This window comes from Pleurodeles waltl, chromosome 5, assembly GCF_031143425.1.
Source record: "Pleurodeles waltl isolate 20211129_DDA chromosome 5, aPleWal1.hap1.20221129, whole genome shotgun sequence".
Taxonomy (NCBI): Eukaryota; Metazoa; Chordata; class Amphibia; order Caudata; family Salamandridae; genus Pleurodeles; species Pleurodeles waltl.
In genome coordinates this window covers 1498058147-1498130235 of record NC_090444.1, presented here as the reverse complement: position 1 = coordinate 1498130235, position 72089 = coordinate 1498058147, and positions in this window count along the sequence as shown.

The window sequence follows — 72089 nt, the reverse complement described above, 5'->3', positions numbered from 1 at the left end:
CAGTTGTCCCGCCCCCAAAAATGACGTCACTTCTGTGACTGGGACTTCCAGTGCCCCTGAGAACTGACGTAGGTGTAGAGGTGTCACATGGTTTGTGACCTCATGGTGTCACGTGTTAGCCATGTGCCAGGTTCCTAGCCCATTGTGCATTAGTGTATGGGCTGTGTAAAATGAAGGCTTTGGTGTTGTGCAACCAGGTTTAGAGCCTAGGAGGACAGGTCTGGACATGTCAGACATTCAAGACTAAGTGGCTGCTTGGGGGTCCTCTCACAGGGCAGAGAAATGGGCGTGCAGTCCAAACCTCCTCTCTGTTGGCTAATCCAAAAAGACCGGTGGGCAAATATTGATTGTGTTAGAGCCAGCCTATCAATTTAGAAAGGCATATCTGAAACAGATGTAGCCCCAAGTGTTCCCAGGCCATGGTTCAGAGGTTCCCTGCACATGGTACAGTCTTCACTGACCAGGCATTAAAATGGTTTTGAAATAAGCAGGAGACAGACACTGTAAGTCTAAAACAGATGTCTATTTCTAATCCCTGCCAACACAACAAAAACCTATGCATAATCAACACAGTGTTGACCATATAAAAACACCCCCACATTCACAGGGCTCTTTTTTCTGAACTACATACTGGTTGTATACAGAGAGCTTGGGATTCCAGAGCACCTCAAGGAGAGAGATATGAAGGGCACTGCACAGACTGGTGATGCTAAACCTCTTCTACTTAAGGTCTGTAACAATGTGATGCTTGTATATGTTCTATTGTAGTTTAACATTGACATTAGGCCCAACTTTTTTTAACTATACATAGCAGAGTAACATGCACATGTTTTTAAAATGATATTAATATATGTTGGAGGTGGCCGGTGGCAAGCTGTGAGGGTACAATGTTTAATTTGTGCACGTTGGTTCTGGTGTTGAGCATTTACACACATTTTTTGATGGTCTGCACTTATTTTGAGGGGTGGAGGCAATTCTTAATTTGTACTTGCTGGTTCTGGTATTGAGCATTTACACTTATTTTTGAGGGTCTCCATTTATTTTGGCCGCTAGAGGTAATGCTTAATTTGAACTTGCTGGTTCTGGTGCTGTATATTTGTATGTATTTTTGAGGGTCTGCACTTATTTTGTGGGATGAAGGCCATGCTTAATTTGTACTTGCTGGTTCTGGTGCTGTGTATTTGTATGTATTTTTGAGGGTCTGCATTTATTTTGGGGGTGGAGGTCATGCTTAACTTGTACTTGCTGGTTCCGGTGTTGAACAGTTGCACTTATTTTTGAGGGTCTGCACTTATTCTGTGGGGTAGAGGCAGTGATTCATTTGTACATGTTGGTACTGGTGTTGAGCATTTGCAGTTATTTTTGAGGGTCTGCATTTATTTTGGAGGGTTGAGGTAATGCTTAATTGGTACTTGCTGGTTATGGTGTTGGGCAATTGCATTTGTTTTTGAGGGTCTGCATTTATTTTGGGGGGTGGAGGCCATGCTTAATTTGTACTTGTTTGGTCTTGGGCTGTGTGTTTGTATGTTTTTTGAGGGTCTTCACTTATTTTGGGGGTTAGAGGCCATGCTTAATTTGTACTTGAAGGTTCAGGTGGGGAGCATTTGTACCTATTTTTGAGGGGTGGCACTTATTTTGAGGGGTGGAGACATGCTTAATTTGTACTTGCTGGTTCTGGTGCTGAACATTTGCACCTATTTTTTTTTTTTTTTAAGTGTGTCTGCACTCAAACATTTACTGCAATCAAAAGACACATATCGGAAAGACGGGGGCAGAGAAAAATGAAAAAGTGTTACAATGGGAGAAAGTTGCTATAGGTGGAGGGAGTGGCTTTGAGTGGAATGAAGAGGTCCGAGATGGCGTTAGGGTTACTCGGCCTCAGCATTCCGTGTTTGCACATATAATTGCAGCAGCCGTGTGTTTTAGAGGAGAGCTTTGGGGCACCAACGCGTTTTTATTTACACATTAACAACTGGGGTCCCCGATGCACACAGCATTGGGGGACCCCACTTATTAACTTAACAAACATGCTTTCTGAGACCACGAGGGCTCTGAGAGCATATGCGTAAAGTTAATAACTGGGGTCCCCAGAGCACTGGGTGCCTCGGGACCCTCGTTATTAACTCATCAGCCTTCCTCTCAGAGACCCCGCGGTCTCTGAGAGCAGAGCTCTTAAGTTAATAATGAGGGTCACCAGGCGCTGGGCAACTCGGAGACTCCGTTATCAGCAAAACAGATCTGTTCTCAGAGGCCGCGGCCCCTGAGAACAGGTCTGTTAAGTTAATAATGGAGGTCTCAGAGGCACCCAGCGCTCGGAGACCTCAAGCTCTTAACTTAAGAGCTCTGCTCTCAGAGGCCATGGGGGACACCCTGTAGCTTCTGAGAGCAAGTCGGAAGGTTTAATAAGAGAGAATGCCGAGCGTGTTGCAGCTCGGCATTCTCTATTATTAAACCTTCTGACTTGCTCTCAAAAGCTGCAAGGTGTCCCTTGATGCCTCTGAGAGCAGGCCTCTTACCGCCATATGGTGGCTGGAGGCCTCGCACCGCGTTAGACACCCCTCCAGCCCCCCTTGAGATTAGAGGGGGCTTAGCGCGGTGCGAGGCCTCCTGCCACCATATGGTGGCTGAAAAAGACACGTTTGGTGCGATGTGTGGGCCTGAGGGCCCGAGCCTTGTGCTTGGGCCCTCACGCCCTTACAGTTTAAAAAATAGGGATGAGTTATATATTTTTATAATTAGTGAAATTATATATGACGTTATAAAGACCTTAAGATGCATTGTAATATGAGTAAAATAAGGTTGTGGATCCCTTAGAACTATATAAATAATGCCTTATAGAGAGAATCTTAGAGCTTATGTTGTGCAAGAGCGCTGCCCTGTGGACTTTGTTAGTAAACAGTGTATAGTTTTTGAGAAAAGGTCTACAAGTGGCTCTGTGTATTATACTTTAGGAACATAGGGGCTTAACAAATGGCATCTTGAGAGACTTTTTTTTCAACACTTTGCATGGTTTTATGAAGGGGTTCTGCATATAACATTAAATGAGTTGTGCTTCAAGTCAATTCTGTCTCTTTTGTACCTCCAAGAGCCTGCATTGTTCCCAGAGAAAATAGAGGCAATGCAACAAGGTGAGTTACAGGTCACAGGCCGTTCTAAACAAAGCTGTTGTGCTTGTTATTTTTTATTTTACCAGTAATGGTTTCCCTTGTGCGTGTGTGCTTGTACAGGTCATGATGCAGAACTACAGCTTGTAGTTGATGCTCTGCAACAAATCCTCCAGGCTCAAGATGGTCCGAGCCCCATCTCTCAGGATGTAGCTTTTGCAGGTAAATAAAAGGAGTCCTGGTGTAAACGCTGTGAAAGCATAAAAAAAAAACATAAACACGGCATCGAATGAACCCTAAGAGAACTTGTATAGACGGCCCCCCTGTGGTACAAGCGACTCCCATGGTAACGACCCTGAATGTGGTAGGGGCTATTAAAAAGACGACCCGCAAAAGGAAATCCCCAGTGTCTAAGGAAGGTCCGCATATAAAGAAGGGTCCCTCACAATGGAACACCTCAGGTGGGTTTCACAAAATCAGAGTTTAGGAAGACCATCTAGCGAGAATCAGGCCTCCCAAACCCCAGGGTATTCACATTGGAACCCTGTTTTTTTTACCAGCTCCAGTCCATCCACTCAGAAAGGGGGTAATAATGTTAACTGGGGTCCTGTAGCAGGGGCAGCTCAGGAAGATGTCAATCATCCATCTAATGTCTTAAGTAATGACCCAGAACCCAGCCATCGGACCGTACTAGAGTCCTGGACACATATATAAAAGAAATACACCTATCTGTTAGACAGCAAAAATTCTGACTCCGTCTAAAGACTTTAAAACTGGGTAAGAACGGCTGCAATACTGCGGCCTCCAGAGCTACTGTGAGGGCTTTAATACAGCAGTTGGGCCAGTGTAGAAGCGCAGTGGTCCAATCTTGCGATTCAGCATTAGCAGACATAAGTAACATACCTGCTTGACTATGCATGCAGGCCGACCTTGGGAATGTACGAGTCACATTTACTAATACTGCTGTCCTTAGGTCTAAATATAAAAAGAAGACTCAGAGTGTACTCATAGGATTGCATTGGAAATGCCCTGCCTTATGTGTAAGGGGTATTGTCTGATTTATGAGGGGTAGCGTAGGCATGTTTGGTATGGTTGTGATAGTGGTGAGAAATGCTGCTTACTGGTGTAGGTGTATTTTTTATTACTATCACAGAAATACCACTTCTAGAAAGTGCACATTTATCTGTGCTTATGACTTTGGTGTTTTGCAGCTTGCCACCAATCCACATCTGGGAGGACTGACAGTTGGGGCTTTGTGCATACTTCTCAGACAGCCTGAACACAGGAAGGGTGGAGGTGTCACAGAGGTGCATCTACATATTGTAAAGCCTTCCTGAGAGAGGGGAGAGGCGGGGCACACCTGCATTTGTAAAGGCTGTGCCCTGGCCTCCCACAATAGGGTCGTTTACCCCCCACTAATGTTTGGAGCCTGTGCTGGAGGAGAAAAGGGCACTCCCAGAACCAGTTGTAACTGGTTGGAACCCCCTCTCCTGGCCTTTGCAAGACACCCTGTAAACCTAGTATAAGTACAGGGGAATTTTCCCCACAATTTAGACATCTTTTGGACATTCTTGGGACTCCAGGAACCTTACCTGGAGCTGGACGCAGGACGCTGTTGAAATAACTCACCAGGACCACCTTGGACTGCTGCTGCTGTGCTTACGCCTCCTGGTTGTGCTGACCAGCTGCTGGGTTCTCCAGCCCTGCACCCCCCTTCTTCATCTGTTGTCTCCAGAGGCAGGGTGTTGTGGCCCCTGACCTCTGTAAACTCTCTGCAGAATGAGGAGTATGGCTCTGACTGACTAAAGTGCTGAGGAAGTGCTCCTGTGAGACCTGTTGGCGCTTTTGAAAGCACTCCCTGGCTGCCAGAATCACTGCCGCAGCCCGGGGTCACCGTGGAGCTCCTTCGCGCTCTTCAAGAAGCGCCCTCTGTGCCCCCATCACCGCCGGGGCCGAAGCACAAGGCATTTACGCTTTTTAAAGCGCCCTTTTGAGGTCTCCAAAGTCACCGCCGCAGCCCGGGTGTCTGCTCTGCCCAAAGCACGAGGATCGCACTCTTTCCGGTGCCCCCGGGGCACGGTCCGCTCTTGGGAGTGCCCCCGGGGCACCAGCTGCCTCCCATTCTTCAGAAATCACCGCGGCGGCCCCGGAACCTTCTTCAGACACTCACGCACCGCCTCAGGTGCAGGAGAGTGGCTACGCTGGCCCCAGGAGGGTCCGACCTACCACGCCTCACGAGCAGGAATCAGGGGAAGGTGCAGGGAGTGCCCCCTTCCCCCGGTCTCTGCATTAGGAGCAGGATGCTCATTTTCCTGGCAGTTTCTACCAAACGGGGACGGGAGACCTCGACGGAGGCCCCCCTCCTTCTCCCCCCCACAATTGCTTGTGGGCAGCACCCAGCTCCCACCCCGAGGACAGGGTGTGAGGTGGCTGAGGCCGGCCCCCATCCAAATCACAGGCCCCCAGAGGGGCCTGTTTTCTACGAGGAGAGGGTGGCGACCGCCCCTCTCCCCGGGAGCACCGCATGGCCCCCGGGAGCAAACACCCCATGCTCTCTCATTAGGTACGAGGAGTGCTTCTTCTTCAGGAAATCAGGTACTTTTTAGAGAATATTGGCTCAGTGAGCCTAGTATGAACCTTTGGGGAGTTTATATGTTCCTACCTGCTTTCATGACATTACATATATGTGCTGATGTTCCTTTTTTGGGCATGAGATGCTGATATGTACTATTTATGACTTGTGATATATTTTCTAATGTTCCTTTTATGGGTATTTAGGAGTTATTCATGACAAGTGCATAGAATTCTTACTGTAATTCCTGACTACTGCTTATGTTGCAGAATCCTGAGTACTTACGTTTTCTAATGGGACAACTGCTTATTCTCGCAGAGTATTAGTAACTTGTGTAACGTTCTGACGACTGCTAGGGTAGCAGGGTATTTCTTACGTGTAATGTTGGTCTAATTATGTTTTCTGCAATACAGATTATTTTTACATAGATCAGTGTTGTGTTTACTTTGTGGTGTATATTTTGCATCATGTGTGTTGTGTGTGTTGTGCAAACGCTTTACACATTGCCTCTGGGATAGGCCTGCCTGCTCGTGCCAAGCTACAAAGGGGGTGAGCAGGTGTTATCTTGGACTTGTAACTCCCTTGCCCTGACTAGAGTGGGTAGGTTCTGCCTGGCTGAGGTGCATACCCTAGCCAGCCAGAAACCCCATTTCTAACAGAGACGTTGTGGTGGAGATGACAAAATGGGTTAGGATTATTAAAACCAAATCCCACAAGAGAAAAAAAATCACGGAATACCTAAACCCATTTAGGAACATTAATCTGGCTTCATTGTGCATGTCTTTTTATCAGCACATGTTTTTAAAACCTGAAACCACAGCTCTTGTACCACTCGACCTCTATAAAGGTAAACAGAAATGTTACTCCACACCGTCTATTCAGTGGCTCATGTCTGTCTTGGAGAAAGTCAACATCTTCATTCAACCTGCTTTGCAGGGCGGCAAATACTGCCTGGGCGTCTACTACCTAGACGGGTATGCGTTAATTAACGGGGTCCCAACTGCCTTTTAGTTCAACGGCTGTTTTTATCATGGTTGTCCACGTTGTTACAAACCCCAGGAGTTTAATAGACTGCAGGGCACCACCTTTAAACATCTGCATCGTCGTACTCTGGCAAAGGCACAGTATATTGAAAGCAGTGGTTTTGCTTTGAGAATTGTCTGGGAGCACGAGTGGCTAGACGAGCTAGCAAAAGGTGTTGAACTGGGCATTTTTATTAAGAGTCGACAGTTACCAGCACCTTTGGAACCCCTTGACGCCTTATTCGGAGGTCGTACAAACGACATACAACTGTACCTTGTTGCAAGTGAGAAAATACACTATTACGACTTCACCAGTCTGTATCCATTTGAGAACAGAGTGAACTTGTACCCAGTTGGGCATCCAGAGATCATATATAGGAGCTTTAAGCACCTCAACTAGTACTTTGGGCTCGTTAAGTGTCACATTTACTCTCCACTGAAGCTTTACTTCCCAGTACTTCCGTACAGAGTCAATGTCGAACATGCGCTGAAAGTAAACAGACTAGTGTGTGTAGACATAGTGATGAGCAAAGGCTGCTGGTGGTGTCGTAGTTTGGACTCTTGCTCTAGGCAAGACTGCTGGTTTAAGATTGACAGTACTTATGTTTGTAGGTGACTATGCCTATCCTACAACAAGTCGCAGCTGTCGTCTGAACCCTTCCGGCTAACTTGCAGCACCTCACCCAAAACCCAAATAGTAAAAGGTGATTTGTGGCAGCCTTTACGCATGGACTCGAGAGTATGACATCTCAGGGAGTGTGATGATTAAACGGAGTTTAGCCCTTTCTCACAGATACATCATGTTTAAACCAAACACAGGCAATAATGAAGATGCAGTAAAGTTTCAATTGTTTTTATTTAACACAACACGGTGTACCATTGAGGTAAAATACTGGAGATTTGGCACTTTCCACACACCACAACTCAACTCTTTTCTGAGTACATCAACTTGTTTCTCAGAGACAAACAGGAGGCATTGGGGTATCCCGACTGGTGCGTCGATGAACCCTCGAAGCAAAAGTATATCGCTGAATACCATGCTCACAAGGGTTACGTTGAGACCTGAGTTCATCAAGGTTAACCCCGCCAGACGTCACTTGTCCAAGCTCTGTCTTAATTTCTTTTGGGGAATATTTACACAGTGTACCAATTTGTCAAACACATCCATCATCACACAACCAGACAAGCTTTTTAAGTATCTATTTGCCCCGTGTTACGACGTGTCCAGTTGTGAATTTATAGACGATGAGATGGCCGTTCTGTGCTGGAAATATGCCAAAGAGTACCCCACATCATGTAACAATATAAACATCTTCATAGTGTGCTTCACAACCGCTCACGCTCGTTTAGAGCTTTACAGGCTGTTGGATAAGCTTCAGGATCCTTGTTTGTACCATGACACAGACTCCTTTATTTTTGTTAATAAAGAGGGTGATTATCTAGGGGATTTGACCAGAGAACTCAAAAAGGATGAGTACATTCTCAAATACACTTCCTCAGGACCCAAGACCTACATTTACAAAACCTCTAACAACAGGGTTTGCATGAAAGTCAATGGTATCACTTTAAACGTTCACAATATGGTTAAAATGCATTTTGACAGTCTGAAGGGTTTGGTGCATGAGTACTACGCATCAAACAATCACGAAAATAGCAATGCAATAGTCGTAAACCACCCTAGCATAGTCAGGTCCAAAAAGAGGTGGGAAATTACAACACAACCTCTGTATAAAACACTGCGAGTAGTGTTCGATAAACGGGTCCTCACCGAGGACTACAAAACACTACCGTACAGTTATTAAAAGTCATTAGAGTGGTGCACCCCGATCGCTATGGACACCAGGCTGCAACACCCATTCTCCTGTGTTTTAGCAGGCCCCTCAAACAGTGGTAAAAGTTATTTTATAAAGAAACTGCTAGAAAATGCTCCCGGTGTTTTATCTCAGACTCCTAACAACATTGGATGCCTTTATTCTTGCTGGCAAGATCTTTACACAGAACTCTCCCTAAAGTTCCCACGCAGAAGATTTATAGAAGGCATATTATTGTGGACATCCAACAGTGCAAATAGAGGCTTTACAGGGCCTTGCACTTATGAAAACCACTGTATTCTGTTTAACAACGCTCGACATGGGCCTAGTGTTTTCATTCACATATTTCATAACAATACCGTTGTTGTTTACTAGATCGGCAGAATACAGATTAAAAACATTTCTAAACGTCATACCCTCAGACATTTTGCTAATGAAATATATACAATGTTCCCCACATGTGATGGCTAGAGAATCCTGTATATGCCACTTGTTATACTCAACCACGGGCGATGCTTTTTTTACATATTTGAATATTGTTTTTGTATAAATGTTATGCTCAGGGAACTCCGCTAAACTGTCAAACACTACAACCTTGTCTGCATCCAGAAACATGGCAGCCCAATGTGTACCACCCTTGTAATGAGGGTCTGTTTTAAAGACTAGGGTGCAGGGTCTTTCTGTGTCTATCTTTTCAGGTAGCCCATCGCTAGGAAATACACCTAAAAATAATTTCTTACAGTATTTATACCTGCTTAAGAAGTCAGGTATCTCTGCAGTGTCCATTTTACAATCTTTTAATGATAGTCAAACATAAGCTGTTGGGCGTGATTGACCTGGATAAAGCTGCTGAATACCAAGAATACAATCATATTCACGTTCATTGCCAGCACCTGTGTGAAGTGTATTTCAGATTTTAGATTTCCATTTTTGATCAAGTTGTAGTGGTCACCATCTTCCATGTCTGGTGTCAGGTCGAACGCGCGCCAGCCCCATACCCCTCTCTTGAAACAATGACTCCTGAGTACCGCAGATATTTGCCTATTATTGAGACCAGCCTGAGCTATTCCCTGACAAAATTGGATGTTCCAAAACTAGGGGTGAACGTTTTTTGCGGAGATAACAGCACCGTCGTGGACCAAAGCTGCGTAGTTGATGTCATAGTGTTTGAAGTTGAAAGGGTCAGAGGTATGGAGTCCGCTAAAAGCTGTATTGTCCACAAACCCTATAATGATGAGTTTCAATAGGTGCCCCAGAAATAGATTCTGTTGCTGCGTTAATCTAGTGCCAGCAGGGATGCTGAATATCTTCAGAGCCGCTCTTTCAATGGTGGACTTTGCGTTCAACAGTTGTAAAGCTTCAGCATGGGCCAGTCTGACCAGTTTATACTGCTCTGCATCGCCGCTGATGAGACAGAATGCGTCCTTGTTGCGGTTGTTTATGATCTTAAGATCTATACCGTTGACTAGAAGCTTATCTTGGAAGAAAAGGTCTGAATGTATGCGCCCCAGGAGATCAAATTGCCTACTGCCGGCGGCAAAGCTGGCTCTTTTTTTAAAACCAGCGTTGCCGCCATCCAACGCCGTGCACTCAAAAATGCACTTCAGTATCTTTGTAGAAGAGTCTTGATGAAAGCTGTTTGTCCAGGGCTCCGCAACTGTAATTTAGAATACTCTCTATGTAGGCACTGTAAGTGTACATGTTATCACTCTGCGTGACTAGTCGATCGTCCAGGTTAATGTCCACTTGATTAAACATGGTTGCAATGGGGTAGTCGATCAGCGCCACTTTAGCATCATCCTCGATGTTGGTGCCGTCCGCTTTGGTTCTTTTGCAGACGAGGTGTAACAGAGTGTTGTTGAGATCCAAATACATATCTGTGGACCCTGACACATAAAACTCTATCGGCGCCAGAGGTGTCAGAGCGGCTAGAGGTGATACTTCCATGAAAAAACTGTTCTCTATGCTAGTCTGCGTGGGTTTAAGAGAAAACAAATCTAGCTCTGATTTGGCGCATTCACCTGAGACGCAGTGTATGAATGCCATGATAGCTGACTTAAAAAATATTTGCACTAGAGAGTAGTGTCTTCTTGGAAGATCTCCTCCGTCTTAAGACTCTTCTTTTGTGTGGGCCTTTTGAAGAAGTCCTCCATTTTTTATAGGGCATTGGCGGGCACCTACGGCTTGAAGCCCCTTGCTTCCTTTCAACACCAGCGCTCGCCTTGTACAACAACCCAGCTCCTTTCTGGGGCTGTTTGTTCATGAGCTCAGCTGCAGCGGACGTTACAGAGCCCACAACGTCATGGGCTATGTTCGTAGCAGCCGCTTTAACGTGAGGTTTTGCAATTTCATATCCCCGTCTCAAGAATGGCATGGCTCTTCTAGCCAAACTCCGAAAGAAGCACCCCAATCTGGCCCCATACATAACAGGGGCCCCTTGAAAGTAGGTTGGCGGTTCTCCATAACCGGCCTGAACTCTATAATAGTCCCTGTACATAGAAGGATTCCGGTACGTTTTCATAATGACCATTGCGATTGCCTAATAGTCACCGTTGCAGCCTTACATGAAGCTTAACAATAACTTTCCAGTTTATAAAGGCCACAGGCTCTGATTGATCGTCGTAGATCATGATGGTTATAGTGTCAAAATGTTTTTGGGAAATTGCTACATAGTCGGGTTTGTGATGTTGTATATTAACCATTGTGTTATTTTTGCCTTTCACCGGGACCCATCACAACAACGGCGAATAACTATCCCCGATCCTCTGAGGTTCTACGATGTCGCTATACACGTAGAGTGTACAAAATCCACTGTAAATATCGGGACACATAGGGTCTGGATCCACCTGTCTTTTCACATGATGTACGGTCCCCAAAACCCTTTGTAATTTACCTGAACAGTTAAACATTGTACTGATCTCCGGGGCTTTAAGAAACACTTTTCTTCTAGCTTTATACGACACCAGATGTATATTTGCATACGTTTCAATGCTGCTTATAGATTTGTTGATGCCGTCGACCACCGAGGAAACGGTTGGGTAATAGCAATGAGGAAATTCCACATGGATGCTCAAAGGGTCCTGCTCACGCTTTACATTAAATTTAGCCTCATGCTTTGTAAATGTATTCCACATTCTAGGGTACTGTATCTCCTCTAGGGCCACCTCCCAGGACCCTTTCAGGTCCACCGGTTTTGCCAGTTTCACCGTATAATTAGAAATCTGATTGCCGGGGAACATGTCTTTCAAAGCATTGGACGGTAGCGTGATATAAAAAGGTGAGTTCTCCATCTCTGCGGTTACAGCTTGACCTCACACCTCGTGCAGCGAGCTGTCCAAAACCCGACTGTTACATTTTTTGGGCCACCCCTGCCATTTGACCAGCGCCTGTCTCTTAGCTCCGCTGCCTTAACTTTTCAGAACCTTTTCATCCCTGTACACCCTGTTCGGATGGTAGGGCACCTTTTGTAACTCTTCGGTGTAAAAGACACCCGCTACCTCTTCCCCTGCGTAGTCCTTCAACTTGTAAATACATAACCCTTCTTTAAATTTCGCACTTTCAACTATAAACATCTCATCGCTAAATGTCAGTTGTTAGCCTTTGGTGAAGACACACTTCAACTGAAACCCTGACATGATCCCCTTCTTTTACAACAGGCTTCTTGACCCTCACCACAAGACCACTACTGTACACAGTTCTCCACACCATTAACGAATTATCTGTGGTTACCTCCACGAGAGCCATTTTGATTGTCCTATGGTAACAAGCGTTATAAACATCTATAAAAGCCTGTATAACATCCACGTATCTGTAGGTATTGTTGGCTGTGAAATATTGCCACATCTTTGATTTTAAAGTTCTGTTAAAACACTCTACAACCGCCGCTTTTACCTCGGTCTGTGTTACAAAATGCTGAACAGCTTGCTGCTTTCATAATTTCTGAAAAGGCTTGTTTAAAAATTATTTTCCAGCGTCTGTTTGTAGTTTTTGTGGTACTCGACGTCTCGCGAATATGTCTTCAAAGGCGGCGGTGATGATAGTGCCACTTTTATTGTTTAACCCCTCTGCATAGGCCTACTTGGACAATACCTCTATGACTGTTCATATATACATCACGCCGTTGTTATGTTTAGCTAGATCTTGAAAACTGATTATGTTCGCCTACCACTGATAATCTAGCTGCGTGCCAATGACTGTGGCCCTCCTCTTAAAACGTCTCTTGGCTGGTTTGTGGATTGAACACGCCTCTTCTTCCGCTAACCATGTCTTCACCCTTGATCGGTTTAAAGATTAATTTTCAACTCAAGCCCTTCTAAATAGAGCTTCGGAGCCTCCAAAGCTTCCAACCCCTTGTGTATTGTAATAAAGCTTCCATAGAGCATCCCCCGTCATGCTGTCCCACCCCTCAACCAAGAAATGAAAGACATTTGTTTTGTGTAAGGACATTTTATTAAACATTAAAAAAAAAAGAAATTGGGTCAGCACTACATAAACACCGTGTACTTGACATTTTGCGGTACACAGGTTATAGCTGTCGCCACTGCTGGACACCATGGGACCTTTTGGCTAATTATACATACTACGATACATGTTATACATATTGCTCTCAACAGTTCCTTTTACTAGGTCTCAGTGTCACAACCTTTGACAGTTTTATAGCAATACACTCAATAGCTCTAGACATGACTTCCCGCTCCCCCTGCCCATAACTCTGCACGCTCAGGATACTGACAGCATTCAACAGTTCATACAGCTCTAGATCAGACAACACAGGATCTTTATTTGTGAAATAATCTTCAGTCAGGAGTTCCAAAGCATGGTGTAGCCCAGTCAGTGGTGCAAGTCTTAACTTACGCGCCCGGTCTTGGGCCGCGCCCCAGTATTTATCTGCTGTGGGTAGACACTCGATGATACACCAGTTGGCGATACACACGGGGCTGTCACACTGCAGCATAGCCGGCAGTTCGGTAATGTCCAGAGAACGCAGATCACAGGGTGTATTTTGGCTATTCTCTCTTTAACCAGCACATATATTCATCTCCCGATACAGATGCAGCCTGGGTGTAACTCATAGACATCTTGCCAACGATACTCTGATTCTCGTCCTAAAAATTGTAAAAGTATGTAGTGTTAAGTAGCACCGTTATGGTCGGTTATCTACGAACTCTGTTTTGTTTTTTTTTAAACAACTTTCTGGGGCTAAAGATGTAATTCTTATATTTTTATAATAAATATCACACATACATCTTTCTATGACCCTTTCTATCAAGCTTTTGTCAAAATAGGTACACAGCCGCTGCATACGTTCGATACATATTGACCAGGGTTCAGCAGCGTATCGGATCTCATTGACCGCTGCTGCCAAGACCTTTATCATATCGACGTGGACACCTTTCTTCACAGCTGACAGCCCGTACACCACCCTTAAAAATGTATATACCTTGTGTGTGTCTAAACGTCTACATTTGTTCTGAATTGTACTTGCAGTTTACGACTCTTATAGACAGTATTGAGCCTCCTGCTGTGGCTCATTAATTTTATGCCTGTAACAAAGGTTATAATAGTCACGTTTAACACGTGTGTTCACAACTGTTGCCTCAAAACCTTTAACAGGCCATATGGCATCGTAGAGTTCGCCAGGTGTTTCCTTTTCAAAATCGGTGCTAATGTAAGTGCTAACACATTTCGTACGCTGCTCTTTGTTCTGGCTTGTAATACTTTCAGACTGTCTGGAACATAAGCAGTACAAATATTACGTTGTTAACCTTTGGTGTAGACCCCTCTGGAGCATCTCTTTCTGCAGTTGTCCCCTACAGGTCAAACAGAAGGCAAAAGACATACTATTAGTTAAAAGTATGATAATGGCGTATACACGATAATTGTCTATAGAGTTTTTACTGACCTCAGCATTTTTGCTACACTCAGAGGTAGCTCTGAAATCTTGCGAGTCGCATAGGTCCATTGGAGTATAAGTGACTTCGGATTTTACACTTGTTGGTTGCATCACGACTACCTCTGGATTAGGGTCCTCCTGAAAGCCCAGGTCTTCATAGATCGGCAAATTTGGTGGTGCTTCACCTTCTTCAGCATCTTTAGTGTCGTTGAAGTTGATTGCATCACTTAATTTGTCTCTTGATGCTTCGCTGTCGCTGCTATTAACCTTGATTGGGGATACCAGTTGAGGCAAATCCTTGAGGCTGAGCTTTTCAAGCCATTGGCAAAGTTCCTCTTGCAACCCAGTAACGTTGGAACCCCAATCTTTAGGGGCAGGCTACTGTGCATTTTCATCCAACACAAGCAGTGCGAGGGTCCGGTAGTTTCTATTAATAGAGTTCTGGGCTCCTGAGGCTGTGGCTTTTCTGGTGAGCGGATTGTATCTCGTCATATTGCCTAGACACCCTATTTCAGCAGTAATTCATGGTTTGGCATGCTGCTCTAACTGCTCCTTATATGTATTCGACGGTTCAAAAAGGGCGGGCTCCTATGCAACACATAGTGTTCACAGAGCCACCTTGACGGCTCTAATACGATGCTGGGTTGCAAGTGATGCTGACCACATGTCACTGCTTTTGCACCATTTGCCCACCCCTCTTATTGGATTAGCCAACAGTGAGGAGGTTTGGCCTGCACGCCCATTTCTCTGCCCTGTGAGGGGACCCCCAGGCAGCCACTTGGTCCTGAATGTCTGGCATGTCCAGACCTGTCCTCTTAGGCTCTGAAAGTGGTTGCACAGCACCAAGGCCTTCATTTTACACAGCCCATAGACCAACGCGCAAGGGGCTAGGACCCTGGCACATGACTAACACGTGACACCATGAGGTCATAAACCATGTGACACCTCTCCACCTACGTCAGTTCAGGGGGCGGGCTCTCAGGGGCACCGGAAGTCCCAGTAACAGAAGTGACATCATTTCCAGGGGCAGGACAACTGTCACTTTCTAGTATGATGGGGAAAGTTATCCCCACGTACTACTCACATGAATCACCCCCAAGGTAAGCCCTAGGTAGCCCATAGGACAGGGTGCTATGTAAGTAAAATGCAGGACATGTACCTATAAGTTTTCACATGTCCTAGTAGAGAAAAACTCTCAAAGTCATTTTTCACTACTGTGAAGCCTGGTCCTCTCATAGGCCAGCATTTGAGATTCACTTATATGCTTTTAGCTGGTAATTTCTGATCTGAGAGGAATAGACTTATCATATTTCATGTGGTTGGAATAGTAGTGAGAAATCTTACTTACTGGGAAAGTTGGATTCTAATTACTATTTCATCAACACCACTTTTAGAAAGTAGGCATTTCTCTGCGCTTACTGCCATCTGCACCTTACAGCCTGTCTCTATTCCATATCTGGTATGTGCTGATTGACAGCTCCCCTTATCCATTCTAACCAGACAGCCATAAACATAGGACACTCAGCTGCATCTGAATTCATCTGAAATGCTTTGCCGGAAGGACTGCTGGCACCCTTGTTGCGGTGCTGCCTGCTGACCCTTGACTCTTCTGGAAGGTCTCTGCCTTCCTTCTCAAGTACTCTCCAAGATCATGGTTTGAGCTTCTCTCCTGTTCTGAGGTCTCACGGCTATCAAAGACTTCACGAAAGAAGAGCAAATCTAGCGCGTTGGAAAATCGACACAACATCTGCAGAATTCCAAGCAGTGGCAGCCTGATCAATGCAGCTCCTGCACCTGCCAGATTGAGACAGTAACTGTTGCCTCTGCTTACTGCATTCGGAGTTTTCCATCCTTCTTTCTGGGGCATCAAAATATTCCCACATCGCAGTGAGGAACCAAGGCTGAGCTCTTGGAAACCGACACGGTGCCTTGCAACATGGAAAGAAACAATGCATTGTCTTTGCTACTCCAGAAAAATGTATACATCGCTCTACTTTTCAACGCATCTCCTCCTATGTAGCCCCTCTGTGCTGTTATTTTTCACACATCCCAGCCAGGTACTGTGTGTGTGTTAGCGTGTTAGACCTTAATAAGTAAACTTACAAGGGGACCCGAATAGGTCGATGAACCTTTTGACTCGTATTAAGAAGTTCTTACCATAGCTCCTGTACATTAATCAATAATCAATACACAATCATCAATAATCATTAGCCATCAATAAAATCAATAATCAATGGAGTCAGTAAATGGCACGCACCATGAGCTTTCAGCAATGAATAACCACACCTTTAGTAAAATTTTGTATGTTTATTTCCCTTGTATTAACAATGCTAAAGTCATGTAGATTAATCTCAAAATCAAATGAAACACATTTAAAAACAATACTGGTTGTCCAAAGCGGCGGAAGAAACAAAATCTACTCAAAGCTTGAACCACAACACATTGTAGGGTTACAGTGCAAATCAATAGCAGAGTCAGTTGCGATAAAGATATAACATACATGGATTTCAGCATAGTAATTTATCAATCATTAGCCCCTGTAGTTGTCAGTCATTTGTCAGAGCCCTTAACTAATGTCAGATTCGCATCAGCATGTTGGACTTCATGCAAAACACTTTAGGAACACAAATTTAGAAATACATCTAACTAAGGATCTGTCAAAACAGCGCAGTTGGTGCCTAGAAAGAAAAGGCATAAATTGCGTAACAGTCACATTTCATCATATCTACCTATCCTCGGTCTGGGTCAGCAAAGCAGAATCAGTCTTCATCCTCAGGTCATCAGTCAATCAGCAAAGCATCAGGCTCTCGGTCAGATATGAGCCCAATGTCAGTATGAATTTCGACTCTCTCCTAAAGTCTCTTCTTCTCCCAAAGTCATTCTAGATCTGCTCTCAAGTCTAAGTAATTCTCCTTTGTCGCGTTATTATATCAAAGTCACCTAAACTATCCCCTAATTCCCTATTGGTCAGTCAATCGTACGTTTATACTTTACCCAATAAAATTTCGATACCAAATCTATGAATTCTAATATTTCTCTATTCACATGCAGTTTTATGGTGCACTTTACGATGTTCTCATCATCCGGCTCGTCAGGTAACAGTATTGTTGCATCTTCAGCTCCAGTCAGTATCTTCCTTGTACTCGTCCTGGGAAAGTACATCTCACACACATTACACATAAATTGTTACACTAGAGAGAACATTGTCTCCTTGCATTCGGTTCTCACAAAAAGCTTCTGTTAAGCACTTTTACAAGACACTGGACATTTCACAGTTTAATTCACTTGGTCAGCTTTTTTATTAACCACTAAGAACTACAGCTTCTGCATGATGCCTGGCAAGACTAGGCCAAAAAACTTGCTAAGTTAAGGCCTACAATTAATAAAGCTAGAGCATACTTCATAACCCTTAATATAACATATTACTACATTAATCTAATACATTTTCAATATTTCATAAGTATTAATCATTAATTAGTACATTTCGTGAACACTGGTGGTCATTCTTCGAGGTCACATTTTCAAATGTGTGCATTATTTTCCTACGTTATTCATTTTCAACGTAACTCATTATTCAAAATACATAAACACTCATTAATACATTTCTAATTAAAACACTTCCGCTACCATGTGTTAAGAGGATATAACTACTGATTTTTGAGGACTGAGTATCATTTTAACCATTTAAAAGTGATATATTGGCTTGCACACATTGGATTTTTGTCGTTTTGGTCTTATTTTATTCAGATAAATATTGTGTATTTTCCTAAACTGGTGTGGAGTACTTTTGTGGTGTTTGACTGTGTTATGTTACTGTATGAGCTATTGCACAAATACTTTACACATTGCCTTCTAAGTTAAGCCTGCCTGCTCTGTGACAAGCTACCGGAGGGTGATCACAAGATGATTTAGGTTGTGTTGTGACTAAGCATGACTAGTATTGTGTTCCATACTTGGACAGGGTGCACACCTCTGCCAACTAGACACCCAATATCTAACACTTAGGGGCAGATTTAAGAAACGTGGCAATGCACCCAGTGCAACACCACTTTTTTTTCGCTCCTAAGCGCCCCCTACTGACACCATGTGTGCGCCGAATTTAAAATACGGTGCACCATGGCTCAGGGTAGGGAGCAATAGCATCAACACTTTTGACGTTATTGATGTACTGCCCAGGTTTAGTGACAAAATGTTGGTGCTAACCCTGAACAGTACATAGGGGCCCATTGTAATCAATGGTATGCCCCTTTTTAATCCCTGCTCTGAGCAGGCATTAAAAGAAGCCGCAAAAAATGACACAGTGGAATCTCTTAGATTCCACTGTGCCATTTTTGAGGTCTCCCCAATGGGGCAATGCCCCTTTTGCACACATTATGCATGGTGCATGCATAATGTGGTGTAATGAGTTACAACGCGGCGCAATGCATGCATTGCACCACTTTGTGAATATGGAGCGGTGATTTTTTAATCCTACTGCCACATTAATATAAAAAAATGACGTTAATGTGGTGCTAGTGCTTCTTAAACCTAAATCTGGGCCATAGTACTCAGTGAGTGTTCTGGATACAAATCCTAGACTGGCTCAAGTGACACTAATAGTTGAGGAATTTTATTTTATTGGAGTCCCTCAACTGGTGATGAGCTGCTTCCGACATCCATCATTTATTATGCAGTCGCACCCAACATGCATCCATTTGCCAACACCCAACCATTCATCCACCCATTCAAACTTGCATCCATCCACCTGTGCTACCACCCCTACCCACACATCCAGCACTGCATGCATGCATACCCATCCAATCACATGACTTAATCAATGTGTACTCCCCTTCAGCTACAAACTTATCCCTGCATCCATAAACGTATCCATTAGTCCATCAGATAACTATTTATACGTGCACCATCTCCATCGTTTGTCAGCATATGACAAATGTGTTCGTGGTGTGTACAATTGCCTTTCACTAAAATAAGCCAGTCCTAATGGCTTTGCTACTGCTTGATTTAAATAAAGAATTTACCTTAAAGGAAAGCATAGATTTAGTTTGGAATGAGATACCAATCATTTCGGAAATACTCTTTCCCTTACGAATTTAATAAAATCTTTATGGACAAAAGGAAGGAAAGTAAAGCCATATGTTGCCTGCATCGCTTAAAGATGACTCATTCGTTTAAAGCATTTTGAGAGTGGACCATATTCCAAGGAACAGAAAAAATTCTAAACTCAAGGCCCGAATACAAAACAAATCAGCCCAGGCAGATGTTTTCTGATACTAATCCGCATCCAGCGCACAGGGAGAGAGATCAGCATGCAAGCCGCTCTTGCTCCAAGAAGACCGAGGGACTTCACAGTCCTTGGAAGACGTTTAGAACAATTGGGTAGAAAGGTATAATTCGACAAGTGTAATGATTAATACGTCTAAAATGTAAATTTCAGTAGCAATTACATTTTGCCCTTCTGTTTGTCCTTTATTTGCCGGTGGATAAACACACTCCGTGTGAGTGTTCAATGGTTTAATTTGTTCACTGCTTATCAAGACACCTCAGGCTTATTTTAAGTTGTTCGCTTCTTCTGTTGGTATGTCTGATCTTGTTCAACGTGCCAGTTGTTTTATTTGTTCTATGGCTAAGTACTTGCATCTGTTTGCTTCTCATTTTGCTACGGGCCACTGAAAGCTGTGCCCGTCCTGGGTAACAGTAATCACCTTGAGTTAATGTTATTCAGTTCAGCTGGATTGATAGTTTAGCAGATGCAGGACAGCGACCTTTCGCTCACGTTGAGACAGCCAGCGGCATCGAGGATTCATTAATAACCCAAAGAGACAGTGAGGTTTGACGCGCGAGAGGCCATAGTCGTCAAGTATCTGGGGACGAGAAAATTGGTAATATTGTATAGTTCTGTTTTGATCTCATCAACATGTAAAAACTGTAAAATCCGTATATTTACATTTTAGACGTGCCATCGTGGGCGTGGAGTAGACATGCAATCTCTCTACAGAAGCTTTTTAGAGCAACGGTACAATTAATTGTGTGCTGAATGGTATATGTAGCTACAAGAGTTCACAGACTGTGGTAGAGAATTTAGGGCAAGATGTACGAAAAAATGGGTTTGGGACTCTGCGAGTGGCAAACCTGGTTGCTGGATGGTGCCCCTGACACCATTGACGAATCAGAAGGAGGTCGGTCGCTATTTGCGACCCCCTTCCGATTCGCAGCACTCACAGGGATGGTGGCCTGCTGGAGACAGCAGACCACCATGTCTGTGACTGCTTGTTAATAAAGCAGTTTTTTTGTTTTTTGTATTGCAGCCTGTTTTCCTTAAAGGAAAATGAGTTGCATTACACACGAAAAAATGAAACGTTTTTGTTTCATTTTTTCAGAGCAGGCAGTGGTCCATAGGATCACTGCCTGCTCTGAGAAAATGTTTTCAGAGCAATTCACAAAGCGGAAGGGGTCTCATGGGGACCCCTTCCCTTTTGCGAATGGGTTATCACCCATTTGAAATGGGTGCTAACTGCAAATTGCTTTGCGACCGCGTTCACAAAGCAATTCTACATCGCAATGCGAATTGCAAATAGGAAGGGGAGCACCCCTTCCTAGTTGCGAGTTGCATTCCCATTTTGCGAGTCGGTAACCAAGTTACCGACTCGCAAAATGGGAATGAGCATCGTGATGTGCGTTTTGCATGATGCAAACAGCGAAATTCGCTGTTTGCACCATGCAAAACGCTTTCTACATCTGGCCCTTAGTTGCATTTAGTATGTTATATGCAATATAATGTTTAATCAAAACTCCCAGCAATTTCAACATTTTCAAGTGAGGTATATGGCTCTAAAATTGAATCTTCACAGTGACCTACTACTATGTTTTGCTTGGAGTTCAGTCTGTTTAATTAGGGCTTTACCTATTTCAGTGTTGCAGATATAAATAAATCACAAACAGTTGTGGTGAAAGAAAAATATTATGACCTCTTCATGGTCCTTCCTCGTCCCCTTCCCAATGCATGGAGTGAAGTGCCCTCTTCATTCTTCACATCACTTTTTAGAAGAAAGACATGTGCAGATAGCCCCTCCTCTCCCCCCGGAGCTACCTTTTCTTTTTTTTTGTGTACCTCTTCATTTCTCACAACACGAGTGCCGTTTGGGCTGCAGTGGTGCCCTTGGAGCTCTTCTGAACTCGCATTACGGTGAGTGCGGCTGCAGGGGAGCTGCTTCTTCTTTTGTGCGTACCGGTTTCCTTGCCTGTCAATTTCATGTATATTTGGCGCTCCCAGTGAGGTTTGCCTGGGCACCTTTTTTATTTCCTATGCTGCATTTGGCACCTCCTGGGTTGCGAGGGCGCCCAATTCCCTGTGGGGGAGGGGCATAGCGTCCTATGTTACTTATTACGTTGCCCTCCCCGATGCTGACATTTTCCCTATGCCTTAACTTGCCTAGGTCCCTTGGCTTGGTGTTGTGCCCTACAACGTGGTGCTTTTGTGCTGGCCTTCTTGGGTGGCCAGACCTGTTTGATGCGCCTGGGTATCTGTTAGGCCTGCCTTCTGTGGATGTTAGTTTCCTGTGTTGTGGTCTGGTTACAGCTTTCACCTACCCTTCCCCTTTTTCTCCTCCTCTCGGGTGCCTTTTTTGCATCCGGGAGTCCTTTTGTTTGTCTTTCTGGCTTCTGGTGGTCCTCCATTGACTTCACAGTCCTTGGAAGATGTTTAGAACAATTGGGTAGAAAGGTATAATTCGACAGGTGTACTGATTAAAACGTCTAAAATGTAAATTTCAGTAACATTTACATTTTGCCCTTCTGTTTGTCCTTTATTTTCCGGTGGATAAACACATTCCGTGTGAGTGTTCAATGGTTTAATTTGTTCACTGCTTATCAAGACACCTCTGGCTTATTTTAAGTTGTTCGCTTCTTCTGTTGGTATGTCTGATCTTGTTCAACGTGCCAGTTGTTTTATTTGTTCTATGGCTAAGTACTTGCATCTGTTTGCATCTCATTTTGCTACGGGCCACTAAAAGCTGTGCCAGTCCTGGGTAACAGTAATCACCTTGAGTTAATGTTATTCAGTTCAGCTGCATTGATAGTTTAGCAGATGCAGGACAGCAACCCTTCGCTCACGTTGAGACAGCGAGAGGCATCGAGGATTCATTAATAACCCAGAGAGACAGTGAGGTTTGACGCACGAGAGGCCATAGTCGTCATGTGGTCTGGGGACGAGAAAATTGGTAATATTGTATCGTTCGGGTTTGACCTCATCAAGATGTAAAAACTGTAAAATCCATATATTTACATTTTGACGTGCCATTGTGGGCATGGAGTAGACATGCAAACTCTACATAAACTTTTTTAGAGCAACGGTACAATTAATTGTGTGCTAAATGGTATATGTAGCTACAAGTGTTCACAGACTGTGGTAGCAAATTTAGGGCTAGATGTATGAAAAAATGGGTTTGGGACTCGAAAAAATGAAACGTTTTTGTTTCATTTTTTCAGAGCCATTCACAAAGGGGAAGGGGTCCCCTGGGGACCCCTTCCCTTTTGCAAATGAGTTAGCACCCATTTGAAATGGGTGCTAACTGCGAATTGCTTTGCGACCGCGTTCGCAGTCACAAAGCAATTCTACATCGCGATGCGAATCGCAAATAGGAAGGGGAACACCCCTTCCTATTTGCGAGTCGCATTCCCATTTTGCGAGTCGGTAACCAGGTTACCGACTCGCAAAATGGGAATGAGCATCGCGATGTTAGCTTTGCATGGCGCAAACAGCGAAATTAGATGTTTGCACCATGCAAAACTCTTTCTACATCTGGCCCTTAGTTGCATTTAGTATGTTCTATGCAATATAATGTTTAATCGCAACTCGCAGCCATTTCGACATTTTCAAGTGAGGTAAATGGCTCTAATATTGTATCTTCGCAGTGACCTACTACTATGTTTTGTTTGGAGTTCAGTCTGTTTAAATAGGGCTTTACCTATTTCAGTGTTGCAGATATAAATAAATCCCAAACAGTTGTGGTGAAAGAAAAATATTATGACCTCCTCATGGTCCTTCTTCGTCCCCTTCCGAACGTATGGAGTGAAGTGCCCTCTTCATTCTTCACATCACTTTTTAGAAGAAGGACATTTGCATATAGCCCCTCCTCTCCCACCGGAGCTACCTGTTCTTTTTTTTGTGTACCTCTTCGTTTCTCACAACACGTGTGCCGTTTGGGCTGCAGAGGCGCCATTGGAGTTCTTCTGAACTCGCATTACGGTGAGTGCGGCTGCAGGGGCGCTGCTTCTTCTTTTGTGCATATCGGTTTCCTTGCCTGACAATTTCATGTATATTTGGCGCTCCCAGTGAGATTTGCCCGGGCACCTTTTTTATTTCCTAAGCTGCATTTGGCACCTCCTGGGTTGCGAGGGTGCCCATTTCCCTGTGGGGGAGGGGCAGAGCGTCCTATGTTACTTATTACGTTGCCCTCCCCGATGCTGACATTTTCCCTATGCCTTAACTTGCCTAGGTCCCTGGGCTTGGTGTTGTGCCCTACAACCTGGTGCTTTTGTGCTGGCCTTCTTGGGCGGCCAGCCTTGTTTGCTATGCAACAGTATCTGGGTATCTGTTAGGCCTGCCTTCTGTGGATGTTAGTTTCCTGTGTTGTGGTCTGGTTACAGCTTTCACCTACCCTTCCCCTTTTTCTCCTCCTCTCAGGTGCCTTTTTTGCACCCGGTAGTTCTTCTGTTTGTCTTTCTGGCTTCTGGTGGTCCTCCATTGGGTCCTAGGTAGCTTTTTCTTCTGGTCGCTCTGTGGGTTTTTGTTTATTCTGCACACCACCACCATGGGGAAGCACGCTGTGTAAGGTCACCATCTTTCTCTTGTGCCTCCAACTGGGTTGCATGATGGTGGGGTTCAACATCATTGTCCCTCTCTCTGTTGGGGGATTTCGGTTTCCTGGAACATCCCTCTAAGTCTCACCTGACTTCCTATCAGTGTCTGGAGTAGATTGATGCCTTTTTCAATACGGAGAGTGGGATGGTGTCCCTTCCTGCCTCCAGGTGTGCCCGACTCCATCTGTTTCTTCGGTGCCTCCTACAGGTTCAGTCCGCTTTTGCAAGAGACTGGCTGCGTCTTCAAGGTCTGATGGTAACTTGGGCTTGTTTCCTGAGTTTCTCCCCCTTCCTTTCCATTGTCTTGCTTGTCCACGCTGTTGGATGTTTTGATGCTACCTCATTTTTCTTCTTTTCTTTTCAGGCAGAGACTTTGGATGTCATCCCCTGGGCTTGCCTTCATTTGGGCCTGGTGGTTCACCATATACTGTTTTATTGGTATCCGGCCAGTGGCAACTTGGAGGCTCTCATTCCTGTTTCCGCTCCTGTTCATCAGGATCTCCTCTTGTGGTTACATCCTCCTTCCCTAGACCGTGGTGTTCCTCTTTGGTCTCTGACACCTCTGGTCCTCATGACTGATGCCAGCAGCCTGGGGAGTGGTATTGGGGGTCCTCATTGCCCAGGGTCTCTGGTCTGTGGTGGAGGCTTTAATGTCCTCCGAATGGAGGGAGCTTCGAGGGGTCTGGTATGCCCTGCAGTTCTTTGCTGCTCCTCTTCGGGGTCACCTGGTGGTGGTCAGGGTGGACAACCGAATGGCATTGCCATACATCAATTGCCAGTTCGGCACCAGGTCCCCCTCCCTGAATCTCCGGGGGTTCACATTCGGGGTGTGTTGAATCCTCAGGCGGATCTCCTGAGTTGGGTGTTCCTGTCCTATCTGGAGTTCATTCTGGCTCGTTCAGTGTTTTACCAGATTTGCAGTCTGTGGGGTGTCCCTGCAGTGGATCTCTTTGCTACCCCCATGCTTCTCCTCTACTTCACCAGGCTCCTCTTTCTGGGTGTGCTGGGGATCGATGCCCGGTCAAGTCCGTGGCCTCCGAGTGTTCTCTACGCCTTTCCCCGAGTTTACCTGATCCACCGGTTCCTATTTTGCCGGCTCCGGGAGGTGGCAGAAGTGGTTGTGGTTCTCCCCCTTTGGCCACAAAGACCTTGGTTCCCCCTTCTCCATCTCCTGGTGGTGGGGCCGGATTGGTGTCTTCCTCTGACCATCTTCCCCTCTGTCTGTCCCTCTCCTCCCTCTGCAGACTCTGGCTTGTTTGCATCTCAGTCTGGAGGTTGAGAGGGAGGGCCTTCTGAAATATGGGCCTTCTTTTCAGGTTTCCCGTTCACGCCAGTCTTCTCGACAGGGTTTCTCTAAAAAGGCTTACGTGCATCATTGAGGTTCTTTTGATGTTTGGTGCAGGACTCACTCATTATCTCCTGTTTCTGCACCTCCCTCTATGATTTTTCAGTTTCTTCAGGAGTGTTTTGATAAGGATCTCTTGGTGGCTACTCTGAAACTCCAGTGTTGCTTTATCAAATTTTTTCAACCTCCATGGGATGGTTTGTCCTCTTTTTCTAGCATAGCCTCTAGATTGTTCTGGGGTTTCAGCCTTCTTTGTCCTCCCCTTTGGAATCCTTTTCCCTCCTGGAAGCGTCCTGTGGTGCTTTCACAACTGAAATCCCCTGTGTATGAGCCACTGGAACCCGTTTCCCTTAAGTTCTTGACTTTGACGTGTTTTTTTCTGGTGGTCATTACTACTGCCAGGCGTTTGAGGGAGCTTAATAACTTGGTTTGTCGCCCTCCATGCCTTTGCATTTTTGGGGACTGGGGCATCCTTTCCTTGGATCCTAAAGTCCTCCCTAAGGTGAACTTTTCTTTTCATTGGGCCAAGATATTCTTCTCCCTGTCCTCCCTCAGGTGGCTTCAGACTCTAACTCTTCCTTGTCCCGTTTGGACATTGTCCATGCATTGAAGATCTATCTCTATAGGTCTTCCGAGTTTCGTCTCTCTGACCACCTTTATTTCAGCTTTGGGCCTGTACAGAAGGATGGCCACCCTTCTTCTTCCACCCTGTCCCATTGGATTAAGTATGCTATCTTTTCTGCTTACCAGGCCCTGGGCCTCAGGGTTCTGAAATGTCTTTTGGCTTGAAGGTTTTGGTCGCAACTGCTTCCTCTTCCAGAGTTGGCTCCTTCAATCAATCAATCAATCACTGCATTTGTAAAGCGCGCTACATACCCGCGAGGGTCTCAAGGCGCTGGGGAGGGGGGGTGCTACTGGTCGAAGAGCCAGGTCTTGAGGAGTCTTCTGAAGGCCAGCAGGTCCTGGGTCTGTTGTAGGATGGTGGGGAGAGTGTTCCAGGTCTTGGTGGCGAGGTAGGAGAAGGATCTGCTGCCGGCTGTGGTTTTTCGGATACAGGGGACTGTGGCGAGGGCGAGGTTGGCTGAGCGGAGGCTTCGGGTGGGGGTGTGGAAGCTGAGGCGGTTGTTGAGGTAGGTGGGTCCGGTGTTGTGCAGTGCTTTGTGTGCGTGGATCAGGAGCTTGAAGGTTATCCTTTTGTTGACGGGGAGCGAGTGCAGGCCTCTCAGGTGGAGTTTGATGTGGCTGCGGCGGGGGACATCGAGGATGAGTCGGGCCGAGGCGTTCTGGATGCGTTGGAGTCGTCTCAGGAGCTTGTTTGTAAATCCTGAGTAGAGGGCATTCCTGTAGTCGAGTCTGTTGCTGATGAGGGCCTGGGTAACAGTTTTTCTCGTGTTGAGGGAGATCCATTTGAAGATCCTGCGGAGCATACGGAGGGTGTTGAAGCAGGACGCGGAGACGGCGTTGACTTGCCTGGTCATGGAGAGAGTGGAGTCGAGGATGACCCCCAGGTTGCGTGCGTAGTCCGTGGGTTCCGGGGCTGTGCCTAGTGACGTCGGCCACCAAGAGTCGTCCCAGGCTGATGGGGTGGGTCCGAGAATGAGGACCTCCATCTTGTCTGAGTTCAGCTTCAGTCTGCTGTCCTTCATCTAGTCCGCTACGGCCTTCATTCCCCGGCGGAGGTTAGCTTTGGCTGTGTGGGGATCTTCGGTGAGGGATATGATCAGCTGGGTGTCGTCGGCGTAGGAGATGATGTTGAGGTTGTGTTGTCGTGCGACGTGGGCGAGGGGGGCCATGTAGATATTGAACAGTGTCGGGTTGAGGGAGGATCCCTGTGGGACGCAGCAGATGATCTCGGTGGTTTTAGAGCGGAAGGGTGGGAGGCGGACGCTCTGGGTTCTGCCGGAGAGGAAGGATGTGGTCCAGGCCAGGGCCTTCTCCTGGATGCCGGCATCATGGAGGCGTGCTGATAGGGTGCAGTAGCAGACCGTGTCAAAGGCTGCTGATAGGTCCAGGAGGATGAGGGCAGCTGTTTCTCCTTTGTCCATCAGGGTCCGGATGTCGTCAGTGGCGGCGATGAGGGCAGTCTCGGTGCTGTGGTTACTGCGAAAACCGGATTGGGAAGGGTCCAGGATGTTGTTGACTTCGAGGTAGCGGGTCAGCTGTTTGTTGACAATCTTCTCTGTCACTTTTGCCGGGAAAGGGAGCAGGGAGATGGGCCGGAAGTTCTTGAGGTCCTTGGGGTCCGCCTTAGGCTTCTTCAGAAGGGCGTTGATCTCGGCGTGCTTCCAGCTTTCTGGGAAGGTTGCTGTCTCGAAGGAACAGTTGATTGTTTTCCGGAGGTGGGGCGAGATGGCTGCGCTGGCTTTGTTGAAGACGTGGTGAGGGCAGGGGTCCGATGGGGATCCGGAGTGGATGGAGTTCATGGTTTTGATGGTGTCTTCGTCGCTGGCGCTGGACCAGAAGGTCAGGCGACTGGTGCGAGTGGTAGTCGCAGGGGTGGTGGACTCAGTGGTGGGTGCGAGGGGGTCGGGTTGAAGCTTTCATGGATGTCGGTGATCTTGCGGTGGAAGAAGGTGGCCAGGGAGTCGCACAGGTCTTGAGATGGCGGGATGTCGTTGGTGATGGAGCTGGGGTTGGAGAGTTCTTTCATGATGCTGAAGATCTCTTTGGTGTTGTGTGCTTTGTTGTCTAGGCGGTCCTTGAAGGCGGGCTTCTTGGCGGTCCTGATGAGTTGGTGATATCTGCAGATGGCGCTCTTGAGGGCTGTGTGGTTGTCTGGTGTTCGGTCGTGGAGCCATTTCTTCTCCAGCTTCTGACAGGTGTGCTTGGAGATCCGGAGGTCCTCGGTAAACCAGGCGGCTTTCTTGTTGGTGTGGTTGGTTGTAAAGGTCTTGAGAGGGGCGAGGGTGTTGGCGCAGTCGTTGATCCACTGTGTGAGGTTGGTCGCGGCGGTGTCTGGGTCGGTGGGGTCGGTGGGTGGTCTCAGTGCGAGGGCGGTAGTCAGTTGGTCCTCGGTGACCTTGCCCCAGCAGCGGCGTGGTAGCTGTTGGGTGCGGTGGTGTGTGGTGAGTTTTCTGAAGGTGAAGTGGACGCATCTGTGGTCGGTCCAGTGTGGTTCGGTGGTGTGGTTGAAGGAGACGTGGGGGCTTGCGGAGAAGATGGGGTCCAGCGTGTGTCCAGCGGCTTGAGTGGGTGTCGTTATGAGCTGTTTGAGTCCGAGGTTGGCAAGGTTGTCGATCAGGGCGGTGGAGTTGGCATCGTTGTTGTTCTCGAGGTGGAAGTTCAGGTCCCCGAGGAGGATGTAGTCGGTGGAAGCGAGGGCGTGGGTGCTGATGAGGTCGGCGATGGTGTCACTGAACTGTGGGCAGGGTCCGGGAGGTCTGTAGATGAGAGTTCCTCTCAGGGTGGTGTTGGGGTCGGTGTGGATCTGGAAGTGCATGTCGGCGGTGGTGAGGGTGTCATCGGTGTTCGTTGAGATTTTGATGGAGTCTTTGTGGATGATGGCGATTCCTCCTCCCACTCCGTTGGTGCGGTCTCTGCGGGAGATCTTGTAGCCCTGTGGGATGGCTATGGCGATGTCTGGTGCTGAGTTGGTGTTCAGCCAGGTCTCTGTCAGGAAGGCGACGTCGGGGTTTGTGTTTGGACTCTTCAGGTATCCTGCCATGTAGCCCGTGGTGTTCCTATGTTTTTTGTATGCCTCAATAATTTTTCCACTGCACTGATTGTGTTTCTTACTACTTTCGTGTGGCTGATGAAAGTGGTCTTGCTTGGGCATTCCTTTATGTGTTCGGAAGGGGACGAGGAAAGACAATGAGGAGGTAATGCTGGGATTACTTACCAGTAACCTTCAGTTTTCTACAGTTGACATGCTACCTCGTGTTTAATCAGATCACCATGTGTAGTTACTACAAAAATATATGTGACAAAGCCAAAAATGTATAAGTGACTTTTAGAGTGCTTCTGATTAATGAAGGTAGTGAATGTGCAGTTTGTAATTTAGCACTGAATACCAAGGTTTACCTACTTCTAAACACTATTTTCAGAGCATTCAAGTTCTGTTCTGTCACTTGTGAAAGGGGAAAAAGGAGCACACTGCCTGGCATACCAACACAAATGTTCTCCAAGATGCATTATGGTAAACGCAGAGAATGTTAGAGTCATTTTAGTTAACACATTAGTATTGAAGTGTTCGCTATTGCTGATCCTGCTAGTGCTGTGTATCTCTGGACATGTTTCTAGATCATTGTCCTTCATTAAAAGTGAGTAATGCATATGATTATGAGTGCTTGGAAAAGCAGCTTTTCTGGTAATGTGCAATACTGGCTCAGCTAGTTCTGTGTATTTTGGGTAGTTGTATGGTGGTAGTCCCTATCCATTTCTCTAAGCTCACTTCCTCTGGGAAAAATCTGTGTCAAGTTCCCACACTGTCCACTGTCTGCTAATGTACCCATGGCATTTGCACTGTTCCCTACCTTGGCACCACTTCTCCTCTGCTAAGCAGCATTTATTGCTTTGGAAAAAAAAACTAAACTGGTGACAGTTTGCATCTGGTTGCCCCAACAAAATAGAAAAAGCACAGCAGTGGAAAGCTATGGTGCCTTTAATATATATTTTAATAATGTCTTGGTTCCGTGTCACTCTTCACAATCAGATGGCTTCACCTTGAAGGAGAAGTTGAAAGGTACATTCCAAGTCACATGCCCTGTTCACGATGGTACCTATGCTGCTGCTCAACTTACTTCAAAAGAATCCCATCCATGGCGCATGCATGACTTTCTACATCCAATAAATCTGGAATCTGTGATATGAAAGTAAAGGAGAAGTACACACATTCCACACTGTGTGGCTGACACATCATGATGGTGAATGGGACATATGTTGTATTTAGGTAGCAGCCATAGCTGGCCTCATTCTTTCTGCAGGCACTCAGATTTGATGGCCCTGCTGAGGAACCAAATTCTATTAGGATTGACCACAAACATTGAAGTAATTTCAGAGAAGATTACTAGGCCTTTCTCTGAAGCTCTCTCTTTCCTCGCCACAGAGCTAAGAGGATGTGCATTCTACAGCCCCACTGGCGGGAGCACTTGTATTCCTCATGGCGGTGGGAATCAAGAAGGCAGGACTTAAGACTCCCAATTAACTTCACCACTAGCAACACTCCAAAAGAGCCCTTGGAAAAAGCTGGACTGGAAATTTGTCTACCCCATGGATCTGTTTACCATCTCACCCCAGCTACCCACAGCACCAAGAAGTACATCCCACAGCTCCAATGTTTCAAGCATTGGCATGGGCAGGTGGAACTTTCAAGACATTGAGATCCAGGAAGCCAAGAATAAAGCCTCCCGACTAATTTAGCCTCTAGCCACGCCCACAGCTCCAAATGTTTCTAGCATTGACATGGACAGGTGGAACCTTCAAGACATTGAGATCCAGGAAGCCAAGACTCAAGCCTCCCAACTAATTTAGCCTCTAGCCATGTCCCAGGAAGAACTCTTGGAAACTGCAAACCTGGAACAGAAATGTGACCCCTACATGGGCCAGCAGAGATTCCAACCTCAGACTTTCTCACTGCTGGTCACTGACAAATCAAGCTACTCCCTACTGGAGCACCAGGGGAGAGTCCAAGAGATGCTATTCTATCTCGGCACCCCAGATTGGGAGGAAATGCTGGCATCATATTCGTTAGACTCACCCCAGGAAAACATATCAGCAGTGGGTCTGCAAGGCACCCTGACCTCGACCTCAGGGATGGGGCTGATCTAGGCCAGAAAAAAGCATCATGAATGGACAGTGTATGGGTCTCCCTTTTGAACACAGTGCAGTTGTCAGTAGACACTCCAATACCAATCAAACAAAATGGATATCTCAACTGTCACTGCTCAACATTCTGGCTGTCTTTTTACCCAGTATCAATGAGAAGCTAAGGAACCTAAACTCACTTATCAAACGGGCCAAGGCAGAAACCAAGGCAGAAAACACTCCATGCTTAGCATCCTTAGAATTTGAACATGTGTCTAAGATTCATTGGAGCTCACTCCTCTTGGAAGGAAACAATAATTGTGAGCCACAAGGCATGCTAGTCACTTTGGAAAGCTGACTACTACAAACTCCCACCAGTCCAGGTGTGGATTTGCCTTCTCCATCAGATTGACAGAGAACAACCACTGAGGATGGCGCCAAATCATATAACACCCTGGAGCCTAAATTAAATGCAATACAAAAATATATATATTCCAAAGAGGAAAGGCCAGAATAATAGGAATGTGGCACAAAAACAATTGGGAATTTACTCCCTCTTTGGATGAGTGACTAGACAGGCAGAGGAAGGAACTCAAGAACCGGCAAATCAACTATCTGAAATATTAGTGCTTGACAATCAACCCACTCTTGAGCTTGGACCCAGTACCGCCAACACATTGGTGGAGGAAGCGGGGCCTGGAACTTTGGTACCATCAGTAACTGAAGGCGTGAGGTCGTTTCACAATACCCTGAAGAAGACAAAACATGAACAGTGGTGCTAATAGCGCAACACTTAAGGAGCACCTCTGACCTCTGCACAGTGGCAGACACTTGGCTGGAGAACTGCTCAGCAAATAGCAACATGCAAAAATCTGTGATCAGACTTAAGGGACTGTAGATTAGAAGATGCTCTTAATATAGTGGTGGCGAACACCAGGACAGAAACTAACAGCGCCATCTCTACAAGTAACTGCATACAACAAACAGGCTCCGATGACAATGGTCACCTGGTCAGAATGGCGGGCCCAGCACAGAGTCAACTCAGGCCTGGACAGCACCCTTTAGCCATGCTGTTCTAAACGTCTGTATCACTGAACTAGAAGAGTGGGGACAAACCCTGATGGATGGCCACGGACCAGCAATGCAACATACCATTGAATTCAAACAGTCGACCCTGCCACGGCCAGAACAGCTGTTGGACACAAACACACTCATTTTTATAGCAGAGTATAAATTTAAAGGAGACTGTGGTCACATCCTATTGCTGCAATCATCCATTTCTAACTTAGCTGATCTAAGATCAAACAACATACTGTCAGTTGAGTGTATACGCTCTGAAGATCCATCAATGAGTGAAGCCGTTTAAGGTCACTTGGAAAACACCTGCATTTGCCCAAAAATTGCTTACAGAATAGTTTACCTTCAAGAAATGGGGAATAAACATCACCCCTTATTGAGAACCAGGATACCTCTCACCCCTCACCCCTCACCCCTACTTTAGCATGGAAGAAATGAAACAGCTGTTAGACCAAACAAACCTATTTACTCTGTGCACAAGAGGACACCACTCAATGACCAACAAGACCGACTCCCAAATATGGTCAGGCCACAAGACCAGGACTTAAAATGGATTTCCAGAGCAATAAATGGATCATCCGGCAGCTCATGACAGATCTGTTATTGGCCAAACTTTGGAAAATCAACAAGGTCCAGTCAACCTATGCTCATGGAACATTAACTGCCTTGCCAGCAAAACATCTGGCCTGAATTCCTTCTTTACATAAAAACATTCTATATCATTCTTGTGCAGAAGTCTTGGCTTGCTGAAACAATCCAGTACCTCTCAACAATTTGCACTACCACAGTAAGGACACTAATTACAGCTCACCACCAATTATGGAAATCAAGATCTCTGTTATGAAACAAAATGTCACAACTGAAATAGTAATAATAAATGCTCACATTCATCCTAAAAACATGTTAAAGGCCTCACTTCAGCTGGTGGAACAGCTATTGAAGTACATAAGCAATGAGAAAACCTCCCACTTAGTTCTATCAGGGGATATGAATTTGTAATTTTGGGCTCCTCACCATACAGCACTGTGATAGCCAAATCTTCAAGCTAGGACATGCCACAGCAAGGTGCAACCCCTTATGGCAAAATGAACAAAACTGGCAGGCACCTATTGGATGATTTAAAGCACCTTGGCTTCAAAGCCCTCAATGGCAATTTTCTGAAGGTTCCTTACTGGTGACTTCATTTTACTCTTCTACTACCAGCTCCACACTAAGCTACACCTTTGTTACCCTCCCGCTGTTTCACCAGGTTAACTCATTCTGCTTAGAGGCTATAGGAGGTAATGACTACCTTCCAGAAGAGACGTCCTTTTGAGCCACTCTGCCCATATTCCTCTGTATGACAGGGGCACCTGGCTCTGTGTACACTGTCAATTTTAAGAGAATCAAGTACTCACAGTCAAATACAGAGGAGCAATGGCACTCTTGCAAGCACCAATGGAAATGTCCACCTGTGCTGTTGAAAGATGCGAGTGCATCACCAGAGATGTGGTTGAAGCATTTGCCACCATAGCCAACATAAGGCTTAATCAAATACCTACCAGGTTGGGGAGCATTCCTAGGGCCTAACAAACACAACTGCATCAACTTAAGAGGGCAATAAATAGCATTTTTAGAGCTATTTGGGACGCTGGCCTTCAAGCAACATTAGGACAATACAAAACTATGCTTAAGAAATTGAAATGGACCATTATAAAGTCATGAGAAGATGAGCTATGGCCCACACTGTTTTCATATATCAGGCATAATGACAGCGTATGTTTCTGGGGGACAGTCATCAACCTAATGCATCGATCTCATGGAGGAGTCACATCTTACATGTCTAAAGAAACCTGGGCTATCTATCTGGGGGACCATTTCAACCAGCAATTGGCCACAATCCCCATGGGCCAAGAAGCAAGGGTTACTTTAAATGGAACCTCAAAAGTCACTGGTCTAAAGGGAACTAGCTTTTTCTTATGCCAGTTTCAACTAGCAGCTGATTCTGAATGGGTATCTAGAAAAAGAACACACCAAATCAATTAGATGACAAATCACGAAAGGCAGAAGATGGGGGCTCTGGGCCCCAATGGTATCCCACACTCTAAAAGCAAAACACGGAGCACTGGGCAGAGATCTTGATACCCCTATTTTCTCAAATTAGGCTCCTAGGCATACTGCCAGCCTCATGGAGAGGATCCATAATTTCACCCAAGTTACAAAGCGGTGATAAGGCTTTGGTGAAAAACTACTGACTGCCCTCATCGACAACAAGGCCCAGTACTTTGCAAGGACACTGCTAGATGAGTTTACATCATGAGCATCTTAGAATGCTGTAATGCCACTAAATCAGATGGGTTTTTTCCAAAATGACAGGTAAAACAAATAACATTCTGGCTATGCCACTCGATGCAGCAAATGTTTCCAAGCAGCATCTCCATCTCTGCTTCATTGACTTTTGGACAGCTTTTGACAATGTGGATCAGGGAAAACTCTGGAGTAAGCTGACTCTTTGGAATATCCTCCAGGCCCTGCTGGACCTGCTCATACTGCTTTACACGGACACATGGGTCTAGGTTAAGCTGGGCACTGGAACCCACCTCTCCAGATGAATACCTTCAAGCAAAGAACTGATGCAGGGGTCTGTACTCATGCCTACTTTATTTAACCTCTTTTTGGCAGACTTGATGCCAAGGCTTAACACCTGCAACTCTCATGCCCCACAACCAGGGGACATGCCACTTTCCAGCTTCCTGTATGCTTGTATGCTGATGACATGGTCTTGGTGAGCCACACCCAGGTGTGGCTGCAGCACCTTCTTAATGCAATGCAAGAATTTGTTGTAGAGAATTGGCTGAACATTAAGCTTGACAAAACAAGTACAATGTTGATCAACAGCAACAAAAAAAGCACACCTGCTTGGTTCTTGGCCAGCTCTCGGTTCGAGTAAGCAGCACCGTACAAATATCTAGGACTAATTATCAACAAAGCTGGCATATTCGTCTGCCAGGAATGAAGTGCCTGGCACTGGCATTAACACTAAAAACATGTAAATGGAGACTGACTGGGCCTACATTGTCCCCCCACCTGCGCATAGTACAAGCAAAGCTTTTGCCAACTATAACACATGGTAGTGAACCCCTGAGAAGTAGGGATGCTAAACTTCTGGATAGCACAATGACAAAAGTGTACAGAATAATCTTCAATCTTTCGAGCTATACATCACTGGCCCAGATCAGGCTGGAGTTTGGATGGCAGAAACAGACTTTGACCAGGCGAGGGGTGTTTATAATCTGCTGGAACAAAATCAGAAAGGCAGACTCCAACTCTTTGAACCACTACCTATGTCAGGAGCTGCAGTACAGTGACATCATGGCCACTAGAGCCTACCTCCAGGAGTCGTTGACAGTAACTGGACTAACTCAGCTCTAGGAAACTCCTACTAGCCATACAGCCTTCAAAAAGCTGACATGGAAAATAATAAAACTTCTTTGCTAATGGGAGATAAGGCCCCTTTGCAGACAGAGCTCACGCCTGGATGATCCTCAATAACTATAGATCACTTGCACCCCAAAAATATTTTAAATTAGGGTACTTGAGAGTCATCAAGAAGACATTTTTCAAACATCACTTGAGGATACTCCCCTTTGCACTGCATCTTCCTCCTTCCCAGAGGTAGTTTTTATTGACTGCTTGCTGTTTTTGTGACAATGGAGTAGAAGATCTGCCACACTTACTTTGCTCCTGCAGTGGGCTACTGGAGGAAAGGAGACAGCTGCTTAAAGTCCCCTTTAATCAGAGAGGAATTTGCTTGTGGAGGAAAGCCACGCTGGTCTGCTTCACACCTGCGGATCTGCATCTGAACTGCAGACTGGTAAACACTTAGGGAAGTTATCAGATGGTTGACCCAGCACTACACTACATAGTTTGATCATAGGCACAGCTTTCCATCTTCTGAACTTGGGCAGGATGACCCTCTGAACCTGAACCTGCCACCCAAGCACAGACTCCCAATATGGCCTACCGACATCTATTTCAGCGAGGGGAGGTGTCTCAAATTCGCACCTGAGATTCATTTTACGAGTATTTTTTTATAATGCCCCCCCGCCACACTCACATTGCCACCCAACCGTGTGTAAGGAGGATGCACATTTGTATTTTCACATTTTTAGTCTGCACATTTTCTGCACTTTCTTATTTGCATGACACATTATTGCGCAAGGAACAGCTGATATCAGATACTAATACATTCCCTCAATTCCATCCACTTTGCTTTTAATGTCTAGTTTTGCACTTCTAACATATTCTAAGCGGTGACCTAGTTTGCTCAATTGTCACAACTACTTGCCAGACCGGGTTAACTCTGACCCAGCAGGAAGGGGGGACTGTTTTTTAACACAAACATACAAGAAAACACTTTTTCATCCTTTGTGCAATATTCTTTTGGACATATTTTACACAGTTCACTTGTATATGTATGTATAAGTATACTTAAGCACTTTCAGCTCCCTCACACTCTAAGCTTCACACATTTTCCATTTTAACTCATTGCACAAAAAAGTTGAAACCAGATGCTATAAAATTATTAATTTCCAGCCAACTTGTTTTATTGACTTTTGCCTCACATTAATTTGCTTTTTGTGGCAACCCAGCCGAAGGCAACTGAGCTGTTACAACTGTGTGAGGGAAACAGGAAACATTTAAAATTGTTGTTTTCTCTTGTTTTATTGCACGTTTTCTCTTGTTGTTTACTTTTGTTTTCTTGCTGGTTGCCTTTATTGCAATGGTTTTAGTAGCTATGCAAATATACTATCATTTTTGTTGTCTCATACTAAAGGAACCAGTCCGTTAACGTTTACACTTCTGCACATCTTACTAGGAGAGATCTAAAATGGTGAATCCTTTAAAGGTTAGAGCACATCAGATCTCTGAGCTCTATAATCTTCAAAAGGGCCTCCTGCTGTACACCAGAGAAAAATGTCTGTCCTTTTCCATTTGTTCATATTGGTGTCTTCCCCTCCTCTGAATTAAAAGAAGTTACTGGTAATATTTTTAAAGTTCATATCATTATCACCTTTATCCTGTGGACAGTGTTATTTAATGTATGGCCTGCAGGCCGCTGGCAGCCCAGCAGACCTTTCTTTGCCACCCATAGACATTTCAAGGCAATACCTGTCCTGTTGCCATAGTTCCCACCCCACATCTCTCTGTGGTTGCTGCAACCCTCTGGCACACCCCACACTGTGGCCTTTGAGAAAATGTTTGTGAGTACCTGTAGGAGAGTACCATCTTGCCAGACATGTTACCTCCATTTTTACTTGTGTGTCAGTTTGTTTTTGCCTGTGTCACTGCGATCCTGCTAGCCAGGCCCGTGCTCATAGTCTGTGGCCTATATGTGTTCCCTGTGTGGTGCCTAACTGTGCCACTGAGGCTCTGCTAACCAGAACCTCAGTGCTTATGCTCTCTCTGCTTTTAAAACTGTCACTGCAGCCTAGTGACCATTTTCACCAATTCTGATTGGCACACTGGAACACCCTCATAATACCCTAGTATATGGTACCTAGGTACCCAGTGTATTGGGGTTCCAGGAGATCCCTATGGGCTGCAGAATTTCTTTTGCCACCCATAGGGAACTCAGACCAATATTACACAGAACTGCCACTGCAGCCTGAGTGAAATAACATCCACGTTATTTCACAGCCATTTTACACTGCACTTAAGCAACTTATAAGTCACCTATATGTCTAACCCTCACCTGGTGAAGGTTAGGTGCAACGTTACTACATATGAGGGCACCCTGGCACTATCCAGGGTGCCCCCACATAGTTCAGTGCAATTTCCCTGGACTTTGTGAGTGCGGGTACACCATTAAACGTGTGCACTACATATAGGTCAATACCTATATGTAGCTTCACAATGGTAACACTGAATATGGCCATGTAACATGTCTAAGATCACGGAATCGTCCCCCCATGCCAAATCTGGTATTTGGGTGCCAATCCCATGCATCCCCGGGGCTCCAGCATGGACCCTGGGTACTGCCAAACTAGTCCTGGGGTTTTCACTGCAGCTTTCACTACTGCCAACCCACAGACAGGTTTCAGCCCTCCTGGGATCTGGGCAGCCCAGTCCTAGGAAGGCAGAACAAAGGATTTCCTCTGAGAGAGGGTGTTACATCCTCTCCCTTTGGAAATAGGTGTTAAGGGCTCGGAAGAAGTAGCCTCCCCCAGCCTCTGGAGATGCTTTGAAGGGCACAGATGGTGCCCTCCTTGCATAAGCCAGTCTACACCAGTTTAGGGATCCCACAGCTCCTGCTCTGGCACAAAACTGGACAAAGGAAAGGGGAGTGACCACCCCCCTGTTCATCACCACCCCAGGGGTGGTGCCCCGAGCTCCTCCAGTGTTTCCCAGACCTCTGCCATCTTGAATGCAGAGGTGTGAGGGCACAATGGAGGTCTCTAAGTGGCCAGTGCCAGCAAGTGATGTCAGAAACCCCTCCTGATAGGTGCTTACCTGGGTAGGTGGCTAATCCTCCTCCGAGGGCTATTTAGGGTCTCTCCTGTGGATTTTTCTTCAGATAACGAATGCAAGAGCTCACCAGAGTTCCTCTGCATCTCTCTCTTTGACTTCTGCCAAGGATCGACCGCAGACTGCTCCAGGACCCCTGCAAAACCGCAACAAAGTAGGAAGACGACTACCAGAAACATTGTAGCGCCTAATCCTGCCTGCTTTCTCGACTGTTTCCTGGTGGTGCATGCTCTGAGGGCTGTCTGCCTTCACCCTGCACTGGAAACCAAGAAGAAATCTCCTGTGGGTCGACAGAATCTTCCCCCTGCTAACGCAGGCACCAAACTTCTGCTTCACCGGTCCTCTGGTTCCCCTCTCATCTCAACGAGCGTGGTCCCTGGAACACAGGATCTGCATCCAAGTGACCCCGACCATCCTGTGGTCCTTCTGTCCAAATTTGGAGGAGGTAAGTCCTTGCCTCACCTCTCCAGAGAGTAATCCTGTGTACTGCGTGAACTGCATCTGCTAGGGCTTCTGTGACTTTTGCAAGGAATCCTTCATGCACAGCATAGCCCAGGTTCTCTTAGCACTCTGTCCTGCATTGCTCAACTCGCTGAGTTGACCACCGACTTTGTGGACCCTCCTTTGTAGTGTTGAGATGACTGCAGTGCTCAGATTTCTTAAACACCTGTTCAAGTGTTTCTGCGGGTGCTGCCTGCTTCTGCGTGGGCTGCCTGTGCTGCTGGGTGCCCCCTCTGCCTCCAAGGGGCGACCTCCTGGTCCTTCCTGGGTCCAGGCAGCACCCATTTTCTTCAACCACAACCTTTGCAGCTAGCAAGGGTTGTGTGTGGTCTTTCTGTGTGAAAACAACTCTGCATCCTCCAGCACACTGTGGTACATCTTCTTTGCAAAGGAGAAGTTCCTGGCATCTTCCGTTGTTGCAGAATCTTCAGCTTTTACCACCCGGAGGCAGCCATTTTGCACCTTCATCCAGGGTTTAGTGGGCTCCTGCCTCCCCTGGACACTTTAGTGACTCTTGGACTTGGTCCCCTTCCTTTACAGGTCCTCAGGTCCAGGAATCCGTCTTCGGTGCTTTGCAGTCAGTTGTTGTCTTTGCAGAATCTCCTATCACGACTTTAGTGTGTTTCTAGGGAAGTAGGGTAACTTTACTCCTACTTTTCAGGGCCTTGTGGTGGGGTATCTTGGACACCTTAGTGTTTTCTTACACTCCCAGCGACCCTCTACACACTACACTAGGCCTGGGGTCCCTAAGTGGTTCGCATTCCACTTTCTTAGTATATGGTTTGTGTTGCCCCTAGGCATATTGCATCCTATTGTATTCTACAGTGTTTGCACTACTTTTCTAACTGTTTACTTACCTGATTTTGGTTTGTGTGTATATTTTGTGTATTTTACTTACCTGCTAAGGGAGTATATCCTCTGAGATATTTTTAGCACATTGTCACTAAAATAAATTACCTTTATTTTTAGTAACTCTGAGTATTGTGTTTCTTATGATATAATGCTATATGATATAAGTGGTATAGTAGGAGCTTTGCATGTCTCCTAGTTCAGCCTAAGCTGCTCTGCTATTGCTACCTCTATCAGCCTAAGCTGCTAGAACACTACTAATCTACTAATAAGGGATAACTGGACCTGGCACAAGGTATAAGTACCATAAGGTACCCACTATAAGCCAGGCCAGCCTCCTACAGTACCTATGCTATATCTTAATCACATTATACCTGGAGTTGTCTTATTATGCATTATGCATTATAATCTGCCAGGTTTTGGCACTGCAATTAACTACATTTAGCAAGGCAGCTCAAAGAGTAAATTTCATTGGTGAGCAACGCAGGAAATTATGTTTTATATACAACTGTAGGACGAGACTCATTCAGGGTGTTGCGTAGGTTCTCATTATCCTAATGAGACTACTGGATTTGGGCAGCAGAATCACTTGTACTGCGGGGGACTGAGTCTGATCCCACACCATGTGACACCTGCCGGCCTAATGTGGGTTTTGTTTCAGCTAACTAGCAGTGCCTCATCTCCACCCAAGAGCAGGGAGGATTGGGGCAACCTGTCGCATGACATAGTGACTCCTCAGGGGAATCGTGTCACTCAGATCTCATCTGTTTCTCTCAGTTACATTAGTCTCTCATATGTAAGGACAATCAGATGCAGAGTATAGTTGAATAAGGTTTTATTGAAGTAACTGTATCTTAGATAATAAGGCCTGTATTGCAATAACTAGGAAGATGAAGCACAACAAGATTAAAATTGTGACAAGGAAAGTAAAACACAAAAATAACGCTACCATTGTGTCGCTAAGATTGTGAAGGATTGTTCCTACCTCGGCTATGTTAGAGCACAGAATGTTAAGCATGGAAGACATCATCCCTCATACCTGAGCAAGAGGCCTGTAGTCTACATAAGCAGCTGCAGCGAAGCAATCAACATACAGTCGTGGTCACCTGGCTAGAGTCGCCCTCTAACGTACATGGGTCAAAGAAGGGTTCTTATAATAAAACAGCTGATGTTCCAAGAAATATCCCCATGTAAGAGTATGTATGATTCTGTGAACATTGGAGACAAAGTGTACTATTTTTGCCGGAAACTTATCTTACTGCAGCCTTGAGAAAAGCACAGAGTGAAATAAATGTCTTGTTTAAGAACGTAGTGCTGACCTAGGCGGAGAACAGCTAGAAAATGAAAATAAAACATGACCGCAAATGTAGCTACAGGGAAAATAATACAACAAAGCTAAAATAAAACATATCTAGCTTAAAGTGCAAAACTGCAGGCCTAGTTTGCTAAAATAATGCATTTCAAAACTATAGCTAAAATGGCTACTCAACAAGGGTATATCTGAATCAAGATATGAATTTCAGGCCAAGCAAAATGTATATAAGGCAGCAACAATATAATTTCTAACAAGTACTAATCTAAAGTTACAGTTTAACACAGTTAAATTACACTTTACCCTAATACAAAGGTAGTTTTGCTTTCAGTATCTAAATCAATAACAACAATTTATGCAGGGTCTCCTTTGCAACAGTGCTACCTGTGCACATATGGCATTCTAAGTTAGACAACATGATTCTGTCCTATGCCTTCAAGTGACAACATGTGTTAAGACGTGTCATGCACAACCTGCTCAGAACTCAATACCCCTGCTGCCAACTGACTCCAGATGTTATATTAAAATGTGGCAACAGTAGATTGTATCCTAATGTTAATTTATGCAAGGCATTACAGAGAGTGAGACTCCATTTACCAGTGTTCCAAAATTTAAAACTGAAAGTTTTCACATTCAGAATCCACTTCACCAGTCAAAGGTACCAATGCCATGAATGTAATATTGATTGCATTAGTGTGTGCTGATGCCTCTGAATGATATTACAATCTCATTTACTGACCATGGTTGTCGGTCAAAGGCATATTACCAAGTGCTCATTCTAGGACTTTTCATAAATCTGTGGGTTTGTGGTCCTCAAATGTCTGACTGGAGTATGATGTAGTGATTTTCTTGCTCTTGATGGTTCTTTTCCATAACTAGATTTATATGTACAGATGGATCAGTATATTTAGCAGTGTGTTTATGCACATTTTTGGAATGGGTGAAGAAAATGACAATAAAAGATACTTAAGTATATCCAGTTGAGAACTGTCAGAAACTTTGCCTTGGGTACCAGTATACGACTGACTGAAGAAGTGAAGCATCATGACATTATCATGTGGTTGGGTGTCTAAAACTTCATAATATTCTGAATTTAAATCTTTCTGACTCATTAGAGCTTATAGTTACTTTGGGGTTTCATCTTTTTAGTGTTTGGTTTCTGGAAGATGTTTAAGTTATCAGGATTTCGATTTTTAACAGAGCTTCTTAATGAAAGGTACATTTCCGGGTGGCAGGTCCATATTTATGGCAGAAAGATTTGGTCATCAAAGGGGTGTAGATAACATACTGTTTCATGTTTCAGATTCCAGGTCTATACCCACATCTTCATTTTGAAAGCGAAAAGAAAACTATGCATGCTCATGCTCATAGGAGTGAGACATAATGTGAAGGCTTGGAGCAACCTGCACCTGTCATTGTCATATACATAATCGGTAGGATGCCTTTGTCTAGCTACAGGTGGTGAGGAACTATCCCTATTTTATTTTGTGATATTGCCTTGTGAGCCCCAAGTGGCTAAGGTATGCCCAGATGTGGGTCCCTTGCTTGCTGTGCCATTAGATTCAAGCTGCCCTGGATGATGAAGGGTGATACCCTGAAACCGGTACCAGGATGCTTGAATCCTGTCGAGGGAGGACCTGGCTTGGCAGTTTGGGCTGGACTGCTCCTATTGGGAGCAGGGTCAAGACTGATTTGCACATAGCTAGGTCTGAACTGGATGACATGGCAAGCCACATAACGATGGATTAAAGCCAGGTCTGTGACTGGGGGTGAGTGTTTGAAAAGTTTCAGCACTCTGTCTATCATTTTATTTTGTGATATGCCTTGTGCATCCTAAGTGGCTAGAGTATGTCCAGATATGGGTCCCTTGCTTGATGTGCTATTGGATTCAATCTAGCCTGGCTGTTGAAGGGTGACACCTAAAACCAGTCTCTGGACGCTTGAATCCAGTGCTCGGAGGAGCTGGCTTGGCAGTTTGGGCTGGACTACTCCCATTGGGAGCAGCATCAAGACTCATTTGCATATAGCTGGGTCCGAACTGGGTGATGTGGCAAGCAAAATAACGATGGATTAAACCTAGATATGTGACTGGGGGTGAGGGTTTGAAAAGTTCCAACACTCCGTCCATCATATTATTTTGTGATATTGCTTTGTGTGCCCTAAGTGGCTAGCGTATGCCCAGACATGGGTCCCTTGTTTGCTGCGCCTTTGGATTTAAGTGATCCTGGCTGTTGAAGGGTGATACCTTGAAACCAGTCCCAGGATGCTTGAATCCTGTCCTGGGCATACCTGGCTTGGCAGTTTGGGCTGGACTGCTCCCAGTGGGAGCAGGGTCAAGACTGACTTGCATATAGCTGGGTCCGAACTGGGTGACGTGGCAAGCAAATTAACAATGTATTAAACCCAGATCTGTAACTGGCGGTGAGTGTTTGAAAAGTTTCAACACTCTGTCCATCAATTTATTTTATGATATTGCTCTGTGCGCCCTCAGTGGCTAGGGTATGCCAAGATGTGGGTCCCTTGCTTGCTGCACCATTGGATTCAAGCTAGCCTGGTTGATGAAGGGTGATACCCTGAAACCGGTCCCAGGATGCTCAAATCCTGTCCAGGGAGCACCTGGCTTGGCAGTTCGGGCTGGACTGCTCCCATTGGGAGCAGGGTCAAGACTGATTTGCATATAACTGGGTGATGTGTTGCACGGAAAATAATGATGGATTAAACCCAGATCTGTGACTGGGGTGAGTGTTTGAAAAATTTAAACACTCTGTCCATCATTTAATATTGTGATATTTCCAAGGAACTATCTCAGCCACATTAAGCAGCAAGTGGGGGGCCAAGAAACTCATATTTGTAAATTTTAATCACAAAAGAGGACCAAATTACATGTAATGGAGTGTTTGTGCTTGTAAAATAGCTTTTAATTTTGTCTTGCTTAGCCACTTTGCCTTTTCCTCTATCATCACTCCCCTCTAAAAGGGTCAATATTTTTCATGAAGATGACCTCAAAATATCTTGAACACTTTATATGGCTCAACATGGGTTGATTCAGAAAAGTTGTACAGCACGTGAGACTACCTTGTTAATGTGACAAAGGCAACTTCAAATCGAAATCATTCTGAATTTCTAACTGTAATAGTCACACATAACTTCAACCACAGTACTGTCGCTCACACAGCAAATGGGTGACACTGCTCCGTAATTCTCCCTGATGAATTGTCAACTTTCAAAACTGTGATTCATGACATACTGATAAATATCTAGTCAACAAGTATGGGATTTCACAACACCATGCTGTATTGGTTCCCCTTCTTCTACTTTCACCAACTCTGAACTAATCTGGTGCTCACCAGTGAGTGAGGAGATCAACAGGGATCCATACTCTCTCTCTCTCATAATGTCCACCTAAAAATGCAGTCTCTCTGAATCATGATGGAAAATCTAAATTCACCAACAAACAACTCTACACAAAAGCCACCACAACCAATGACATGGTCAGATTTTAAGTACATGCATAAGAATGAATCCATCAACACTGCATTCATACTTATTGCCTCAGGCTCAAAGAAAAATCAACAAGAATTAAGCTTTTTTTTAAGCTGGAGGAATTCCTACCACAACTCATCAAAGAAACAAAATCACGAGGATTCTTCACCAAGAACAACCCATTATTCAAAACTCACATCACTTATAGAAGACAGACGGTCTGGTACCATGTATTCTCTTTCACACGATGAAGCTTTAGCTGATTAACGCTAACTTTACAACAGTCATCCAGGTTTTGGTCTTGGTGACAATATCCTGCTTGTCTGAATTCCCTACAGTCATTGAAGCAAAGTTTGCACACCATTTCCAAATTTAATATTAAAAGTATGGGCCGGAGTCAGCCAAAGTAAATTACCTTCTCTGCAGGTCATGCAGTCCACAAAGCCAATACATCATTCAGTATCAAAGGAGGGGAAACACGAATTAGAAGCCCACACAATCTATCCACCAACAATCTGGAATAACATCCAGCCTCAGATTAGGTTCAACCCTTTTGCCATACACTTCAAAAGGAGTCAAAATGGTATCTCCCCAAATCATAACATTAGTAGGTTGTGATGATGTGATTTGGCCAAAGATTTGTATGGTTTCCAAATCTTGCATATTTTGCACAGGGAATGTTATGCTTCCGCTATGAGGTAATTTTACATTGTGGATACATAGTATAAATTGACACCTCCTGTTCATAACGTTTTACAAGGTACTTCACCACCTGCTTTCTATAGCATATGCAATGGCATCTGTGAGAAATCTGCACAAACTTTGTGCACACGTTTTCTTGTAAATTGTCATGAGATCACCTACATTTCAACCAATATGATAACCAATACTCATCTGATGTTTTATGCATTTTGAATAGACTGGTTTATGTTTGCATATGTTTGCCTAAATATTTATTTTGAAAAAGTCTAAGGGGCAGATTTGCTAACATTTGAGTAAACACGCCACAGCAACCAAGGGCCAGATTTATACTTTTTCACACAAAACTGCCATAGCACAGTTTTGCGTGAAAAAGCATAGCGCAGGCTATCGCCATTTCAGGACGCTGACTGGGCGCCATATTTATGGAATGGCGGTAGCCGGCGCTAATGCCCTGTTAGCGTCCTTGGAAAGGACACTAACAGGGTAGAGGAGGCGTAATGGAAACCGTGGCTTGGGTGCCAAATTATGGCGCTGCACTGTTTAGAGGCAGAAAAATAAAATGCCTCCAAGTAGTGCAGCACCATTTTCTAGTGCACAACCCCCATGGACATGGCCCCTTTCTCATTGAAGACAGGAGCCATGCCCACCACTCCAATGGCCATGCCCAGGGACAAATGTCCCCTGGGCATGGCCACTCTAGCCAGTGCTGTGCAGGGAGCCCCAAGTCAGGGCCCCCGAGCGGGGAAAAATAATTTTCAAAAATACTTACCAGGATGTGCCTACGATAGGTCCCCCATCCTGTAGTGTCCCTCTGATGTGTGTGGGACGGGGTGTTCCTGGGGCCAGGGAAGGGCACCTGTGGGCACTTTCCATGGTCTCTCACCATGGAAATTTGCCTAAAGGTCCTCTTATGCCTGCCCATACCCAGGAGTTGAATAAGGGCACTAAGCAAGCTTAGCGACATTATTTAAGGCCCTCATCCTCCAGTGCTGGATTTTAGCATAGGGGGATAAATATGGCGCAAAGGCCATATCATCCTTTTCTCATCTCAGTGAGGCAAGGTAGGTTTTCACGTCCAGAAAACTACGTGAACTCCATAGGTTTGGTGCTAGACGTGTGTAGCACCAAAGTATAAATATGGAGTTAGGTTTGCGCTGATTTAGCGTAAAAAAATATTACGCTAATTCAGCTCAAACCGAGTATAAATGTGGGCCCAAATTTGATATGTTGCATTGGGCAAAGCTAGAGAACAGAACAGTGCCATATCTACTGAGGCATGATGCTGATTCTCGTTCCCTCTATGCTGGGGCACTTTAGTCAACTATGCACTAAGCACACACACTTGCATCATAGTGAAAAGGTTTATTCCTGATGTCAATCAATCAATCACTCATAATACTTGTAAAGCATGACTGGTCACCCGCTAAGGTCTCAAGGCGCTCGGGGCAGTAAGTGAGAGGTCGACGATGAACAAAGGGGATCAGGTGAAGAGACAAGTTTTGAGGTCCTTTCGGAATTGCAATAGAGTAGGAGATCTTCTGAGGTGGATGGGAAGGGAGTTCCAGGTCTTGGCGGAATGGTGTGAGAAGGATGTTCCTCCGGCTGGGGCTCTCTGGATGTGTGGGATGGCTGCGAGTGCGAGGTTGGCGGAACGGAGCTGTCTGGTGGGTGTGTAGAAGTAGAGTCTTTGGTTGAGGTATTCTGGTCCGGTGTTGTGGAGGGCTTTGTAGGGGTGTGTGAGAAGCTTGCAAGTGATTGTCTTGTCTATTGGGAGCCAGTGTAGGTCTCTCAATGGAGCATAGGTGTGGCTGTGTTTGGGGGTGTTCATGATGAGACGGGCGGAGGAGTTCTGGATGTGTTGCAGTCTTTTCTGTACCTTGGTGGTGTTTCCGGCGTAGAGTGGCTTGCCGTAGTCTAGGCGTCTGCTGACGAGGGCCTGGGTGACTGTTCTTTTGGTTGCGGTTGGGATCCATTTGAAGATCTTCTGGAGCACGCACAGAGGTTATTACAGCTTTCTTATGAAGGGAGGATATCCGAGGAGATTGTTCTGGGGTTGGTCATTTCACTGATGATCGTGACGAGTTCCTTGCTGTTGTATGCATTATTGTTGATACATTCCTGGAAGGCGTTTCTCTTGGTGGTCCTGATGAGTTGGTGGTGTGTGTTTATGGATTTTTTGAAGGCTTCATGGTTGGTGGGGGCCTTGTCGGTGCACTATTTTCTTGAGGCGTCTGCAGTTTTGTTTGGACTTCTTGAGGGCGGGGGTGAACCAATTGGCTTTCATTGATGTGCACTGGTTGGAGGGTTTGTTGATGGTGGCTAAGGTGTTGGCACAGTCTGAGATCCAGTTGATAAGATCTTGAGCAGCTGTGTTATTGTTTAGGACGTCTGAGGGGGTGGGTTAGTGAGGCTGTTGAGTAGCTGGTCCTTGGCGATCTTTTTCCAGCTCCTACGTGGGGCGGGGGGTAGGTGAGGGAGGTGTTGGTTGGGGGTTTTGCTGAAGGTAAAGTGGATACAGTGGTGGTCAGGCCACTAGAGTTTGGTGATGTTGCTAATGGAAATGTGGTTGTGGCGATGAAGATGGGGTCAAGTGTGTGTCCGGCAGAGTGGGTGGGTGAGGTGATGAGTTGCTTGAGTCCAAGGTTGGCAAGGTTTTCAAGCAGCATCATGGAGTTGTTGTCATTGAGGTTCTCCAGGTGGAAGTTGAGGTCCCTGAGGAGGATGTAGTCCTTGGAAGCAAAGTGTTGGTGGGGGTGAGGTCAGCGATGGTGTCGCAGAATGGGGGATGGGGCCGGCCGCCTGTAGATGAGGGTGCCCTGCAGAGTGGTGTTAGGGTTGGTTCCAATCTGGAAGTCTGGAGGAGTTCCATGTTGGTTGTGGAGTCTTCGGTGCTGGTTGAGGGCGTAGAGACTCTTTGTAGACAATGGTAATGCCTCCCCGGGGTGGTTCGTGCAGTCTTTGTGGATGATCTTGTAGCTGTCTGAGATGGCAATGTCTGGAGCCAAGGAGGGGTTAAACCAGGTCTTTGTGAGAAAATCTGCCAAGGATTTTGAACAGGAAGGGTACAAAATACTGTGTTTAGATGTAGTTAAATAGTTTAAATACTTGTTTTTATGTGTAATGTACTGTATAGCACACATGCAAAGTTATAAGCTTGTAACCTTGAAAAAAAGAAAAACTGTCCCCAACATTATGCCTGTTTGAGGAGGTGTAGATTTTTTGCTGTAAAGCTCTGTCAACTCCTTGACACAAAGTATCCCAAAGAAAAGCAGTACTACTTTGTGTCATTTCAGGGCTACTTGCCAGCACAGAACAACATTTACGCTGGAAAATAAATTCCAGTTTTACACTCTGGGCTGATTTGCATCACTTTTGTACAACGAATCATCGCAAAGTGTTAGCAAATATGGGCCTAAAAGTATATCATAGTGCATTTAGGATGGTGTGCTTACTAGATTTTATTTGTGACTCGGCAATTTGTGTTTGTTGGTTGCAATATGACTATTTCTCATTGTATTTTTCACTTGAGTGTATATCTTGAGAAACTTTGCTATGATATTTAGAAATCATTTCAAAGAACTGGGCATTAGTTTTCTCTTTACAATATAAATATATGCTTTCATGAGTAATTTATTAAAAGTGCATTAACTCTTCTTCTCAGGCCTTGACTAAAGTCAGTAAAGTTTTTTAAAAAAATCATTAGGTTAATCCTAAAATAATTACAACATCAAATGTTGTTTTTTTCCCAATGAGATCAATCCCTAAGCGTTAATGATCCCTGAGCTTGATTATTGCTGAGAGTTTTCATTAGGACACAGCCTTTCTGTACCCTCCGTTAAAAAAAAAACCTCAGTTTGATGTTGTTGAAATTCTCATGCACGGGTCAGAGAGTTTTACCTCAGCATAAAACGCATGCAGCGTCCTGAAAGGGGAAGTGAATGGTGAAGGGCCAGGAGCCGTGCCATGATGCTGCTTTCTACTCTACGATATCTCTGAAGGAGACTGTGAACTTTATTGGCTTCTTAAACGTACTTATTATTAGTAGATAATATATATTCGAGTTAATACATAGATAGGTGACAGCAGCAAGGAAACCTTGAGCAGTAATTAATTGCCTTTGTCTTTTCGAGATCCTCTGTCGGAAAAAAACTCAGATACTTTGAGTTAACGGCAAAAAGAAATGCACAGACCCTGTCTGTGCTGAGGTAGCGAAGGGAACGGTATCGTGATGAAGACCCTGGGTTTCAGTTCTCTGGACTAGAGTCAAGGCCTTCATTTCAGAAAAGTAGCCAGAAAGTTCGAGTAAACTCAGTTGTTCCATCTCATGAGCAAAATGCTCAAAAATCTCCATTATGACTGTTAGGGATGCATATAATAAGAAATAATTATCTTGTGAAAATAACAGACTCTCCTTCCGCAAAACAATCAGATTCAGACAGAACATTCAATTTATAATTCAATTATTCAAGGTCTTGTAACTGGGGACAAAATCATGATAAAAACAGAAGTCAATAAGAAAAATATTTCGGCTTAAAACCGATATCTGGTTAATTCACCTATAAAATGTAATTTGTGATGCATCGTGTTGCATGAAAGAAAAGTCAGAAAAAAGACAATGCAATACGATACTTTCGTCTCCCTCTCAGAAAAAAACTGAAGTAACAGAAAATGGCATTCTTAATTCTGAACTTTTTAGAGCCAGTATACAATAAATCTTGCCCCAGAAATCCACGCGGCCCACGTTGTATTATTAATATTGTAGTTGTTCCTAATAGGTGTGAAAAATTGAATCACTTCCGAGTGTAACTAATACCTGTCACATGAGCTAAGAAGTTTAGGCCTAAATTTAAGAAAAGTGGTGCTGTTTCCAAAGCAACACCACTTGTCTTGCACCCCTTAGCGCTCCCCTAGCGCCACCATGTGTGCGCCATTTTTAATATACGGCGCGCCATGGCGCAGGGTAGTGGCAATAGAATCAACATTTTTGATGGAATTGATGTACGGTGCAAGATTAGCGGCAAGATTTTGGAGCTAATCCTGCAGAGTACATAGGGACCCATTGAAAACAATGGTATGTCCCATTTTAACGCCCGCTCTGTGAAGGCGTTATAAATAGCTGCTAAAGATGGCGCAGTGGAGTCTCTCAGATTCCACTGCACCATTTTTGCGTCCCCCTAATGGGGGGATGTCCTCCTTGCATACATTATGCCTGGCGCAGGCATAAAGTGGTGCAACGGGTTACATCGTGACGCAATGCATGCATTATATGGCGTGGCAAATTTAGCCTTGTTGGGTCACATTAGTGTCATAAAAAATGACGCTAGTGTGGTCTGAGAGGTGCTAGGCCCTCTTGAATCTGGGTCTTAATTTTATACTTCTGAATTGTAGACCCATATGTAATGTGACACAAATAATTTCCAAATCATGCAATGGCACTGTCAGAGGGTCTGGCATTAATATGTAACTGCAGAAGAGTTGCATTAGTCTATGTCTAAGTTTGCATACCTTAGCACATTAAAAGTCAGACATTGACTCTGGAATGATAATCAGGCCATACAAAATATGAAATGCCATGCTAAATTTAATGCATTATTTAGATGTGCCATATTCTCGTAGATTTTAAATGACCTGTTTTTTGTGAATTGTGGACACGCCACTTGTTATTCTATATATAATTGCAAATCTTTGTTGGAAATGGCCCTTTCTGCAGGATTTCCCCTGTCTTTTGGGCTTCTGACCTCCTGTTTTCATCTGTGCTAAATTTCTTTTATCATGGCTTTAGGACCCTGGGCATTTTACCACTGCTGACCAGTTCTAAAGTACAAGTGCTCTCTGTTTAAATTGTATTGGTGATTAGTGTATCCATGATTGGCATATCTGATTTACTAGTAAGTCCCTAGTACAATGCACAGTGTGTGCCCAGGGCCTGTAAACCAAATGCTACTACTGTGCCTGCAGCACTGATTGTGCCACCCGCGAGTAGCCCTGTCAACATGTCTGTGGGTGCAGGTTTTACATTCTTATTGTCGCCTGAAAACAGCTGGATGTACAAGGAAGTTCTTGTGCTTTTAAACCCATAACTTATTTTTAAATACAGCGCCCCCCCACCCCCAAGTCAGCGGCAAGTGTGGCTGCACCAGTCACACTGCCCTAATGCCGGCCCTGAATATACCACTCACAAGTATGGTGGCAACTGAGAATAGATGATGACTACTAATATTAACTTCAAATAATGCTGTATAAAGTGCTTCATATTGCACTTTGACATTTCTAATCACCTGTAGAGAGCAGGTCTTCTCTACCCAGTTTATGGTATTCCACTTACCAGCCTACCTAAAGTTGAAAATACCATACCACCAAACTATACTGTCGAATTTGCTCTTGTGAACCGCACCAAATTAGGGAGAAAAAGTGTGCCTGTACAATATTGTGTAGTGTATAAAATGCACTACCCAGATTACACAATTAATCCCAATATGCACACTTTGCCCAGCAATGAAAACATACAGTGGGTAGAAGTAACACAAAAACTTTCTCATTGAATACAATTGTTAGACATGACAAAGTGTATTTGTTTTTATATCCTGCTACTGCTCTAGCACTTAACAAAGTTTGCACATTGCCATGGATATTATGCATGACAGACGCACATAACTGCCTAGCCTCTTCCCGCACTGTCGTTTTCACAAATATTAAAAATGGGACATGCTTGCTGTTGACAAATATGGTGCCATGCTGGGAGGAAAGCATGTACACATCACAGTTACAACTGATGGAAAATGTCCCTACCTTGCAGATTGAAATAAAAAAAGTCATCTTCCCATATGCATTTTTAAAGAGACATTGCCACTGCTTTCTTCAATTGTTTTAAAAGCAGTACAATTATCCAGATAGCAATATAACAACTACATATAAACTTTCACTACCTTGGCCAACGGTCATGTTTTATGACCTTTTATAGTTACATATTATCATATTGCAAACATGCAGCATGCTCTAGTTACATTACTTAACGTACTTGGAAAGTGATGTTTTACAATTAGGTATAGCATACAGATCGTGCATTGGACATTAACATCACAACAGTAGAATCACCATCCTGAGTGATGAAACTAGACCAGAAGATTTCATAGCACTTACATTTAAACAACAGGATGATGTCATAGCACTTAAATGTAAATAATAGGAACACAGGACCTCATTACGAGTCCAGCGGTCCGAAAACCAGACTGCCAGACCCATGAAGAGGAGACTGCCGGGTATCTGGCAGTCTGCCCCCTGGCCCTCTTGCAAGGTTTCAACTGGGCTGACCTGCTCAAATCATATAGTTGCTTTGGCCATGGCTCCTTGTGGAGTTGTGGCCAATGTGGTTGCACAGAGGGTACCCCAAGCACCCTCAGAATGTGCACTGTCTGCTGAGGCAGACAGTGCATATCCTGAAGGTGCTAAGTGGGGGGAGGGGTCCTGCATTGCCCAAGACATGGTCGCGGGCAATGCAGGGGTCCCTCTGTGGACCACAGTACTTGGGTTTTCCCCCAACCTTTCATGGTGGGGTCCCCACTATGAAACGGCTGGCAGAAACTGGACTGATGCTCAGCATAGCGTGCCATGGCTGAGCATAACTCTGGTTGCCGACAGCCCATTGATAACCATGTTCCTGGTGGGGATGGCAGTCCCCTGGCAGTCCAACCACCAGGGTCATAATGTGGTGGTCAAACCACCTGGAATGCGGCAGTCCGACTGCCACAGCGAGGCTGGCGGTCTCAAGACTGCCAGCCTTCGAATGAGGCCCACAGTCTCCGAGAGAAAATATGTGCACTGTTGGCTGAAGAACAACAAGTGTTTGAAAGAGCAAATGTCACCTACAGCTGCTCCTGTAACAATGTAAAACTGCTATTTATCTCTCGATTTACAGTTTAATGCTAAAGAAAACAAAGGGAGGCAGTACAGCAAAAGTTAAAGGCTTGCTTGCGTAGAACACTTCTGGAATTACATAAAAGCACATTTCCGAGAGAACAACAGAAAGGTTTGCTTACAGAGTACAAATCTCACAGATGTTAGCTCCACAGTAGACCACTTCTTTGGAACTTCAGAGGCGGTGGCTTTGGGGAATGGGGGGTTAGAAGGATACTTTCATGAAGCAGAACATGTTTTGTGGCTATGTGCAAAACTTAAAGAATCCTGAATAAAAACCAGAGAAAAACATTTTTAATTATCCAGTTAGTGAGAAGAACTCCGAAGGGGGAGGGTAGCTCTCTCTCCCCGCTTTTAGCTGGGGGGGGGGAGCTGGTATCATTGGTGTGGTTTCCTCTAACCTTTTTGTCTTCTGACCTCCTGTTTTGCTGACTATGTTTTTGCTGCCAGTCAGTGCTAAAGTGCATGTTTTCTCTGCTGAAAACCTGATAACATTGGCTTGCAAACAATTTGCTTGTTTAATTTACTTATAAGTAGGGGTTGGCAGCAAGCTCCTCTCTGCTGGCGGAGCTAACAGAATTTTTGGAACGCCGTGCTCCACTTGGAGCGCAGAGTCTGACCAAAAACTCTGCTAGCAGAGTGCAGCTCACCACATGCGCACTGCAGCCTAGGTACAGGCCACACAGTGCAAGCGTAGATAGCCTGTGCTTGCGCTATATGGTCCATAAATGGGGTGCAGCACGCAGATGTCAGTAGAGCTGCTTCCAGGCCTCCTACTGACAGGGACCGCCAGTGACAATAAGGGGGGAGGCAGAGAGCCAGGCAGCTGCCAATGAGGACCCCATGGAGAACCCAGGTAAACCCTTATTGTTTTCCTCAAATTTGCACAGTGGTGCACAAGAGGCTTGAAACTGCAGCTTTTACTGCCCACAGCCTTAGTCTGAATTTGGGCCAGGGCTGTAGGCTGCGAAAGCTGCCATTTCAGGTATCTTGTGCACCGGCCTGCCCAGGCCTCTTGTGCACCGTCCTGGTCCGTGCGCACTGACTGGCCTGAATGTGCCTGACCCTGCTTAGAGCTTTTGAGATTGTGCACATATCAGGACAGGGCAGGCAGCACTCTGCACATGCATAACTCTGTGGAATCCTACTGAGTTGTTTACCAACTCCCTGGAATTCCGGGAAGTAGAGCTCCATCCACCCTACTTATAATTCCTTAGTAAAGTGCAATACCTATGCCCAGGGCCAGTCAATTAAATGCTACTAGTGGGCCTGCAGCACTGATTGTGCCACCCCCCTCAGGAGCCCTTTAAACACGAGTCACACCTGCCATTGCAGAGCCTGCCTGTGCAGTTTTAAATTGCCATATTGACTTGGCAAGCTAACCCTCTTGCCAGGCCAAAACCTTCCCAATCCAAGGGCATGGCGCAATGTGTTTAAATAGTGTGAGATGTACCTTTAAGTTTTACATTTCCTAGTAGTGAAAAACGTCTAAATTCATTTTTCACTACTGCAAGGCCTGTCTCTCCCTTAGGATAACATTGGGATTGCCTTATTATATTTTATAAGTGTGATTTCCAATTTGGAAGAGTTGCAGCCCCCAAGTTTGGTGTCTCTGGAATGAGAATTTAAAATCTCAACTTATGGGGAAATCGGACTTCACATTGTAGTACTGAAAATCCCACTTTTAGAAAGTTGGCATTTTCTTACTTTAACCATCTGGTGACTTCTGTCCGTCTCTGAATACACGTCTGGAGGGGTTGACAGCTGGGCTCTTGTGCATTACCTTCAGGCAATCACATTCAAAAGGAGCGTAGATGTGACTGATGAGCCATTTTCAGCCTGATGGGCCATCCTGGGCAGTACTGGAGGGAGGAGCTGGCACTTACATCTGAATGGGCTGTGTCTTGATCTCACACAAAGGTCTACATAAGCCTCTTTGTTGAAGTCTCCCCCTTTCAAAGCACAACTGGTTATAAGTACTTGACCTGTGATACCAGCAGCTCAGTACACTTCTGGACCTCTGGATACTCTGCCAGGAAGAAGAACTGTTGTGCTGCTGAAAGAACTGCCACTTTCCTGGTCTCTGCTGGACTCTTGCTCTAGTGTACTGACCTGCTGCTTGTGCCATCTTTGCATTGTAGTAAGAAGGACTGAACCTGAATCTCTCCAACCCAGGGCCAAAGTGACTTCAAGAGCTTGTTGGCTTGTCTCCTGTTCTCCTTAAGTCTCAGGGATGCAAAAGACTTCCTTCACACATGCTACATCTCCTGAACTCATCTTCAAAGAGCTCATGACCCCCAGGAGACTGCTCTCCAGTCCTGGGCCATTGGAAGTGTTTTTGGCACCTGTAATCAAGCTTTTGGGCTTTTCATGACAGTCAATGGGCCCACTTGCACAGGACCTCCCCATTTGCCCGAAGTATCATCGCCCACCACATCAAGTTCATCTCTTCACACAGCATGAATCATAACGCGCGACCATGAGGGTGCAATCCACATCTGCAACACTCAGGCTACTCTTCATGGCCGCAGACCACTGCCACGGATGCTCTCCTTGCTCCCAGTGAACTTCTTCCTCCTGTGTAAAACTTCAGCAGGACTTGTCTGGGACTGTCTCCAACCTGTGCTCCATCACGGTCGCCCTGAACCCTTGGATTTAACCCAGATGGCCCTGGCTGGCACATGATGCTTTTAAGTACAATATTCCAGTTTATTCTTTAAAAACTCATATCTCAACTTCTACTGATTGGATTTTTGTAATTTCGGTCTTGTCTTGCTCAAACAAATAAGTTCTATTTTGCTAATGAGGAGTGGTGTCTTTGTGTGTAGTGTTTTTTCTATTTTACTGTTTGAAGTGTTGCAAAAACAACTTTACACTTTGCCTCTTATGTTAAGCCTGCTGCCCTGTGCCAAGCCACCAGAGTTTGAAAACATGTTAATTTATGGTGTGCAGCTGACTTTCCCTAACTAGGACTGTGGTTCCTGCTGGACAGGGTGCATACCTCTACCAACCTGAAACTCAATTTCTAACATATGTTTTGCTTTTTGTTCCATGCATAAACATATTTAAGTTGTTCCTGTCTGGGAAGAACCATTGCAACAGTCACACATATTCCATGCAAAGCCATCTACTGTTTGCAATTCAAGTCATGCAAAGCAGAGCAAATACCTTTTTGTGCAGAAAACTAACACAAGCAAAGAACAAGTGCAAAATGTGGGCTAACTTCTCCAATATTGTAAAATAGAACAGAATACACACTCCTCATACAGGCATGCAACCACAGAGATAGTTATCTTGCAACACAGTCAATGTCTACATCATCTTGCTAGAAGAAGATGTTAAAGAAAAGAGTCAATCTTTAGGAAGAGAGTCACACTCCTTTTCGTACACTAAAGAAGGACATGATGTGTTTGACAAAATAGGATCAGCATTGGAGCGCACCACAGCCAGATCACATGCCATAGCAAGTCAAGTAAAACTCTTGTTGACACTCCCCCTACATGGCACTGGGTTATTCCACAACACATGTGACAAAGTGGTAGGTATCTCACCGAGCTCACTAACTGTATGCTGCCATCTGTCCTGTATTCCATTCTGGAATTGACACAAAAGTACCTATACTTCCCCATACCTGGACATGAACAACTTCAGATGAAGCAAGTTTTCTATCAGTTCTTAAAAAAATCCACGTATGTGCTAGGTGCAATGGAATGTATCCCTGTCACTTTCATTCCATCATCTGACACTGCTCACCTCTACAGGAATCAGAAGCATATCTACTTCATCAATGTTCAAGCCATGGGTGATAACAAGTTCTGCTTCATCACTGTTGTAGTACAATATCCTGTGATTGCACATACAGTCTTCTCAGTACCTGACTTCAACCTCAGGGACACAGTGAGGATCCTGTAACTGCTTGCTCATTCCCCTGAATTCCCTCATCAGTGTCTGAAAGAACAGGGTTTTGAGTAAGGCAAGTTAATGGGGGGTATGCAAATTAAGAATAGATACACTGCATTCTATCAACAAGTAGGCTGTGCTCTCATTACTTTACTGAAGAGTTGAATGATTCTGATTTTGAGATTATTTAGCTCCATATTATCTGAGAAACAAGTAGGCAATCTCAGTACAAAATCAGTGTGCACACTCAGCCTTAATATTTCACTGTTTTCTATGGAGGTACAAAACAAGCTCCACCAGATTTCCAGAATACTGTGAATGGGTAGAAAATACATGTGATGCTGCTTGAGCTTCAATTTAGAAATGTAGCACATTTTGCACTGAAAAATTAACACAGACAACACCATGCAGTGTGCAAGTGTGGGGCCATTTTGTTTTGCCTGCTCCTGCTTGCCTTCTCCCTGCTGTAAATCCCATCCCATTCCAATCCAGCCCAATCCACCCCACCCCATCTGGTCTCCTACTTTCTAATCCCACTTTTTCCTCAATACTGTCTGACATTAACTGTGTGTATACACTTTTCTGTGTGTGTTTTATTGTGACTTTTCATACTCTGTTTTTTGCTTTCCTTACCTTTCATTCAATTTGGCATTCAGATGTAGCAGCACAGACCTACTAAACGTAGACAGAAAGCTCAAAGAATAGGCTAGACTGCATATGAAAAGTTTATGATTTACTACGTAAAAAACTGAAAGACCCATTAATGATCACCTGCACGATAATTGAGCAATTGAAAAAAAATAATAATGTTAATTTATATAACAGCAATGATTCACTTTCATTTACTTTGGGCTTCATGTGTAGCACAATCCTACTAAAATTAGCAAAGAAGCCCAAAAACTAAGTAGACTGCATATATAAATATTCAGAATCACTACATGAACAACTTAAAGACACAGTTATGGCCACATGCTTATTTAAACCAATAAACAAATACAATAGATAAAAAGAAAGAAATCCCTTTAAATTAAATCTGATTGTCACTCTGTAGTTATAGTTAGTATTGCGTGAGATAGGAATTTCCAGGTTATTAACTTCCTAACACCTTTCCACCCATTTGGCGAATCACTACAAAACTTTCCAGACCTATAGCAATTTCTTCATATTGAGGTCATTGAAAAGGGTGTGGTGAATTGTGAAAGAGGTGCAAAAATAACAAGGGGTCCTAAAGCATATATTTTCACCAATGCATTCTCTATATACTGTTGTGTTTGACTTAGTGTGAAAACAGCTGAATGGACTTACATGAAGTTTGGCAGGATTATACATTATGGTGCACAGATGTTGCTTTCTGGGTACTGCAGTTAAGTAGAGTAACTATTTTTGAAGTGATAAGTGATCTAAACTTAGTGAATTCTGTCACCGCTGTACTTTTGCAAAATATTGAGAAATTACCACAGTACATGACTGTGAACTTATTTAAAAATACATTAAAAATATAAAAAAAATCTCCATTTTTTACCACTTAAAACAAGTGGAAATTTGTAGGAACCTACTACTTACCTATATTTAAGGCCATAACACTAAACACAGTCAAAGTGCAATAAAAACATTATGGCTGCCTTTTCATTTTCATCACCATGTACCACTGTATACTGCAAAGTTATCATGGTATGCCGGGAACCAAAATATAACCAATGTATAGCTGTATTATTAGATTACAGTACCCTTGCATCACACATGGTGTTGTATGGGTAAGCAATACTTAAGTCAGAGTTGCATGGCCCTGCGTTGATTTGTAAATCTGGAGAAGCACATAGTAGCACAATGTGACGTTTTCTTTACTCTACACACCATAATTTACGTTGCTGCCAATTTTCTCATACATACTTGTGCCATGCCACTGTAGCCACTGCACTTTACCCTTTTCTACTCTACGCAACCTCATTCTACCCCTCTTCACTGTACGATACTCCACTCCATGCTACTCCACTCCAAGGTATAACACTGTGCAAAATGTCACTGTATTCCACAACACTCTACACTTGTACACTGTTTGCACCTCCACTCTACCACTCCAGTCTACGTCACTCCACCGTACATCATTCCACTGGATGCTACTCCACTATACACTGTTCCACTCGATGCCATTATACTATACACCACTCCACTCTACTCTCCTCTATTGCACTGTATTCTACTCCTCTCTACAATACTGTTGTCGAGTGTAGTGTCATGCAATAGCGTGGCTGAGAGTCTTGTAAAGTGTAATGTTGTATAGTGAAGTATCATCACTTGTCATGACAGCGTGCATGGCAGGGTGGTGAGTTAAAGTCAGTATTGTCTGGTTAGTGAGCTGAAAAGAATATGTAATGAAGTCAACTACTTATAATAATTTGAAGGTGGTGGATAGATTGTGAATTACATTTATAAATATAAGGTTAGAACGTTAAAGGTTTATGCAGTTTAAACTTGGTTTGTATAGGGAAAATAAGTATTGCTATCTATTACTAAGCTTCAACCTCAACATATCTATAGATTCAGTGAAAAAAAAAGGTTACAGGGAGATGTAGTTAGGAAATAGAATTATAAAAACATTAGAAATTCACTTAAAAGCCAAAAGTTACAGGGACGTCATAGTTAGGCTCACATTTCAAATGTACAAATACCATTGAAAACCATACCATAGAAAATCAGCTGTTATAGCTAGAGGTATTTCAAGCAACTATAACTTGTGCCCTAAGGTAACTGTGACTTGGGCCTCCATCATGCACAGATTTCACATCAATAATGTTACTGCAAATATTACAGTGATATAATCAATGATGTTTTAAAAGATGTCATGAGTGCTGTAATATCTGGGGTAAAAAGCAGTGCATGGCGAGGGTTCAAGTTTAAAAAAAATTAATTGGCCCCGGGGAGGTGGTGGTCCCTGAGACCCAGATAGGTCTGCGTGGCAACCCTACACTTTTTTTTATATATAGCCTCAGGGAGGCGCGGTCCCTGGATAGAGCTTGATTTATAGCCGCAGGGTGGTGGTAGTCCCTGGGGTTTGGGGTGTTCATGTGTCCCCCTCTTAAATATTACCATTAGCCCCGGGGAGATGGTGGTCCCCAGGGCATTTTAAAGCCCTTGGAGGGGGACCCCAGGCACTCCCTCCATTTAAAAAATAAACCTGCATGCCCCTGGGACCTGGCCTATATGGGGACTTCTTTGAATATTTAGAAAACTACTGAATGGATTTATACCAAATAAAAAAATTACACTTTCTGGACCAACAGGTTCCTTTCTGCCAAATCTGGTGCAATTCTGTCCAGTGATTCAGGCTACAGTCATGCCTAACATCCCTATGAGAATTAACATGGGAAACACACTTTTTTTGTCTCCCCCCATTTTCTAGCCCCCCACTTGACAGATTATCCTGAAACATTTGATGCCCAGCACAACCCAACATTACACTTTTTTTGGAAAATTTCATGGTGATTCGTCAAACAACACCAAAGAAATAGCCATGTCAAAAAGCACTTTTTCTATGGAAACTAAGAGGCTCATTATGACCCTGGCTGTCGTAAGAGTACCAGGGTTTGTAGCAGCAGACAATGTGGCTGTGTGACTGCCACTTTTAGACCATAGCATTTTCGCCACAGTTGGACTGCCAGCAACACCAGTTTACCTCCACAGAGGCGCTGGCAAAACTGGTGGTCCCTTCTCTGCCGGCGATTACATGGCAGTAGCCCCACCATGTAGAGGATGCCGAAGATGGTGTGCGTGCCCCGGGGGGGCCCTGCAGTGCCCATGCACTTGGCATGGGCACTGCAGGGCCCCCCGGTGAGCTTTTTTTTTTTTTTTATAATTTTTTATTGTATTATAAACACTGCAGTACATTACAAAATCAAGGGTGATCAAAGTCCCGGCATTTATAAACAATTGTACATCACAGAATAGGAAAGAACGGACGCAATAATAGGATAGTGACCTTTGTACTACGAGAACATAATATATTGTTCAAGTCGGGCATGCAGTGGGAGAAGGGGGTTACAAGAAATATAGATAGGGGTGAGAAAGAGGGAGTAAGCAAATAGGCGGGCAGACAAGGTTTCGCTTCGAAGGTCACTCAGGATGTAAACAAAAAAGGATAAGGGAAGGAGACAAATGGCCAAGCTAATCGTGCAGCAGGGGTTTGAGGGCAAAAACGCCTGGCTTCCCAGGGGCACAAAATAGGTTTATCGCTGTGCGGATGACTGGAATCGGAACAGGTTGCATCGCGTATGTATTAGAATGCTCTAGGGTTGTGGACTGTCAGGGTAACTGCATGGTGAAAATAAGAGGACGTGGGTCTCCTGTCTCCGCTTGGCTAGTTCAGGCTGATGCAATGTATTCTACTCATGGCACGTGTTGAGGGATCTTACGAGAAAGGTCATCTGGGGATGATGGAAGGGATCAATCAATATATAGCCTCTGGCGAGGTTAAGAAAGAGAAGGAAAAACAGAGGGAATCAGAGTAAAGAAGAAAATAAAAGAGAGGGATAAGAATAATAAGGGAAAGAAAGAACAAGAATACTAGACGGAAGAGGAGGAGGATGGGGATAGAAAGGAGATAGGGAAGGGAAGGGGGAGGGGGGAGGGAGGTGGGGAAGAGTGGTAGGGGATGGGTGTAGATTCCGGGTGGTTTGCTATCTATCTACTGTGAGGAAGGGGGCCCACACCTGAGTAAATACTTGGGCTCGGTCTTGTAGGTTATAGATAATTCTCTCATGCGTGGCCGTGCGGGTCATGGCTACGATCCATTCCTCCGGGGCTGGTGGGGCCTCTGACTGCCAATGTTGGAATATGCATATCTTGCAGTGGCTAGTGCAGTGTGCAGCAACCTCTTCTGTGGTCTAGAGAGGTCTGGTAGGGAGGTCGTATCATGCAAGAGTGTGAGGGAAGGGGGGAGTGGCGACGGAGGCAGCATAGATTTGGCTAGAGTGGAGCTCACAACGTCCCAGAGTGGTTGAACTGTGGGACAGTCGGTCAAAATGTGTTTTAGATCACAGGATGTCTCTGGGCATCTCCAGCACTTTGCAGGTGGAAGGAGTCCTGTCCTGTGTACTTTCACTGGTGACCAGTGGCAGTCGTGTAAGACCTTAAAGAGACAGAACTTTAAGCGTGCCTCCCATGTACCTCTGTCCAAGGCTTCCAGAATGTCTTCCCAGTCGGCTGGGTCCAGGACTGCCTGAAATCGGGTTTGCCATTGCAAACGTAGCCTATCCACCAGGGGCTGGGAATAAAGTTGTCTGGTGATTAAGTCATAGAGGCCTGCCATTACTCCCCTATGTTGCCCCCATTGTTGCAAATAAGCCACTATGGGGGAGGACCGGGACCCCCGCCGGACAGCGTCACCTCCCAAGGAGATACAGTGTTTAAGTTGTAGATACCTCCATTCCTGGCATGGCTGGAGACCGAACTCTTCACGCAGCCTGGGGAAGGGTTTGAGCACGTCATTTTCTAGGAGCTGCGAGAGGTTAAGGATGCCGGCCCTCCTCCATTGTAGCCAGTTGAGTACCTCACCGCCTATCCGGAGGCCGCTGTTGCGCCATAAGGGCACCTGGGCATGGATGAGGGGATGAACCCCAAGTAATCTGTGGACCCTTCACCAGGCTGCCCTGGACGCTTCCAGAATAGGATTCACCGAGGTGATAGATGGAAGATCGTCACGGTAAGGTCCCCCGAGGACCTCATTCGCAGACAACAACTGTCTTTCCACTATGGTCCATAGGGGTGGGTCTGGCGCATTTGACAATGTTTGGGACAGTTGGGACAGTTGCAAAGCTAGGGAGTAATGCTCCACCGACGGGAGCCCCATGCCCCCGTGTGAACTGTGGGCTAGGAGCTTGGAAGGTGATAGTCGTGGTCGCATTTGTCCCCATACAAATGATCTAATGAGCGCATCTATGCCTCGTAATGTGGAGAGGGGTACCTGCAAGGGGAGGAGCCCCAGGATGTAGGTGAAGCAGGGTACTGTAACCATCCTGACTGCCTGCACTCGGCCCCACATTTTGCAAAGTTGAGTTTCGTCCGCGCAATGAGGGGTTCGATATTGTCTGCCACCATGTGTGCCAAGCCTGGGTTGACTAGTACTCCCAAATATTTGAGGTGTTTTGGCGTCCAGCGGAATGGATAACCTAGAAGTGCTGCCTTTGCGGTTACACGCGAAAGGGGGAGTGCCTCACTCTTATCCCAGTTAATACCGTAGCCAGAGAGGGTTGCAAATTCCTCGATGACCTCTAGCAAGGCTGGTATGGATCGTTCTAGGTCCGTGAGGGTTAGTAGGACGTCATCGGCGTATAGATAGATTTGGGAAATACCTTCAGCTAACGGTAGGCTGGATATAAGGGGGGAAGATCGGATAGCCATGACCAAGGGCTCCATCGCTAGTAGAAACAGGAGGGGTGAGAGGGGACAGCCCTGTCATGTGCCTCTACGGATAGGGAAAGGGTCAGAGAGGAAGCCTCCACAGTTGACTCTGTCAGCAGGCTGGTCATAAAGCAGCCGTACCATAGAGATACATTTGTCTCCCAGACCGAATCTCTCCATTGCCGCGAACAGGTAGGGCCATTCTATGCAGTCAAACGCCTTTTCAGCGTCTAGAGACAGGGCTAACGCCGTCTCCGGTGAGTCCCTTTCAGTCCATAGGGTATGACATACGGTGCACAGATGGTTCCTAGAGGTGCGGCCTGGTACAAATCCCACCTGCGTGTGGTGAATCAAGGACGATATTATTTTGCGCAGTCTGTTTGCCAAAACGCTTGCTAAAATTTTTATGTCTCCGTTTAGGAGGGAGATGGGTAGCTGCCACATATTAGAGGATCTCTCCCAGGTTTTGGTATAATGGCTATCGTAGCGTTATTGGATATGGCTCCCAGCGTCTGGGTTTCTCAGGCTTCATTCAGGGCCTGGTGCAGGATATCAATCGCCTCTTTCCCTACCCACTGATAGAATTCCGCCGGGTATCCGTCCTCTCCGGGTGACTTGTGATAAGGGAGGTCGGAGATGACTCTATCTAATTCCTGTCTGCTTATTTCCCCTTCCAGGAGACTGCGTCCTTCCTCTGATAAGGAGGGGAGAGCGAGGCCGTCTAGGAAGGTGGCAGTCTGTGTCGGGCTAGCAGTTGTTTCAGGTGTGTAGAGGCGATGGTAAAACAGCATAAATTCCTTTGCAATAGCTTGCGGGTGTGTCAATATTTCCCCAGAGGAGGATCGGATAGCCGGGATAGCCAAAGCGGATGTTCTTTGACGAAGTTGGACTGCCAGCAGTCGTCCGGCCTTCGCGCCTTGTTCGTAATGTCTCCCTTGTAGCCTCTGTAGTGCATACTCAGCCTGGGTGGTATGTAGCTTGTTGAGAGCCATTTGGGTGCATTCTAGTTTTCGGCGCCCTGGAAGGGAGGGATGCGCTGTATATTGTCTAGTAAGTCGACGAATGTCGAGTTCCAGTGCCGCCTTTTGCTCTTTCCTATCTTTATTCGCCAATGCGGCATCTCGCATGAGCTGACCTCGAATCGAGGCCTTAGCTGTCGCCCACATGATTTGACTTGAGTTTACAGTGCCTAGGTTATCCTGGGCAAAAGTGGTTGTGTGGTCCTGCAATTGTAGCTTACCCTTGGGGGATCGGTAGCGATGGATAGGTAGCCTCCAGGGTTTGCAACCCGGGGATATTAGACCCAACTGGATAGCTACAAGAACGGGAGCATGGTCCGAAAGGCCTCCCTCTAGTATGCTATCGTCAACGGTATGGGCTACTAGATTGTGAGATAGCAGAAAGTAGTCAAGCCGGGATTGGGTACCGTGTACCGGTGAGAGAAAAGTGCACTCTCTCTCTGCCGGGTGAGTCAACCTTCAGTGGTCTACCAGGCCATTGTCTGAAAGTATATCAGTCTGTAGGGCCCTGTCTGTGTTGTTACATGTGTCCAGGGGTCCTGTTCTGTCCAGTACTGCGTCTCTAGCTATGTTCCAATCACCTCCTATTACATATCGAGATGCCCTTATCTCTGTCAGGAGTCAATTGAGCTGGAGAAAGAAAAGGCTTTTGGGACCCGTTGGTGCGTAGACAGAGCCCACACACAGTGTAGAGTCTCCAATCTTCAGTTTGACGAATACATAGCGGCCTTCAGGGTCGGTCCATGATTTGGTGATCGTGAAAGGGAGGATTTTGCACAATAAGATCGCCACCCCACACTTTCTTGCGGTGCTCTCCGTATTGGATAGAGGTGGGTTACAGCTAAACAAGATGATACCAACCCAGTCCTGTTGTAGTTTATCCGATTCAAGTCTGTCCAGGTGTGTCTCCTGCAATAGGGCAATGTCAGCCTGTTTGGAGTTAAGATAGGATAATACTTTTTTCAGTTTAATGTAATGAGTGAGGCCGTTTACATTCCATGAAACTATCCGTAGGGGTACTGTCGGTGCGCTCCAAGAGAGGCGGCGCGCGTGGGGCGCCAGGTCCCACCTGTGCGGGTATCATCGCCCACCTACAGATCTGGATCGTGCCCGGCAGGGGCGGGTGGTCCAGGAAAAGGAAAGGAAAGGAGAGGAAAAGGGGAGAGGAGAATGGGAGGGGGTGGACCATGTATGGGGCACACACTACACCTTTAGCAACCCAGAACCAGGGGTGGGGTAATGCTGTGTTGTTTAAAGAAAAAAAGGGCTTGTGTGTCATATGTTTTTCTCTTTTCCTTTTTCCTCTCCCGTACTCCCCCTCCCCCCGAAGTATGATGATGTTCGTTTGCGCTAGATAGGTATGTCTGTGGTCTGTTCTATGTTCTCCTCCCCCCGACACCCACAGTAGGCCTTCCAAAGCACTCACTTGAAGACCAGGGTATTGAATATTGAGACCCCCCTCAAAACCTAGCGCCCCATCTTTAACCCGGAAAAACTAGCTGTAAAATGTTAAAAATGTTAAAAATGATACGATGGTTCCCGTAAGTCCTAGGAAGTGCATAAGACTAGTACTCCAAAGAGGATAAGTGAGATGGGGTAGAATTACCGTTTCTGAGTGAGAGCGGGGAGGTGTGAGGGGTGGGGGGGAAGAGAGGTTTCTGGGCCTCCGAGGGGGGGAGAGGGCGGGGAGGGGCATCCAGGGGCTAATGGGAATAAGCAAAGGCAAAAGTAGTAATCAAGAACAATCGAAACAGTCAAAAGTATTCGAGGTCTGTTAAAGGCACTGGCACTCAGCATTATAGTGTCTTAGGGATGCACAAATAACCGGTACTCCTCTCTCCATCTGGCCATCTCCGCCGTAGGGCCTCTGTGGCGCTTGTACGATAGCCCATGATTCACGATTCACGAAGGCGGAGACCCATAGGGGAGGATTGAGTCCGTTTTGCCTCAGGCGGGGGTCCCTGTAGGTTTCAAAGGAGAGCAGGATTTATCTCTATCTGACAGCTGCGTGTACATCGCCACCGCCTGTAGTACTTGCCCCCTGTCGTCATAGTTTTTTGTTTGTCTCTCCAGGTCTCTCCCCCTGATTGGAGAATCTGTAGCTGTTCTTCTGTCAGAATCTAGTAGAGCTTCTGGCTGGCCAGCTCCCAGGGCTTGGCCCTGTACGTCCTGGGGAGGGGGGGAGGACTGTGGCGTTGTTTCCATGGTTTGTGACATGTCTTGCAGTCCCTCTGAAAACATTCTTAGGTCCTCTGGGTTATAGAAGGTCCGTGACTCTCCGTTCTTGGTGATCCACATCCAGGCTGGTTCGAATAAGCCGAATTTCACGTCTAGGTGACAGAGGCGGGAGCGAAGGGAGAGAAAAGCACTCCTTTGTTCTGCTGTCTCTCTGGAGAAGTTGGCAGAAAGCCGTATTTCCAGGGTACCTAACCGGAGTGGGCCTTGTGTTCGGGCTGTCTGTAGCAATTGGCGAGCCTGTCCATGGTGCAGCATGCATGCTATGATTGGGCGAGGGCGGCCCTTCCCATCCTGTCTCTTGGGGCCGAGTCTATGCGCTCGTTGGAATTCCAGAGATGGGTCAAATGTTATGTCGGTTAGTATGGGGAGCATAGGTAGGAGGGGATATCGGCGCCCTCCGTCCCCTCCGGAACTCCTAGAATGTTGGAGAATGTGGATATTGTTTCTACGGCTCCTGTCCTCTAGATCGGTTAGCATGCTACGGAGGTGCAGGAGTTCCTGGTCTCTGTTGGCCCAGGAAGTAGCTTGGGCTTCCACTGTCATCACTCGTTGGTCCAGCCTGGAGACTTGCGACTGGAAACCTGCTATTTCTAGGCACATAGATCTTGTCTCTGCCGTCAGTCCCACCATGGTGTTGTCCATTCCTTCCAGTTTGCGGCCCACCGCTGCTCGTGGGGATTTCTGGGGATGGGTCAAGGCAGTGCACAAGAGTGGGGGGGGGGATTAATAACATTTAATAAAATAACATTTTAAAAAACTTACCTCATCCGTTGCCACGCAGCTTCTCTTTTCTGTGTCGTCACCGAGTCGGCCGACCAAACACACATGCGCTCCCCAATGTACACAGTTTATTATCCCTTCCTTGTGAAAGGATTTGCAGCAGTTGCTGCTGGCAGGGAGGGCAATGCTCCTATGCTCTTATGGAGGAGCCACTCCTGGAGATTGCTTGCAGTTGCATCCAATGTCTGATCTAAATGGAGTGTGCATGTGAATGAGTACCTCAAGGTTTATCTACACAGTACTTTGCTGAGTATATCAGTGCCCAGAGTTATCAAAATTGAATGCAGCACACAGTGGCAAGACAAGTTGCTGCACTACGTCAAAAAGAGAGGGCAGTAATGCGCCATTTTATTTATCTAGATATGTCACATTGCTGCTCTCCCTGGACTGGTACACAAGTACTGCATAGCGCTGATGCATTCACCCATGTGCCATGGTGAAAGAGTGCCACGTTAGACAGCACAGCATGGTACCTTGGATTGTTTTGTGCAGAAAGCAACACCTCCCGGCACACAAACAGTCCGTAGAGGCATGGGTGCCTGGTGCCATCCTGACAGGGAGGGTGTAGGAATTGGAACATTAGAGTGGAGTGAAAGTCCAGTGAGTGATACTGCCAGGATTCTCTTTCAGTGTGAAATAGCCAGGTGCTTGCTTGGGCTGATTTAAGGGATGTCAACTCATGATACTCACTCTTGCAATAGAAGTATATCAGGGGTATTAGTGTTCTTCTCTGTGGCTTTCTGTAACTCACAGACACAATCTCCTTGATAAGTAGAATGCAAAGTAAGCGGAGAAGCAAAGGTCATTTGTTGGAATGCATGAATAGTTCAAAATTCTATTTTAGGGAAGGAAATCAAGAATAGGGTTTCTAATTTAAAAAGTACAATGCTGTGCCTGTCAAAATATTTTTTGTAGATGGTATCACTGATCACTGTTTTTTATCTTCTTTCTTTCATGCGCACAAGAGGGCACCTAGGTCTGCCACCACCACAACCACCAGCACCGTGACATGTGAGGCGATCACCAGCACCATCAGAGCTGCAGTGCAGCAAATGGTTCTGCTGGCCCCAGTAAGTTATGTTTAGTATTTCTTACTTTCTATTCCCACTTGTAAAATTATTGCTTTGTGCATACTTACTATTTACTTTTTTGACATCTCCCATTTTAATATTTGTTATCTCCGTATTTCCTTATGTCTTCTATATTTCCTGATTATGTGTCTGATTTTCTTCTTTCTGTAGCTTTCATCTGCTCTCTTTTTCAATAAGCTTTCCCTCTCCTGTCTTTCACATATCTTGATTTTGTGTAATACTCAGAGGAGAACTGACTTTAGGGGTAACGTAAGGAAGATTGCAGCCAAACACAAGTATTCTATTCAGCAAGCATGTTGGTTGAGATGGCATTCGTGATCAAACACTCAGAAAGTACAGGGGCAGAGACAGAGTGATCATGCTTAGTGATCCCTAATGTTGTCTTACAGTAGCAGTTTCCATGGCAGGAATGCAATGCCACAATCATAAAATATGTCCTTTCTAGTCCCTTCCAACACTTATTCTTTTGTAGCTATACACCCTTCCTTATCCCTCCATTAGGAGAAAAATATTTTTGGTTGACTCAATGACTTCCTGGTTTCTAAACTTTTGTCAACCAACAAACAAAGTAAAAAACCTCCCAAAGAGATACTTTCGATAGAAGAAGATACTGATAGATATCTGACCTAACTGTATCTCGGTATTACTGCTTTACCTTGTGGAAAAAATATTTAGGTGGCTAATCTAGTATATAAATTGGTCCATTATGTTTTTCTCAAAGCAAACAGACCACCAGTGAAGCCACAACAAGCGTACGCTTGCCATGGGAGGAGGAGGCCCTTTCAGCTGAAGGAGGGAGAGAAGTCCTAGTGGCAGCAGGAACAGGTGGTAAGTTGCCTTACTTTTTTATTGACAATCCTGCTTTTGCTAAGCGAGGTGGATATCCTACCCATCCGCTCCGATTGCTTCCCAAAGCATTTTTCCACTTTAAATTGCAGTACACCTTAATTTGGTGCTGCTGCGCAGGCGGTGAATTGTGCATCTGCTGCAGCACGACAAACCAACCGTTTCATAGCTAAAGCTCTACCCAACACAAACCTTATAACTTACCTCACTGTAGACTAATCATCCCCACTGACAAGTGAAGTTATATGTTTAAAATCATTTCTGGTGAAAAGCAGACTAAGGGCCTGAATTAAAGTTTGGAAGTTAGGATGCTCTGTGACAAATGTGACATATAAAATATACCCTGTTTCCTGTACTAAAGTGAATCATTTATATTGTATGAACTGTCTATTGTAATATGTCAGCTGGGATCTTAATTATCTGCCACATGTGTCACTGGGTAAACTTTTGCAAGGCTATATGAGCCCCTAAGTTTTGATTCAAGGTAGAACTGAAGAGGAAGTTGAAGAAGAGCAGAGCCATTGGAATTTTTATAAGTAAATAACTTAACATGCTACAGCTGCCCTCTAAAACCAGATGCAGAGTAAGCAGACCCACTGGCTCTGTTAATGTTGCATAGTCAAGCATTAATCATGCAGCATATATCCACCTTACTTGTCAATGGCTGCTAATTCATTTATTAAGACACATAAGATGTATTTTAAGTTTCACTATGAAATTCCTTAACTGAATTCAATTCTGATTATGTTGTTTTCCTGACTTAATTGATACCTTGCAGTCAGTGCAACTGCATTATGTGATGCAATGGCAGGAAAATGCGGCTCAGGCTGTGACAAATCATCAAATTCAAATTCAATTTTCATGGCCCAAGGGAACCAGTGATGTTCTGCTACAATGCCACTATAGCGAGTACAAACAAGTGTTTGTACTGAGCATCATCGTTCATGCTTTGTTTTTACTTCCTTCATGTAACTACTTCTGCTGCTGAAGCCTGGCCAGTAACCACCATCCTGGCATGAGATAACCACATGACTGTGGCACTAGATGTTAGAGAGCATGGTAGCCACTGAATGGTGGCCTTGAAGAAGGAAGAAGAGAAGTCACAGACCTCCAGTTCCTTAAGCTTCCAGCCAGGCCTACCTCCAAGGTGGACATACCTACACCAGCACCTCTGCTACCTGCAGCCAAGGATACACTACTGCCCGGAACACACTGCTCATCATCATCTTACTGCCCCCTTCACCACAATGTACATGAGCTAGCCCTGCTCAGACAAAAGATGCTGCTGCTCAGGTGCTGGCAGTAGAACATGGGCTGGGAGGTTGCCAACGTAAAAAATGAACTGGATCCCCCCACAAGCCAGTTTTTTGGTAGAAGGTCATGTTGTGGCTAGAGAGGGTAGGAGTTGGTAAAGGAAACTGGGTGAAAGAGTGAAAGGGATGTTTCTTGATTGGGGAAGAGGGATGAGCCTGTTGTGGATGGAAAGGGTTTGGAATGTAAAAAAAATAGGCTTTAGTTTTTTCTTTGTCATCTGTCTGTTTTTGCATTGCTAGTTAGTGTAGCATAGCATTGTGGTGCTTTTATGACAAGAGAAAGACGAGACACTGTCCTCTGAAATTGTCATACTTTATACTGTGATTGACTTTTCACCCCATAGACTTTCTCTACCTGAAGCCTATTGCTAACTATTTATTCTTCAGTAGGTTTGTACTTCTTCCTGCAGGCCAGTAATTAATAAACTCTGCCACCAGAGTGGCACTGGGAACAGAAAACTGGTTAATTGAACTCGGTTTCACGTTATTACTTAATGAGATATTGCAGCAGCCAGCCACCCAATTATGCTGCATAATAGTTTGTTTAGTAGCTGCCCTTGTCCTACCCTCTTTACCTATTGATCACTAATGGGGTTTGCCAAAAGCATACAGAAAAACTTCAGTCTTATTTAGTTCCCCTACCCCAAGAACAATGTCCTTGCTTAGTTATTAACTAGTTCTTCTTACCTGAATGGATTAGGCAATGTCAGCTACCTTTACAAATTTTCCTAAACCTTATTGCAGGGTTTCTCAAAGGGCCTTATTAATGCTAGTAGTAGTAGTGGGCTAGCGCTAACAGGGAACACATCGCAAA